A 69,608-nucleotide genomic window follows, 5' to 3' on the forward strand; every position below is an offset into this window, starting at 1 on the left:
ATTGGATCTTGATCCTCTTCACTTCAGTGATTCATTTGTCCTTGATTATCTCCCTTTTATTGAGTGATTTGTGAGGATAAATATCCTTGATTGATTTTTATTAATAGTATGATTTGTTGGAGAATCTTGAATACCTAATTATGTTTGTGGTGGGTCCCTCATGTGGATGATTGTAGGATAACTAATTATAGAAGATCCTTGAGGTGGCTGAGATTCATCCATGCATGAAGACGTCCCCCTTTGCATGGTTGTGAACCTCTCTTCTAATAGGTTTTCTTTGGGCATGAATTCTATGTTCATGATTCATTCCTTGGGCATGTTTTCTGTGTTCATGTTTCTTCGTGTAGCTTTAGGTTGTGTAGTAGAGGGCAAGTGTAAGACTCCGGAGTAGGGATCCCACTCCCATGCATGTGTGTGCCACACTCACAAGAAAAACAATACAACAAATAACTAATTCCTATGGATTTCTCATCACAAAGCTATAAGCGTTAGAGTAGCAACACTTGGCATGTGACTTAAGATAGTTTGGAAAGGATTCGTTCAAAGTAAACCTATAGGGGGTGAATAGGTTTACTAAAAAATTAAGAACATTAAAATAATCCATCATAATCGCATTCACAACACCAACTTTTATAGTGGATCACAATCACTATTTTAGATTGTGGCTCTACTCTCAGGGATCTCTTACCTTGGAGTTAAAGGATCTACTCTATAAAGCCAAACGACATTTACAAATTAGGCCCACACAGGTTCAATTACAACACCTTCCCCAAACAGTTAGGGGCTTATAGTTAGCAAACTCTAAATACATAACCTATAACAACACTTTTTTTCACACAAGGACTTACTAAAATAACGGCAACAACAACACTTGCCCACATATGGACTTACGGAAACAAAAAAACCTACATTGACAAGGTCTTATGGCAATATAAAATACTTGCCCACATTGAGTTTTATGGCAAGAACAACATTGCCCACATAGGGACTTATGACAACACTAAGTATAGATGCTTAGCAAGTTAACAAATGACTATGTAGCAAAGGTCTCTTGCTTTTCAATGATGGCTAAGTGTTGAGCATAGGTTGAATCCTATGTTATTTTTTATGGAAACAAAACTTATTTAATCTAAAAATTTTAAAAACTAAATATTCATATATTTCACCATCAAGAGTCAATGCATCTCAAGGTTTAAAACTTCAAAACGATCAAGCCTACACAAGATCTCGAGCATAATTGAAGGACATCACTAGCAGAAGCACCCACAAGGAAGAATACAATGAGAAGACGAGAGTTCAAATGTAAAAGTTAAATGTTCATACTCAGTCGCAATCTAAGAGAGTATTCTTAAACTTCCTTGGTTAAGTGCAATTGTGAAATTGAAGCTTTAAGTCATAAAATGCATATAGATATATTTAAGAACATCATGAACATCACTTAGAACCTGTTAGAGAACTTAGAGAAAAACATTCTCATGTTTTAAATGTCAACATAGTTGAACTGACACTGGAAAGATTGATCATCTAGAAGTGCAGGGGCAAGAAATATAAAGCATGATTGATAAACCATAGTCGATTGATCCACCATCCAGAACATGGCCATTTCATGCTATAAAGCATGATCAATCATCCCATTTGGTTGATTGATCAATTCTACCCAGATAAAAATTTTTACATGGAATGATTGATCACCCCACCTGATTGATCGATCAGACAGAATCTTGTCAATCAAACAGAATCTTTCCAGTCAGGGACATAAAGCATGAATGATCATAGGAAATGCACTAATCGATCATACTTGTATTGCATAGTCAGAGTAAATTCTGATTGATCAATCATCCCCTAGTCAATGATTGAGCAACTTAACTTTTCTGGAAAAACGGTAATATATTGATCAATTAGTCCATCAATCAATATGTCATTGTCAAATAGAAAAGTAGTTGTTATGATCAATTGATCGATCAATCACATGACAATGATCGATCAATCAAAGTACTGATTTTTGCAAACAGGAAAAAAATGTCTAGTTTGAGTTGGCAAAATTTTTAATACCCCACCAAACATTGTATTGAAAATTTAATGAGCATTTATTGGCAAATATCCTAGACTTTTACTCTCAATCTTGCAAAATCTCTTAAAAGTGCTTTAGAGTGAAAGAGTGAGTCATATTCTTTGAAATTCCACATCTCTTTCCATTCCATCCTTGCTTTCATATAGTCAAACTCCTTCAATCACTTCACATTGTGTTGTCAAGGAAGAGGAAGCTTGGATCTCTCAAGGAGAATGATCTCTCCAAGTAAGGGTGTACATTTTTCCTTTATTTTTACTTAAATTTGTGAAAGGTTCATCTAGAACCTATAGAATCTAGATACAAAGGGCCTGCTAGAGCTAGAATCTAGTAGCAATCTCTTGGGAAGATTGGTGTTGTAAAATAAATATATTGAGCTACAAGTGGCTTAAAGAGAGCCAAAATCTCTTTATGTAATTTCGGCTATTAGAGCTTTTAAATAGTGAAATTTCCCAAGCAATGGTTCTTGGGCAGTGAATACCAATAGGAGAACATCAATAACAAAAAAACATTTTGTCTCCTATGGTGTGTACATGATTTGATTTACTTTTATGCATGATTTTTTATTACACGTGCAACTTAATTTTTATTCGATATTCTCAATTCATCCTCCCCTTGAGAAGCCATTGAGCCAACAATTGGTATCAAAGTGGGCCAAACACTGAATTGAAATCAAAATCCTCTTGATTTTGAAAAAATAATAAATGGCATCTCAAGACAAATTGTTCCTTCCCGAAGAACAATATGCCAACTATCCACCTTTGTTTAATGGAACAAACTATGGATATTCAATGGTAAGAATGAAGTTCTTTCTTCAATCTATGAATTTGGAAATATAGCATGTAACCAAGAATGGTCCTTTTGAGCCTTAAAAACTTGAATATGGCCTTCCAATTGAAAATGAATTCAATGAGCTAACTAGGAAAGACAAAGAGCAGCTCAAGACAATCTCTAAGGCCTTAAACCTAGAACCAAATGAGTTCAATAGGGTCTCCACATGTGAAATTGTCAATGAAATTTGGGATAAACTAGAAGTCACACATGAAGGAATCACTAGATTAAAAGACTCTAGAATTAGCTTATTGCTAGCCCAAGACGATGAATTCAAAATGAAACTAGGTGAGTCAATAGCTGAGATGAACTCTAGGTTCACTCATATAATTAATGAATTGAACAATCTAGGAGAAGAGACTTTCTTCTATAGACAAAATGACAAGCTACTCAAGGCACTTCCAAAGTCATGAGAGAAGAGGAAGATAACCATGCATGAGAATGATAACTTTAGAACTATAAGCTCAGAATAGCTACTGTGAATCCTTCTCACTTATGAGATGGAACCTCAAGATGTTGAGGAAGAGCAAGCTAAGAAAATTGCTCTTACAGCCAAGACGATTGTTGAAAGTAACTCTAGTGAAGAAAGCTCTGATGACGTAAGTTTCATCACTAGACATCTTCAAAGAATCTATAGGAAAAAGAAGAATTTCATAAAAGGCCAATATAGAACTCAAAATGACAAATTCTATAAGGAAACTGATGTTTGTTTTGATTGTGGGAAACTAGGACATAGAAGGAACAAATATCCAAAGCTTGAAGAAAGAACCCCATCTACAAGCAAAAATCCCAAGAACAAAAAGAAGAAAGTCTTGATCTCAGCTTGGGATGCAATTGAAGAAAAAAGTCCATTCATTGTCTAAACAAATATAAAGAAAAATGCAATCCTCAATTACATGAGATTGCAAGGCTCAAGGAAGAGCTTGTTGTCATGAAAGAAGCTAATGAAATATATATAGAAAATGCCTCAAGACTAAATGGATTGATAGACAAGCTACCATGTGATTGACTTGCATTTGAAAAGAAGAGTTTAGACTTAGAACATCAAGTCAAACTTCTATCTCTCAAATCCACACCTAAGAAGAAAGTTGGAAAGAATAGTACAAAGCAAAACAATAAATTTTTTTCCATTCCTCACATTAGATGCCACTATTGCAATGAGATGAGTTACTATGATCACATTTGTGAAGTTAAGAATTAAAAAGGCATCAAACCCAAATCAACCAAAAAGGTTGCAGTAACCCAAAAGAAGTTGGGCAAACAAGTTTGGAAGCCCAAATAAGCTAGAACCTCAAATGTTATCCCAAAGGGACCCAAACTAAAATGGATCTCTAAGGGTTAAACTTTTCGTGATTGTAGGAAGATAAGGCTCAAGCCCACACGACCAAGGAAGGCCCACATATCTAAGAGTATAATAAGATGGGCAAAACAACCAAAGAAGGCCCACAAGATGGGTCCAAACCCATAATAAGTAGGACCCACAACGATTACCATGAGTTGGCATCCTTATCACATCCGTTGGAAGATCAAAGAGGACTCAAGAAAGTATCTTTATCTAATGGTCACGTCCTAGAAGAGTTTTAGTTTGAGTTAGGTTTGTCTTTTATCTATATTGAGTTATTTAATTATGCTAGGACTTATCTTTAAGGGTTAGAATTTGGGTGTAATTGGGACAAAGGTAGTTTTATTGTAATTGGACTCTACTACCTTACTTAATTATAAATAGAAGTTCACGTACACTGATTACAACAAGTCAATGAAGTTCTTATCTTTCCCATAAATTCAACAGTGATGTAGGTATGTCTCTAAGCCAAGGCACCAAAAAAATTTTGGATTTTTGATAGAGGTTGCTCGAGGCACATGACCAGTGATAAGAAGAAGTTCATTGAACTCAATCCCAAAGATGGAGGTCATGTAAGTTTCAGAGACAATAACAAAGGTACCATAAAAGGAATTGGTAAAATAAGTACCTAACGTCTTTCATATCCGATGTGTATTATGTAGAAGGGTTGATGCATGACTTGCTTAACATTAGTCAATTTTTTATAAAGGAAGCAAAGTTTCATTTGAAAAGGACAAATACTTAGTAAAGAAACAAAACGATGAACTAGTTCTAGAGAGACATAGAAAAAGAAATCTCTATGTAGTGAACATAATCAATTTACCCTCAACTAGTGCCATATGTTTGGGTGCAAAAATTGATAAATCTTGGTTATGGCATAAGATACTAGGACATATAGGAATAAATTTCTTGAACAAACTAGTGAAAAAGAATCTAGTGAGAGGACTACCGGATCAAAAATTTGTAAGAGAGAGTCCTTGTGATAGTTGCCAACTTGGAAAGCAACACAAAAATTTATTTCAATGCCAAGAATATAGTTTCAACCTGTTGTCCACTTCAACTAATCCACATGGACTTAATTGGACCTATGTTAGGTTCTTCCCTTGCCATGGATCAAGTCACCCTTCTTTCCTCTCTTCCCTCCATGGTTGATCTTGACGTTGGAAGAGAAACCTTGTTTCTTGAACGAGTAATGGTGGAAATCAATTTAGAATGAAAGAGCTTTGGAGGAAGCTCAACCTTGGACCTCAAAGGGAGAATCCGACCTTGACCTCTGAGGGAGAATCAGACCTGTAAAATATAATTTTCTCAATACTTGCCTCTCTTTTCCTTCACGTCCCCCTAAATAGGGTTGAGGACGAAAATACAAAGATGACCCATTAGGTCAAGTGGTTCATGCCACATTACACTGAACCAACCCAAATTAAACCCAACCAAATAAAGTAAACCAAACCGAATTGAAATTACATGAAAAGTAAATTGACATAATTTAATTCCTATGCCTATGGATAACTCGTGATGCTATGGAGTCCATAACATCACCCCCCCCCCCCCCCCCCCCCCCCCCCCCCCCCCCTTGGAGAAAGAGCTTGTCCTCAAGCTCAAAGTATGGGTAGAGGGTGCGAAACGCCGCTAATGGCTCCCATGTCGTGTCACTGGGGTCAGCATCAGCCCATTGCACTAAGATCTCCCAATCACCGTGAATACGACGAGTTTGTAATACCTGTGCTGGGGTAGAAAGTACACGTCCCTCATGTAGTGGTGGCAGTGGGGTGTGCAGCATGGGCGAATCACCTTGGAAGGCCTTTAATTGTGAGACATGAAAGACGTTGTGAATTCTGGCCTCTGGCGGAAGCTGCAATCTGTATGCCACTGTCCCAATGCGGTCCATCACCTAAAAGGGACCATAATATTTTGGAGAGAGCTTGTGACGTTTGGAGGTTGTCAACGACAGCTGCCTGTAGTGTTGGAGACGCAACCAAACATAATCTCCAGGAGAAAAGAAGACTTCCCGGTGCTTCTTGTCATAATAATTTTTCATAGAATTTTGTGCCTTCTATAGATGAGTGCGCACCTCTGTGATGAATGTATCTGTTTCAGCCAATGCTTGGTCCAAAGTTGCGACTTTAGAGGCCCCTGGTTCATAGGCTAAAAGACGGGGAGGTTCTCTACCATATACCACCTTGAATGGGGTTGTGCCGAGAGCACTGTGGTAGGAGTTGTTGTAACAGAACTCAGCCCAGGCGAGCCACTTAACCCACCTCTTAGGTGAGTCCCCCACGAAACAGCGGAGATACATTTCAATGGTTCTGTTGACGACCTCTGTCTGACCATCAGTCTATGGATGGTAGGCTGAAGAAAAGGCTAACATTGTGCCTTGTAACTTGAAGAGTTCTTTCCAGAAGGTACTTGTAAAGATTGCATCCCTATCACTGGTAATTGAATTAGGCATCCCATGTAATCGTACAATGTTATCCATAAAAAGTTGAGCTACCTGCGTTGCAGTGTAAGGATGTGCCAGAGGAATGAAATGCCCATATTTAGAGAAATGATCCACCACTACCTGGATAACAGATTTACCTGATGAAGAGGGAAGTCCATCTATGAAGTCCATAGAAATATCAGACCAGACCTGTGACGGAAGCTGAAGTGGTTGGAGCAACCCTGCTGGACTTAATGTTTCAGCTTTATTCTGTTGACAAGTCTGACAAGCCGCCACATAATCAGCTATACTGCGCTTCATGCCCCTTCAATAAAATTCCCTACTGATTCGAAAATATGTTTTCTGTCGGCCCTCATGTGTACTGTCATGGAAGGAGGCCAAAATGTTGTTAATCAAAGGGGATGTGTGGTGTAGAAAAATTCTGTTTTTGTAGAGGACGAGATTGTCCTGAACCATCCAATGTGGTGCCGTTGTGCCCTGCTGGATATCCTTGCATAAGGAGATAATATTTGGGTATTGTTGTGCCTCTTCCTGTATAGAATCCAACAAGAGAGCTCTGGGCTAACTGATGGCGTTTAATTGCGGGTCTGGAACATCCCGGTGAGATAAGGCATCAGCCCCTACATTCAAACTTCCCGGTTTATACTCGACAGAAAAGTCAAACCCCATAAGCTTACTTAACCAATGCTGTTGTGGTGAAGTAGTGAGATGCTGCACAAGAAGATGCTTGAGGCTACAATGATCAGTGCGAATCAAAAAACAACATCCCCAAAGATAAGGGTGCCAATGTTGTATAGTTTTCACCAATCCAATCAATTCCCTCTCATAAGCTGCCAACTTGTGGTGGTGTTGGCCCAGTTGACGGCTAAAATAAGCAATCGGGTGGCCTTGTTGGTGCAACATTGCGCCAATACCGCCCCCTGAAGCATCACATTCCACTACACAGGACTCCTCAAAGTCGAGGAGCTGCAAAACTGGGGCTGATGATAAGGCGTCTTTCAATTGCTAAAAGGAATGAGCTGCTGTCTCTGACCAGGTAAAAGCATTTTTCTTGAGGAGATTGTTGAGCGGAGCTGCAAGCTGGCCATAGCTACTAATAAATTTTCTATAATATCCAGCTAGGCCCAAAAATCCTCTTAAGGCTGTAATAGATGTAGGAGTAGGCCAATCTGTGACCGCTTGTATCTTACTCTGGTCTACCTTCACCCCTGATGCTGAAATAACGTGACCCAAATATGCCACTTCTGATGTGCCCATAGAACATTTTGACCGATTTAAAACCAAATGATGTGAACGTATAAGAGAAAATACCTGGTGAAGGTGATGAAGATGTTCTTTCCAGCTGTTGCTATAGACCAAAATATCGTCGAAAAAGACCAATACATATTTTCGCAAGAGAGGGGAAAATACCTCATTCATGAGGGCCTGGAAGGTGGAAGGTGCATTTGATAGACCAAATGGCATTACGAGGAATTCAAAATGGCCGTGATGCGTGCGGAATGCTATTTTCTCCACATCTGATAGATGAACTCGGATTTGATGATAGCCAGATTTCAAATCGAGTTTAGTAAATATAGTAGCTCCATGTAGCTCATCTAACAGTTTGTCCACCACTGGAATAGGAAATTTATCTTTAATTGTATGGGCATTGAGTTGTCAGTAATCCACACAGAACCTCCATGACTTATCATGCTTGCGGACTAGTAATACCAGTGAAGAAAAAGGAGACCTGCTGGGCTGAATAATACCCTGTGCTAACATCTGTTGGCACTGCCTTTCAATCTCATCCTTCTGTAAGTGAGGGTAATGATACGGACGTACCACTACCGGCTCGGTCCCCGTTTTCAAACGGATACGGTGATCACAGTGCCTAAGTGGCGGTAAGGCAGTAGGGTCTTGAAAGATATCCTCAAATTCTGTACGTGAGATAACTGGTATGTATTTGTGGACTGGACCTGGGCAACCTGTAGTGCGCAGGTGAGTGGTGCTTGTGTGCAGGTGAGTGGTGCTTGTGTGCCATGCAATATTATCTGATGTTGGTCCTCTATAAAAGACATGGTCAAAGCTTGGAAATCCCATAGTATTGGTCCCAACAATTGTAGCCATTTAATTCCTAGCACCAAATCGAATCCTGATAGTGGAATCACCAGAAAATCTGCAACAAATTTATATCCCTCAATATCAAAGTGTGTGGCTGGTGATATGCCTACACTAGTAATTTTAGCCCCATTGGCTACTGATACAGAAAGACCATTCTGTTGTTGTACTACTAACCCAAGTTGTTCTGCCGCCTGTTGACTGATGAAATTATGTGTACTACCCGAGTCAACTAAAGCCAGTAACTTTAAATGATGTAATTGGGCGTTAACCTGCATTGTGCTTGCACTGCGTAGACCAGTCATAGCACGAAGGGAAATCTCTGGATCTTCGTGGTCAGTTTCCACAATTTCTTCCTCTTGTGGTATTTTGTCTCCATCCTCCCACAGACATATACTGAATAATCATTTGCAGTGGTGACCAAAAACATACTGTTCATCACAATTAAAACAGAGGCCCTTGGCCTTTCTCTGCTCCATTTCCTGTCTAGTAAGTTTTTTGAAGTAAGGAGCAGGTGGAGCTGAATTTGAGATGTCTGGGCGTGGGGCTGCACTATCTCTAAATCTTGGAGGTCCATAGGAATGGTTTGGCGCAGAGGCATTGTGCCTTCCTAGCTGGTTTTCTGACCAGTGACTCCTTTAGAACACGCTGCTTGTGCTCAATTGCTCTGGCTAAATTCATAGCGTGGTCTAAATCTGTAGGAGCATGTACTTCAACTTCTAAACGCAGAACTTCTGTTAAACCAGCAGTAAAAATATGAACATACTGTGTTTGGCTAACAAACTGGTTTGCTCGGGCTAACCTTTCCTGGAAGGTCTTTTGGTACACCTCTAGTGTTCCAGTTTGTTTGTAATTGATTAATTCGCTCAATGGATTGCTACTAGTAGGAGGACCAAATCTCATCATGCAAGACTATCTAAAAGTTGCCCAATCCTGAACCACTTGGTCATTTCGGAATTGGTGGTACCATAGAAGCGCTTCATCGAGCATGTGATAGGCGGCCAAATACACTTTCTCATCCGCAAGTGTTTTTTGATGGTAAAAGAACTGATCACACTTGGCTAACCAAATCAAAGGGTCCTTAGACCCATCATACGTAGGAAAGTCAAGTTTTAAATACCTGGGCATAGTGTTTGGTCCTTGAACGGCAGGCCCCAGATGGGAATGATGTTGACGCATTGGTGGTTGTGGGGGAGGTGGTGGGTGGAATGGATGGTGTTCGGCCGGTGGAGAGTAGGCAGCTGGAGGTTGGGCTCGTGTATCATGGTCCTCTTGTCGCCGGAGGAGAGCTTGGATGGCAGCATCCATTGATTTTATTGCCTCATGCAAATCAGAGGTTGTTTGACGCACCTCTTCCAGGGCATGAGCCTGGTTATCTGTCCTTTGCCTATTATCTTCCACTAACTGTCTCAAATCGTCAGGGGAAGAGGAATCCCCAAGGGTGGACCTGTCTGATACCAAGATGTTAGGTTCTTCCCTTGCCATGGATTGAGTCACCCTTCTTTCCTTTCTTCCCTCCATGGTTGATCTTGACATTGGAAGAGAAACCTTGTTTCTTGAACAAGTAATGGTGGAACTCAATTTAGAGTGAAGGAGCTTTGGAGGAAGTTCAACCTTGGACCTCAAAGGGAGAATCCGACCTTGACCTCTGAGGGAGAATCAGACCTGTAAAATATAATTTTCTCAATACTTGCCTCTCTTTTCCTTCACGTCCCCCTAAATAGGGTTGAGGACAAAAATACAAAGATGACCCATTAGGTCAAGTGGTTCACACCACATTACACTGAACCAACCCAAATTAAACCCAACCAAATAAATTAAACCAAACCGAATTAAAATTACATGAAAAGTAAATTGACATAATTTAATTCCTATGCCTATGGATAACTCGTGATGCTATGGAGTCCATAACAACCTACTTGAACAATAAGCCTAAATGGGAACCATTTCACCTTAGTGCTAAGGGGGTAAGTGAGAGTCAAATAAAGGATGGTAGGAGAAAGGCTGCCAAATAATAAAAAGATAATATGGGTAATGAGGAAGATAAGATGAAGAAGTCGGGGTCATCATGTGCTTTATTTTTTCAAGTAATTCAAATTCATCATCATACGAACCAATGCCAACAATAGTTAGTAAATAATGAATCCAAGGCAAGCAACTAAGGATTTCTTCTTCAATAGTAATGTCCCAATAAAAAAGACACAATAGCAATTGCGGTAATGAGCCAATGCCTAAATAACACGTACCAAATACGCAGTTATATAGTAATGGATAACTGGTGAATAAGGAATGTTCTAAATAAGGACACATGAAATAAACTACAATGAGTCCATCCTTGAATAAGGAAGTTGTACACCAAGTAATAAGTTGATGATAATCCAAGGTAATAATCCAAGTAAAAATAAAATGAATCACGCCGAGTCAAGGGCCCAAGTCAAGATTCTGGGTGAAGCTGAGTCAAGAGACCAATTTGGCTCTACCAAAAATTATGACTCAAAATAATGGGCTAAAATTCAAAATAATGGGCTCAAACTCCGAATAATGGGCTCATGAGTCTAAGTTAACCTGGCACGAGTCAGGCTGAGTCAAGAGACCCAAGCTTGGAACTTGATTTGGTATTATCAAGCAAATGTTAGGGGCTCTGAAGTGTCACTCGTGCCTTGAATTGCACAATCCTGGCGCGCCCCAACCTTGGTTTCAGAAGTCAGATGGAAGCCAAATAAACCAATTGAGATTCATGGCTCAGAATAAAACTACCGGCTGGGATTCATGGCTTGGAATAAACTTCCAGCTCAGATTGAAATCACTTTTGAATGAATATACCAGCCAATGAAGCTGCCAATCAAGAAAGTTTTTGAATGAAGATACCAACCAGCAAGATACATCGCCAACTTGATGAAGCCTGAATAATAAGGATTAATCCAATTACAGAGGCGTCCAAAACTGCAATAGAGATCTTCAGTTCCAACTGGGATTCAAGTAAGCAAAGATATAGAATAAAGATACTTTGGACATCAAATTATCAATCGGAGAAAAAACACTCTGTTGCCAAACCAGCCACGACTTCCTCCATAAGCTCAACGCTTTTCTAAATGAAGAAACACAGACCAGGTTTTTTTTATCCGAAGGAATGGTTCCATCTGCCAATGTTGGACCAGATAAAAAACTAGTAGAAGATCAAAAGATTAAGTGGGCCTTCTGGTAAAAAAAAAACTTTCCAAACAATGATTAAATCTCCAAGGTGGCTCAAGAGATAATGGAAAGGCCAGCAAAGGAGACAAGCCAGAAACAACGAAGGTTCCAACCGAAAACAGCAATGCAAAACAAAGAAAGATATGAAAACAACAACCTTCTAGTTTAAAATATCTAAGCCAAGCAACACTGTGACGTAATGCCGTCAATCCAGCAATTTGCCAAGATAGATTAAAGTAGAGCTTTCCAAGATAAGGAACAATGTTGTTCAATCCTTAATTCAAATAAATCACTAACTTTTCAATAATAACAATGCCAGCAGAATGCTAGATTGCCCAGAGAACAATCAGCGAAGTCCAACAGGAATGCTAGCTCATCCAGAGGTCAATTAGTGAGGTCTAGTAGAATACCAGCCAACAGGCTGAATAGCATGCTACATGATACTAAAATCTGCCAACAACAGAATCACTGATGACCAAACAAAGTAAGTAATGACTTTCGATGGCCAAAATAGAGCAAGTTACTGAAGTAGTAATCTTTTTTTTCTTGGATTATTAGCAAATTAATCAACAACAACCAGAGAGATTATTCAGCAACCAATCAATTATTAGCATACGTGGAACTAAGATTAGCATATGGATGCTCTAGCTTTGCAATTGAATACTCCATTCGAGCAGCTTTCCAAAATTTGTCAAGCCTCACAAGAATTCAGATAATGATCACCAGTAGTCTTCAACAAAATAATCCAACATCTTACAACAACAAACACACTAGCTTTCCAAGATCTCATACTACTTCTCTTATAGCTGTAGCAAACTAATCATTCTGAATTTCAAAGCGGATGAAACAAAAAAAAGTTTTGGAATAAAAAAAAACTTTACCAGTAGAGTAAATTAGCATTCAACCAGTTGCGGATAATCAACTGGAGATCACCACATTTGCTTCCTGCTTCGGTCTTGTTTTCCAAAAATAAGAAACACCAATCTTACTTCAGCAAATACCAAGAAACAAATACTTCTTGCATGAAATAGGTGCCAAGGACCAACATGATATATCTATTGTTTCATAGAGAATTCACTAGAGGGACCATATCTTCTTCAGATCAGCATGGGCAGTCTTCTTCAAACAGAACGCCCATGAAGTCTTCAACACCGAACAACGCCTTAATACCTCATAATCTGAGCAACAAAGAAGTCTATAGCAATGAGTCCTAAAAATCAATCACTGCTTTGATACCATATTGGGTAAAGAAGAGAACACGGGTAGAGGAGAAAAAAGGAGGAAGAATGGGGTTATGGAGTAACAATATTACAATTATCCTAGTAAAAGTGAAGAAGAGACAAAAAAAAAAATTACATCAATGACACTCTAATTACATCATATCTTCCAATAACCTCAAACATCATTGAAAGACATCTCTTGAAGAATCACTCTCAAGGAAGAAGACAACGAGAAGACTAGAGTTCAAACATAAAAGTCAAATGTCCAAACTTAGTCACAATGTAAGAGAGTATTCCTAATCTCCCTTCTTTAAGTACAATTGTGAAATTTGAGCTTTAGGTCATCAATTGCATATAGACATGTTTAGGAACATCATAAACATCACAGAACACTTAGAGAAAAATATTTTGATGCTTAAAAAGTCAACATAGTTGAACTAGAACTGGAATGATCGAACAACTTCTACCAATGATCGATCATCTAGAAGTATGCAGGCTAAAAATATAAAGCATGATTAATCAACCATAGTCGATTGATCCATCATCCAAAACATGGCCATTCCATGCTATAAAGCATGATCGATCATCCCATTTGGATTGATCAATCAATTTTGCCTTGGCAAGCAAATTTTACATGGAATAATCGAGCATCCCACCTAATTGATCTATCAAACAGTATCTTCCTAGTCAGGGACATAAAGCATGATCGATCATGAGAAATGCACTGATTGATTGTACTTGTTTTGCACAACCCGAGGGAATTCTAATTGATCGATCATCTCCTAGTCAATGATCGGTAAACTTAACTTTTTTACACCAACAGTAACATATTGATCAATCAGTCCATCGATCAATAAGTCATTGTCTAACATAAAAACAGTTGTTATGATCGATTGATTGATCAATCACTTAACAACGATCGATCAATCGAAGTACCGATTTTTGCATATAGGCAAAAAATAATTAGTTTGAGTTGTAGAAGTTATAAATACCCCACCAAACCATGTATTGAGAAGTTAATGAACATTTAGTGGCAAATATATTAAGCTTTTACTCTCAATCTTGTAAAATCTCTCAAAAGTGTTTTAGAGTGAAAGAGTGAGCCATATTTTTTGAAATTTCACATCTCTTTCCATCCCATCTTCGCATTCATATATAGTCAAGCTCCTTCAATCACTTCACATAGTGTTGCCAAGGAAGAGGAAGTTTGGATCTCTCAAGGAGAAGGATCTCACCTACTAAGGATGTACATTTTTCTTTTTCTTTTTTCTTAAATTTGTGAAATGTTCATCTAGAACCTATAGAATCTAGATAGAAAGGGCTAGCTAGAGCTAGAATCTAGCAGGAATCTCGATCAGTGTTGTAAAAGTGTGTATTGAGCTTCACATGGCTTAAAGAGAGACAAAAATCTCTTTATATAATTCTAGCTATTAGAGATTTTGAATAATGGAATATCCCAAGCAAGGGTTTTTGGCCGGTGAATACTGATAGGGGAACATCGATAAAAAAAATTCTCTTATCTCCTATGGTGTGTGCATGTTTGATTTACATTGAATTAATTTTATGCATGAATTTTGATTACACGCACAACTTAATTTTAATTTGATATTCTCAATTCACCCCCTCTTGAGAAGCCACTTGGGCCAAAACTAAGATGCTTTTTAAAGCTAGAGAAGGCTTGTCCATTTATAGAATTGAAATTCTATTAAAAAAAAGTAGTTGTTACTTGTTTACTGGCTTGTTTCTAGATCTTGCCAAAAACTTAGTAAATAAAATTTTAAAAATATGAAAAAATAATAAAATAAAATATTTGTGCTAAATGTCATTTTGGTATAACACTTACAAATTTTTGAGGTCTACAACCAAAGATATTGCCTGTTGATATGGTTGAAATTCCATTTCTGGAACAGGGGGTCGAGTCCTTAGCTTTGGGATCGAACCCATTTGATCCAATGACCCTTTTCAGGTTTAGTCATCTTATGTTTTCCTACAGGAGGTTCCTTGGAGTGGAGATAAAATCCTATACCTTGGTTCCTCCTATAGCGGTCAACTCCTTAATTAAATCAAAACCTTTTGTAAGTTAGATTTGACTGATTTTAGCTTATTGTTGAGTGCATCGGTTTAACTCCCTAATTATGCAATCGGCTCCATATTTCTAAATTGATATTTTTTGGATTTTGAATTTTTTGAGTTTGTGTTTGGCTGTTTGTGCATGTGCTCGACTCTTCTTTTCAACCATTGTTTGTAACGAATTTTGAACTCCTTTCTTAACAATTACAGATTATATTTAGCTCCAGAGACATGTGCTCAACTCCATCTATCATGTGCTCAAATCCATCAACTTTTAAATCATTGCTTGTAACTAATGTTTAAACTTTTTTGTTGACAGTAGTCAGCGCCATGGATATGTACTCAACTTCATCATCTTAAAATTGAGTTAGGCAATTGAACTTTGAATATTATAACCTTCTACTCATTCATGTTCTTGACTCCTTTCTTGTGGAGTTGACTCTTTTTGATAAATTCATACTTTGTGCACACTTCCGATAAAAACATCAACAGCCTATATTTTTTATCATCAAAACATGGATTTATGGAGAAGGCTTTGACCTTACTCTTCCTCAAACCTCTAAGTTGATGATTGGTTCAATATAAAATTACAACCTTATTAGGAACTTTGTTTTCATGTAAGACAATCATAATCTCTTATCAAGTGTATTAGAACTCAAATAGGTATGATGAAGAACAAACCTAAAGTGGGTGGGTTGGAGGGTTGGTTCAATTTGAAGTACAACACCAATATTCAAGCAAAGTGATCAAGGTACATGTGGAAGCAATACAAACAAAGTACACATGACTTTTAGAGGGTTCATAGTCCTTCTGTAGAATGCTAGTCCACAATCCAAAATGATTTCCACCTTCAGGATCTGCTTAACTTGGATTGTCCTATGACATCTATAGCAAATCACCTCTAAGGCTAATTGAAATATTGCCCACATAGGGACACAAGTTAATTGACCTCAACAACTAACTTACATACCACTCTCTCACTTAGATTTGCAACCATTAATTAGGTACACTGTTCTAGACCCACAAAAGGATTTTTCAGTAGCTAACTTAGGCTACACAAGCCTAAATTTAAAGGATTTTCAGCACCACTTTCTCACACAACAGAAAATACAACTTCCTACCTTCTACTCAACCACAATAGGTTCTCCCAAACACTTTGGGGTGAACAAGGTCTTGCTACATAAGGCTTGACCCAAATTGCTATGATTGCTTATAATATAGTTTATTGTGAATTACCTCTTAATAAGTAGATTTTAATAATCAAAACACAAACAAACAGGTACTCTAATCCTATATACCTACTCAATGTAATCAACAATTCAAAATAGTATTTGAGTTGATTTGACAATATACTTAATAATGATGATTTAAAAATATAAGTTCAATATAAATTTGGGATTGGCTTTCAAATTGGGGAAAGACCAGTGTACAATTTTGGGCAATAATTAGCTGGCGTAATGAAGAATGGTAACGTCAGATTGGTGCGATAAGTAGTGAGGATTGGAAGTGGAGTTCCTGAGGGACGAGAAGGACAAGGTCCACCAGAAATTGGGAGGATGTAACCACCTAATAAGGACGAATATTACCCTTACATCCTCGCCTGTCTGCTCTTTTTCCCATTTTTAAAGGTTTCTGTATATTACAGGCTACTGTGGAGACTTCTCATGGAGTTTGGGAAGGAAGGAAGTAGGTCCTTTCTATCGGTTTAGGCAGGTAATTTTTTATTTTGTTTAAGCAAGCACTTTCTGCATTTATCAAAATGTTAGAGGATCTCAACAAGTTGTAGAGACAAGCAGAGATGGTCAAGCATCAACTAGAGCAGGTTAAGATTGGCTGGCGGAGTTACATTTTTGAAAGCATTGATGAGCTTAACAGTTGTGAACCCCTTTTGCTTTTTCCAGGTCACAGGTTCTTCTGTTGAGACGCTACAACCTGTATAATCACAGAAGCAGTCACCCCACTTTCCTCTCCATTTCTACATGGCTTTCGGCTCCAGTCCAGGTTAGTCTCTCTTCACAAGGTTCTCCAGGTTAGTCTCATTCTCAACCATGTTGTACATTGTTCATGTTCAATAGTCTTCTCCTTCCTTTGGTTATTTATCATCCTATTGTCGGATTAAACATCTTCTTACCATGCTAATGGTCATGGACATAAAGCTACTTCATGCCCTCATGATGAGACCTTCAACAGCTATTAGGTATAAGTACTTATATCTAATTATGGGATTTTCAGTAGTTACCGATTAGTTTATTCAAGTCTTGATTAATGATTTACAAATGCAAGGGTCATTTGTCTAAGTTAAAGCACAATTGAGCCCCTTGATAAACAAATATTATAATGAAACTCAAAACAAGATTATACTCAATCATAAGGTGAATCTACCAAAAATTTAGGAGCTCTAATGAATAACTATTAAACTAAAAGACATTAAAAAACACTGCAAAGCTGGTAATGCTAGGAAGTCTACTAATGAATCACTCAATATAAAGATGTTGAGCCTTCTATGATATGAAAATCAAATGAAAAACTCCCATAAATCAAGTAATGAAGTATTGGAATCATATTTTAAAATCCAACACTAAAATATTTAGCTTTAACTGAAAAACTTTTTAAAATGTTAAAAGACACCCATGTGTGTAGGGGTGGCATGGCTAGTAAATAATTATGCAAGTTAGTGTATGTCCTCTTATGTCCTTTTCCTTTTGAAGCATGTAGCCCTAAGGGCATTTTAGTTATTATAAACACCCCCACAACTATAAATATAACATCAAGGTATGGAGTAGAGCATTCAAGCATCTTCCTCTTGGCTCAAATTCATTCATACACATCTATCTTTTTTCCTCTTCTTTCTCTTCCTTGGTTTCTTCTCTCCTCTCTTTTCTTCTCTCCTTTGTTCCTTGGTTTCTTCTCTCCTCTCTTACTTGGTTTCTTCTCTCCTCTCTTCTCTCCTTCCCTTGAGATCTCTTGTGTTAGTGTGTTGTCCCTTGAAATCAACATGGTATTAAAGTGGGCAAAGATTTGACATGGAAAAGGAGAAGAAGATGGAGAAGAAAAGGAGGAAGAAGAAGAAAAAGAAAAAGGAAAAGAAAAAAAGAGTAGTTTCTCATTTTTACTTTTAGTCGTCTTTCCCAAAAAAAAATTTCATTGGATTTCTCACTCTCTTACGATGATTTTCAAATAGAAAATTATATACTTTTGGAAATATCTTTGAGTCTAGATTCCAATTCAAAAAGAATTATTGCAATTAGATTTTTATAGAAAAAGAAATCGACATCTGAAGTAGAAACGGTCAAGTAGCAGCAAAAAGCCTCAACTTTCTGAACAGTTTATACCAACATGACTGAAAATTTATGTTGAGAATTATATTTAAAACCGACATAATGTTGAGACCAAGTTTTCATTGATCTTGCCATGGCAGCCAACCGACATTATTTGTAAAATAGTTTGGGTGGAGGAATTCTCCTCCTTTCTCCAATCCAAGAAGTTCAATTATATCAACACCAATAAGGGAGATGGTCCCATGGGGTAGGAAAGAGAAAATTGTGTAAAAAGACAGTCACATGTGTAGGGGTGGCATGACTAGTAAATAAGGAGAACTTCCATAGAGATGAGAGCAAATTGTAAATATACAAGCTGGTGTGTGACCTCTTATGTTTCTTTCCTTTTTAAACATGTAGCCCTAAGGGGATTATAGTCATTGTAAACACATTCTCACAACTATAAATATAGCCTCAAGGTATGGGGTAGAGCATTCAAGCCACTTCCTCTTTGCTCAAATTCACCATGCCTCTCACTCTTTTTATCTTCTGTCTCCCTTAGTTTCTTATCTCCTCTCTTCCTGGAGCTAGAGTCTCTTCTCTCCTCTCCTTGAAATCTCTCGTGTTAATGAATTGGCACTAGAAATCAACATGGTATCATAGCGGACAAAGATCTGAGATGGAAAAGGAGAAGAAGATGGAGAGGAAAGGGAGGAGGAAGAAGAAAAAAAAGAAAAGGAAAATAAGGGGAATTTCTCGCTTTTCCCTTTAGTCTTCTTTCCCAATTGTACTTTCTGATTGGTGGAATTGTAATTTCTATGGCGTGAGTGTCAAACATAAGCAAGTGGTATTGACAATCCCTTTGGTCTATTCTTGTATAGCCTATTTAGTTGCTGGAAGGTCCTTTGTGGGTCTAGGCTAGTGTGCTTAATTAACTATTGTAAATCTTAGTGAGAGTGTAGTATGCGAGTTGGTTGGCGAGTCACTGTGGATAACATTATAATTGTTCTTAGAGATTATTTGTTGTAGATGTTGTAGGACTACCCAAGCTTAGAAGTGTTAAGTTATGGACCCTAATCAATGCCCTACATTGAGTCAGTACACAGATTCACGATATATTAACTGTTGTTTCATTGAGGGCAGTTTGGGAATTTTACTCTTGTATGGTGGTTGCCCTAATTTTCTCTTTATAATTGAGAGACGTTGTTGTTAGGTTTTATCATCACCAAGAATGAGCTGGAGTTGTAGCCTGAGAGAGGTTAGAGAGAACACTTGTAAGTGTGTGTGATTTCTCTTGTAGACTAATTTATCTTGCTAGTGGATTACTACAGCAGTGGAAGGCAGGACGTAGTCTCACCTTGAGGCGAACCTGTATAAATATTGTTATTTTTTGTATTTTCATTTCTTTTGTTCTACATTTATTATTATTGCTCTCATTGGTTTGGAATTATAGTGTCTAATTCCTAACAAGAATAGCTTCAAGGTGTAAAGACATTTATGGGGTGGACAAGCAATCCACATAAGGATTGTGAACCCTCTAAAAATCCATTGTGTACTTTTTATATAATTGCTTCCATGTTTACTGTGCATGAATGTAAACTATACAATTGGCATTATAATATACATAATCACCCCCCCCCCCCATGCATGTATGTGACCATGCATATATGTGAAGGTTCTAATACACTTGTAAGAGAGATTTTAGTTGTCTTGGATAAAATCAAAGCTCCCTAATAAGGTTGTAATTTGAGATTGAACCAGTCATCAACCTAGATCCCTTCACAGGAGTCTTACACATGCCTGCATCATTTGGACACTTCACAATCACCTTCATTATCTATCCTATATGCAAAATTTAATGGGATGTCTTTGTAATCTCTCCCCTCAAATACTTATAACATCATTTGGAATTTCATTCCTTTAGTTCTCTTACCAAGGGATATCATTGTCACTTATATCGTGTGAGTAATATGTGTTTAAGGGGCGTTGATATTAGCTTTGAGAGATGAAACATAACCAATCAAATCCAACACATGGTGCATATTAGAAGTAACCATACGGGCATTACCTGTTATGGTGATTCTTGAGGTTGATACGTGCCACATTACTCTAACTCACCTTGCAACTTTTAAGTGGTTCCTAATTGGAGAAAATTAAACTAAAAAACCACCTTTCCCATAATAAAGCTATCCTTTAACATTAATTATAAGTGACAATTATTATCTTGTAGGTGTTTTTCCAATTTTATCAAAATTACACCTTAGGTAAAAAAAATTTAGTCTAAAGGCAATAGAAGTGAAAATGATTCATAAAGCTGAATACAAGTATCTTATACAATGTTTCTAGGTTATTTCTTTCAAGGTTATTTCTTTCAATTTTTAATATTTTTTATATCTTGAATATTTTTGGATATTCTAAATCATAAGAGTTCCCAATGTAGAAATTCTTTATATTCCTTTACATTTCTTTTGGTTTCAAACATGGGTAAGTTTGTGATCGTAAGAAAGCCACATAGAGATGTTTTCATCTTGAAAATCGTCTCTTTTAAATTACAAAGGTGATATTAGAAATGTCAGCCCTTGCTTCTCCTGCCATAAGTGTCACCAAATAGTGATTTTATCTCTTCAATGAAACTCATTTAAGGGACAAAAGACAGCCTCCGATTTAATCTCCTCAATCCCATTATATTTCATGTAGTAAACAGAAATTGAACATGCCTCTATAAAAAATTAGGCATAAGTGAATAAGATTTACCTTTTTTATATATTTTCTTAGTTATTTCTTGCATTTTTTCATTCGATCTTTTAGAGTGGACGGAGTTTGTATGCCTCGATAAAAGAAATCAAGGAGCTTGATCTTAATCTGAATGGAATCATAAGGCACTCCAAATTGATCGGTTATGATATTCGTTGGATGGAAAAATTTTGAATGTCAGATTGTTTTTTTTCTTGTCATTGATATCTTCTTTGAACTTGACTTGTTGAAAATTGGAGTTTCCTTCAATTTTCAAGGGTCTCGATGTCGGCCTAAGATAACCTTTGAGATCATTTGGATGATCAATGTACACCAACATTACTAATGATATGCATTAAGTATCTTGTGTAGTTAAAAAAACCCTAAAAAGAAATTTTTGGCAATATATCCATTCGACTGGCCATGGTCCACCCAATGGTCCTCACAAAAAGAAAAGTAAGTAGCTCATTCTAGAAAGTACATCATCTAGACCACTCAGCAACAATGTCTAACCAAGCAAGAAAAATGGAGATTTATTTTGTGCAAACAGTGAACCCAAAAGAGACAAGAAGAGTAAAATGGGCAAGAAGAGTCGATCACATAGCAAGACATCAGCTACTTTTGCTAGAAAATTGAAGAAATTGAAGTGCCAAGAGTTGAAAGAGTCAAGCTCATGCATAGAAGTCAAGCACATTAGTAAGAAATATGAAGCCCTCAACAGAAAGAGAAAAAACACGAATTAAGCATTTGGTGAAAATGAGCAAAAAGAGTTTACCCCTGTGGAAGGAGCCGACCCCATTTCATGGCAAACATATAAAGAGAGTCGAGTGCAAAGAAATAGAGAATTTTGAAGGTTAGACAGAGTGGACCCCATCAAAGGAATCAACCCCTCAATAAAGGAGTTGACTCCATCAAAAAGGAGGAGGAAAAGGATTCAATTATGAAAAATAGAATGTTTTGAAAGAAAAAAGAGTCGACCTTCATTATCCAAAGTCATCCCTTGAGCATAGGAGTTGACCCCTATAGAAGGAAAATGAAGTAAAAGACAGAAAAGAGTCGGCCACAAGGAGAGACACTCTAAAACAAAATAGATTCCAAACTAGAGATGCACAACATGGAAAGACTCACTCTCAATTGAGGTCTACGTGCTAGTGAGGAGCAATCTTGCTTGGTATTAATAGTCTTTGGTGCATCACCCTCAATAATTCAGTATTGTGTTTGTCATACTAGTAAGGTATTTAAACAAAATTTTGAATGAAGTGATCAATTGTTCATTGTCACTTTAAATGGTAGGGCCGCGTAGACTATGGCATTATCTTCACTATCTCAAATACCACTCCCACCAAAGACTCCATGGAGGATACCTAGAATCAATCTATAGAAATTTTAGTTTAAATGCCCAATAAAATTTTGGCTCCGTTTGGCAACACAAAGTTGATTCAAAGGCAGATTCATCGCCACAAGTCTCAATTCTAAAAAGTTAGAGCTCATGTAAAGAATAGTAGTTGAACTGGCAATGGAAGGATGAAATTTCAATAAGTCATCATCTCAAGAAACAAGGAAATAAGGTGATATGTGTTGTTTTAAATCTTTGTTGTTCCTCTATTTCCATATGGATCACATCTTTGTGTGAAGACACAAGATCACAAAAGTTACTCAAACATCTCTCTCCATGCAAAGAAGAACATCTGAATTCGTGCAAAATAATAAACAACCTCCTCTATCTCCCATGAAAGATAAAGTACAAGACATGCCACCTACAAGAGCTCACTCAAGGGACACATGTTCTCTCTCTTCCATGCAAGACAAATTACAAAATATGCCAGCTACAAGATCTCACTCAAGTGACCCATGTCCAGCTGTATCAAAAATACATGTGGTTATGAAAAGTTCTTTCATGCACGTTCCTCGTATCAAGAAGAAGAGATATTCACCAACTAGACACTTACCTAAAAACACTCAATCAAGATCACACAATCTAGATCACATAAAAAAGGGTCAAGAATAATTAAAATTAAAATTCTTACATAAATTCTCTGGACTTTGATGGAAAGAAACCTAGACCTTATCCAAAGATTTTGAAATGCTTCCTTATTTCATTGTAGAACGTAGGAAAGAAATTTGTGTGTATCTTGTATGTTTCTCTCATTAATAAATCATGTTTGATAGTTACAAGTTTAATTTGAAGTCTTTTAAATTTGAAAGGTTTTCACATGGTATCAAAGTCGACAGTTTGATCCAAGGAAAAGTCATTCAATTATGAAAAAGAAGGAAGCCTCACATCCCTCTTGCATACATACGTCCTCTCCTTCTTCCTCTCATTCATCATCATTCTCCTTGTTCACTATTTTCTCATCTCGAACACCATAAACACCTCTATCTTTTCTTCTAATTCATCTGGACCTCCCATTTCTATAAATCCATTACAACACTCATTTTTGTTAAACTATCTTCCAAAAATTATTATTGTGGAGAAGTCAATGGATTCATGTCTTATGGTTACAACCAGACACTTACCTAAAAACTCTCACTCGAGATCACACAATTTAGATTCTATAAGCAAGTGTCAAGAATAATTCAAATTCAATGTCTTACCTATGTTGCCTAGACTCAAGAAGAAAGACATCTAGACCTTAGAAAAAACTTTTTAAAAGCTTCCTTATTTCACTATAGAACATTGGAAAGAGAGTTGTATAAATCTTGTATGTTTATTTCAATCAATCAAGCTTGATAATTACATTTTTAATTTGAGAAGGTGTTTTCATTTTGAAAAAAAATTCATACTTCGCCAAAAAAAGGGAGTATCAAAGATGCCACATTCCATTATTAGAAAAGGATTGACAAAACATTCAAAAGCTAGTTTTCAAAAAAGCATAGTAGAAAACTACTATCCCTGACACGCAAAAATCTTGTCGCATGCTAACAAAGAAAAATACAAGCAATTCAAGAGAGCTCAAATATGATTTGTGGACTTTATAGCTTAATGTCATCACACACAAGCTTTTGATAATTTTAAGCTACATCCATTTGCGATATGGTACAAGAGACAATTTATCCTTCAAAGTTACCCATAAAAGCTACTAAATCCCAAAGCAACATTTATTTTTTTAAGTCACTCACAAATAGTCCAAGGTGCCTTACAACTGTGTGCATGAGTAAATCATATATTTTTATCAAATTAACAAAACATGGCCTATCAATTCAAATCTAAAAATTTGTCTATCAGGGTAGGGATATTTAGTCATCTCCACATTCTAAATTATTTCAACAATACATGAAGGCCAAAACACCCGAATGCGAATTTTATAAACCGTATAGACAAATCAAGAAGAAAACTAATGTATTAAGTATATGGTGGTTAAGACTCATTTGGTGGGTGATAGAAAATAACAATACTATTTCCATTTTCAATCTTATGAAAGTCCTAAAATAAAGTAAATAACAATATTGGTTACTTTTCTATAGATGATGTTGAAAGCTTTCATGGAGCAAACATGCAAAGTTCATGCCTAGAGGCATATACATGTTTCTCATAACAACTGGCAAGAGCTCTTCCGGCTGAGTTAGCATGTACTCTCCATTCACATTTGAAATCAAACAAATTGTGCCACCTCCACACATTTTCCCCAATGATCTAAATGAATGCCTAGCTGATCCTTTCACCAAAAAATCTATTGTGACAAACCCTTCATCCTATTCATAACCTATTTTAATGGAAAATAAAAACATACTAAGCAGCCTAAAATATTCCCCTTTAGATCTAATAAACTTGGTATATGCTAAAGCTAGTTGTGAACACATTCATATCTTAAGAACAACTAAGAAGAGGATTTAATGGCTTAAATTTCATGTTATCATTAAAAGGAAACAGAAAATAGATCACAGTGAGATTATCAAAACAATAATTCACTTAAAATTGAAGTTTGTCATGATCATGTAGGCCAATTTCAAGCTAAACCTCTTCTTAGCTTATAATTGGCTATGAACTTAAAGTTTCTTTCTTGTCTCAATGACAAGATTTATTCCAAATTTTATCATCAAATTATGATATCAATCATGTTCCACCCATCTTGCCCTAAGTAAGGAGGTATAATGCATATAATTTTGAACCAATTTAGCATTTTTATTTTTATTTTTGCATAGTAAAATTTACAATTGCAGGAGCCTGTTAGAGCCTATACTAAATCTTATCTACCACAAATTGGTTTACTTCCTCTTGCCAATAGACTATGGTGGCCTTTTTTTATCTTTTAAAATTTTCTTGTATGACAACTTTATCTTCTCTCTCGTCAAAAATTTGATTCATGTTTATGGGATTGATTTGGTCCCTTTGCCTAGAGGTGGTACCTATTAAGAGAGACATATCATGTATCATGTCATACATGGCTGGTTTCAAGGGTGTTGCTCCAACCTTGAGAAATGATATATGCTGAATACAATTCCAAACATGGTCATCAAATGTAATGACATTGGATATTATCGTATATGATACTTGGAGATTGTACATGTCATAGTGATCTTACAAACTAAGTCAACTTTTTATTTTATTTCTACTTTCAGCATCACAACTGTGTTAAAAGGGAACTTTTTGCATAATGATGATGTTCATGTATGGTATTACTCTTACGAAAGGTTTACTCATAAATTAGAAATGGCAAGCTACTTTAGATTATATACAAAATTTTAAGTTTACAAAGGGGATATAAATGAAAACTAAGCAAATAAGTGAAAAAAAAATACCAATCTGCATTTTTTTATTTTAGAACCTCTAGCCTGAATATGATTCTATTGATGTAAAAAGAAAATGAACGTGTTTTTAAAATTCTTCTCTAAGGAAAATGATTATGACTAGCATAATGTTAAGACCAAATAAAAAATAATAGTGTGTAGCAAAAACATAAAAAGGTTAGGAATAAAAATACTATAAAATGTCACCCAGTGCCATTTCAACAAATGAAAATCTTATTCATCATGTTTCTCTATTAGTCCATTGATAACTTCAATGTGGACATCATTTTTTATCAATAAATGGATAAACATGTGTAAAACCTCATAGATTTATGACTCCAATGTGGACTTTGAAGATCGGTTTACTGTTGGATTAAGAACAACAAATGTGTGTAAGTTGTACACCAGCTTCATTATAGCTCTATTGAGAACAACAAATGTGTGTAAGTTGTACACCAGCTTCATTATAGCTCTATTGAGAACAACGAATGTGTGTAAGTTGTACACCAGCTTCATTATAGCTCTATGTTCTCGAGAAAGAAGACAATATAGCTCCATGTTGAGAACTAGACAATAGATAGTTTCATGATCCCCATATCTCCTACTGTCTACAAAACGTAGTGGAATCAATTCTAGTATTTTGCATAAGTATGATGGTGCTAATAGGAAGTAAACAATCACTCTCAATAGTTGTGCCAATAAGAATTTTATTTTCAAGTGAATTTTTTTATGAAAGTTCTATGGCCAATTTTGAGTTATAAGTCTTTGTACCTTGTTTCAATATGAAGATTTTTCAAAATCTATTATTACATTAACACACAGAAGTCACAATTTTCCTCATCTTTTCAAACTTATGCATCAGCTTGCATTATTTTGCATTGATTTGTCTGACTAATGATTTTAAACTTATCCTTTTCTTTTTCTCACTAAGAGATGGTTTCACTTAAATATATGTTTTACAAAACTTTTCCTTATCCGTTGGCCTGAGGGGCTTTTCTTGTAGACCATTTACTAGCTTTGAACTATTAAATATGTCATATTAGATTTCATTTTACAGGAATCCTTATTTGATATTGACCTCTTTCCCATAATAGAATAGTAAGTTGTAAGCTTCTTATTTATTTTAATGAACTAAAATGCCAAAATACTTTTATTAACAATCAAAATGAAGAAATTTTATATGAAATTTTTCAAATTGTTTCTAATTCTTATATATTAAATGTTACAAGGAAAAAGGATCATTGAATACCATTTATTTATTTTTAAAGGGCCTTAAAGTTTCATTAAAGTGTCATTATTGCATAAAAATGTTTATCTTACCTTTTAAAAATAAAATAAAAATACAACTAAAATCTAAATTTTTAATTTTAATGCCAATCTAAGATTTTAAGAACATGTTTTCTTCTCTCTTTATAAATATGAGGAATTCATGCAAACCAGATATAAGGGTGATGGCATATGTCACTCTTCTAGGCCACATGGATTTATCATAGTTCATATCTATTAACTAGACATGAGTTTAAGGAACAATTCAACAATATTGATAGTTATAACCTCCCTTTTATCAAGTTGAAATCCAAGTATTGTCATAAACACCATAGATAGTTAAGAACATCTATTAAGCATTCGAAAGAATGCTTTGGTTTCTATGCTTTTAGGCATGTGACAAAGATAACTTTAGACCTTCTCACATTGTTAGAGAAGTAATTAAGTTATCTGTGGCTTATGTATTACCTTGGTTCCACAAATAAATAATAACTCATCATGATGATTATGCTATTTATAAGACAAAAAATTTCAGCCAAAGTTCTCCTTGAATATCTTTTAGCTAAATTTTGTGATACCTCTTCCCTACCACTTTTATAATTTTCAGAAAATGTAATTGTGATCATGATTTCCTCAAATCATGGTATGTTATGATATGAGATATAATTCATACACCCATCTTTGGCTTATTATTTTTTTGTAAAAAAAATTACTATTTTGTTTGCATTCACCTAACTAGTCATATATTTATAAATTTGTCATGTCCTCCTCTTTGACAATTAATGGCTTCATCATATTAGGTGACACTTTCACTCCAAGAACAACACCAATGGGCTTGCAAGATGATGGTTCCAGGTACAAATGACAGACTAAAAACAATTACCATCATTTCGTAATATACTGAGCCATTTTTTTATTTGAATGAGTTACCTAAGTTTGTTACTCTATCTTGCAGGCAAGAACATCCAAATAAAGAAGACCTCATGAGCCAACTTACCAAAGCTGCAGCATTTCAACAAGAAAAGATAAAACTTATAGAAAAACACTTTCAAAGAATGAAGGAACTGAAAAGGAAGCAATATGAAGAAGAATTGGAATCCGAGATTCAACATAATGAACATCTAGATGAACTCATGGCCAAGTTCAAGCTAAATGTTCTTCAATCAGTTGCACCTTCTAGTAGTTCTTAAAGGTGAATCATGCAACTTGCAATTTTTGCTATGGTTGTGATGAAGTGCTTGCACCTTCTAGTAGTTCTAAAAGTTGACTCATGCTTTCAACTTTTGACAAGGTTATAAGAAAGTACCTACCATAGGGTCATGTTATGTTAATACGATTGTTGTTAAGATCATTTAACAATCTAAATAGAGATTCAAGAATTTAGCATAAGCGAATGGTTTATTATATAAAGATTTTTTTCTCATTTTGAGTCCATTTAACCATGAAATTGCTATGAAATAAAATAAAAACTCTTATAAAAGGATAAAATGTAAGTAAAAATAATTTCCTATGAGTTTTATGGTCTACATATGCAATTTTTATAAAGATTTCACCATACTACCTAATACTTTTACTTAAAAATTATGAAGTATTAAATTAACCTCTATTTCTTCATTATGGAGATTCAACAAATCATAAGTACTCTCTATATCATACACCTAAAAAAAATCTCAATATTGCTCACACATTTGTTGGTGGTTGATTTTGAACAAGAGTCTAATTGTTAAGCCTTTGTTTTCTCCCATGTCTTGGCAGGTGAGGTCTTATCTAATGTAGCATGTTAATAATGAGTGTACTAATGAATTTGTATTATCTTAAGTATAATTTTCATAATATCAAGGGAGTGGGTTGGCTAATGGCCTAGGCTCCTCAAGGCAAAGGAGTCTCTAGCAACTTAATTTAACATAGGTCGTGATGAAGATGTTCAGGGATTAGGTAGAAGAGAATGTTACACCCTTGTTTTCTCTCCCCAACCTTGGACAATTTTACCTCCTTTAGGTGGTGTATTCCTAGGCCTACCATAGAATTTGTGCTGCCTCAAGTACAGTTCTCATAAATCTCCTTTGTGGACTAGTCATGTATGTGTCATGTTGACTCGCTTTTCACCATTAAGGGAGTTGGCAAGCTTGTGGACTTGACTCCTCAAGCCACGTGTAGGCACTAAATGGTGGTCTTTGCTATCTTTGTGGTTGTATCCTAGAATGAGATTCAATATAGTCTACAGAATATAAATAAAGTTAAAAATCAAGAGAGATGTCACTTAAAGGGCTACTAATATTAATCTATTATTGTGATATGGAAGTCGAACAATACTTTATCTATATGTGTATCAATTTTATCAATAGATGCCAAATGAAGAGCCCCACAATTTCAATTGGACAGGAATAGGGACAAAGGAGTTATTGTTATATTTTGACTTTTTTATTGTATTTGAACTATATAATAGCAAAATTATTTTCTAGGCTCTCTACATTTCATTAAATCATAAATTTACTTATTAGAGGTAAAGTATCCATATATATCATCAATCAATAATAATTAATTTATATTTTTACATTAACGTGAGACAAGGGATGAGCATCGGGTCGAGTTGTAGGTAACCCAACAGGACTAGACCAAAAAACCCATAGGTCGAGGATTGGCTGAGGAAAATAAACCGTTGGGTTTCAGGTCGAGGATGGGGCAAGGATTAGAAAACTAGGTAGAGACGAGATAGGGATGGGTTGGAGATATGGTGATGGAGCGGAACAAGGCGAGAAATGGAGTTTCGAGACGAGGTTTGGTTAGGAGTCGAGGTTTCAGGGATGGGATTTTTTCAAGTTTTTTTTTTTTTTTTGGGTGATGTTTTGGGTTCATGGTTTGGGTTTTAAAAAACTAGACCTTGACTTAACCCATGCCCACCCCTACATGAGGCCTAGAAAACTAGTGAAGTTACCCCATTACTATTCTCAACCCTAAATATTGTTGAAATAATACCATATTAACATACCTTGTAATCCTCAACCACCATTTATACTCTACAATGGAGTGACGACAATCTATGCCAAAAGTTATGCTTGCTAACTCATCCTTAGACTTTTTTGGTCTTATCAACTTACAATCTTCTACCAAGTTATGATTGGTATGTGCAAATCTAGTACTAAATAGTAGATTATAAAGGGTTCTACATTTATATTAATTTTATGCAAGTGGAAAGACTTCCATGGTAAAAAATTGAGCATACTATTATTGTTGCCATGCATATATAGTTTATAACAAGCATCCCAACCAAATTATTAACTCCTATTATTCCACAGTCAGATCCAGAGCCTTCCACTCCTGCAGCTGCAGTTCATAGACAAGTAAGGACAATTCGTCCTCCACAGCGTTTCTCACCTACTTTGAATTATATTTTGTTGACAGATGGTGGAGAACTGCAAAGTTACGAAGAAATCTTGAAAGATGAATATTCTAGCAAGTGGGAGTTGGGCATGAAGGATGAGATGGATTCCCTGTTAGGGGATCAAACATGGGAGTTCACAAAACTTCCACAAGGGAAGAACTGTATTGATATGTTGACAAAGGGTGTTACTCTTGAGAAACTGAAGTTGTGCGCAACTTCAGTTGGTCTTCTAGTATGATGACAGGAGCAGTGAGTTATAGAGGTGGAGGATATCATGTTTGAGGAAGAGGACAATGCAGTTGGTGTACCAGTCTCCAAGTGGGAGAATTGTTGAGGATTGTGGAGCCTGGTCCACTGCACATGACTCTATTTCCAAAATAGAGACTGTGTGCAAACAGAGTCCCTCGACAGGAAGACTTCGTCTATGTTTCCAAAACAAAGACGTTGCACATTGAGAGTCTCTCAAGAGAAACTGCGACTCTGTTGGAGAAATAAAAACCCTCAGGGTTTCCAAACAGAGTCAGGGCAAAAAACAGAGAGCAACAGAGGAGCTCTCGAAAAAATAGAGAGGGGTTTTTTGAGAGACCTTCAGGCGACGCCATGGTCAGGAGAAAGAGTGCTCAGAGGCTCGATGCCATTGCCGTCGCTGCTGCCGAAGCTACAGTCCGACGCCATTGCCGGTGTTGTACGGTGGGACTTCAACTCTATTTCTGAAACAGAAACAGAGTACGAAACAGAGTCGCTCGGCATAAAGAGAGACTCAAGAAGAATGACGACATTGTTGTCGCAATTGTCGGAGTGACTATTCGTTGTCGTTGTTGTCGTCGTTACAGGTGCTGCTATACTACACGGCTGTCGGAAGAACAGAGTCTGGGACTTATCGGAACAAAGAGGTTTATGAAACTCCCTCAGGATTTCATATCGGTGCCTGTGTGTGAGCCAGGAAGACGAAGCAGGGAGAAGTTTCGGTCTCGCCAAAACCTGTTGAGACAAAATAGAGAGAAGACTCTCTCGGGTTGTATTTCTGGTGTGAGAAACAGACTGTATTGTGATTCTTCAATTTATCTATAAAATATTCTACATCTCTCGTGGACGTAGGCAATTTGCAAAGCCATGTAAAATATTGTGTCGTGCATGATTACTTGTTACTTGTCTTGTTGTCATCGATGATTTTTCCCTAACAGTCTTCGGGCAAGTTAACCTCCATTAAAACAGTATTAGAGTAGTAGGTCGATCCCCAAGATGCAAGAATAGAGCAAGATCCGACAACAAAGATGGAAACGCGGACTAAAGGAAGATGGTATGATCCCGCAATGCTACAAGGCAGAAGAGAGCAAGTCCTAACTCAATTATATATAAATCGAAGAGGCTACCTATTCTAGTCTGATTTGGAATCCTTGTTTCCCTAGAGTTTCCTTTTACAAAATACTTCCTAAACATGGAGCTCTACTTTCCTTCCTTGATATTTCGTTGACTTCAGATTTCACAGTTCTTAGTTTTTATGTCATGATGTAGTACTAGCGCCAGTATATTGAATTTTGTCATCTATAGATGCACCTTGTTGTGCTATGGAGAAAAAGTAAAAGGATCGATTGAAAAAAGTTAGAATTATGCAATTGAAACATAAATCTCAATAACTAAAATTATATTTTAATCTTCAACATTTAAAAGAAGAAATTCATTAAATATTACTTTGAATTGTTGTAGCTTTAAATTTTTTATGTAATTATTAGATAGATTAATTAAATATTACTTTATAGTTGGGGTACCATTGCACAAAAGTAAAATTTTCTCACAAAAATTATAGAAAATGAATTGATCAAAATTTGAAATTTTAGTGGTTTTAAGAATTTCTCACTCAATATGCCCTACATGAAGGTTGTTGTTGTCCAATCTAATTATACACAATTACCAACTCATGTAATAAGAAGGATTTTGTGGAAAATTATTATTATTTTTATTATATTTCAAGGAATTGTACCCGAATATTGATTTTAAAATTTTAATTTACCTGAATAATGACTTTTTAAACTAATTTCCCAAATTATCTGATTTCAACCTTTGGAATCCTCATACAATCTATCAACTTCCCACACTAGTAAAGCTTGTCCATATAGCACCATGCCAGCCCATCCTTTAAAACCTAAAATTCCTCCTTTCCCCATTCGCTTTCCTCTTTCCTCTTTCCTCTTTCCTTAATGGACATGCTGATGTGGCGCCATTTGGACAAGCTCTATTGACATGGGCAAATATAAAAAAACTAAATAAGAAAATATTAAAGTAAAAATACAAAAATAATAAAATTTAAAATACAAAAGGGAAAATAAGGAAAATAAAAAATAGTAAAAATGAAATAATAAAAAAATGAACATAAAAAAATAATAATGTTAGGAAAAGTAATTAGTCATTAAAATAAAAAATAACTAATAAAAATAAAAAAATTAATTGAATCAATTAATAGTGAAATAATTATTTAATTATATAAATAGAAAAGGTTATATTAATTAGTTAATTAAGTAAGTCCTGCATGTTTGATTAAATAGTTGATTAGTTATATAATTAAATATATCAATTGGCTAGTTAATTACCACAAATCATCATGTAATTGATTATTTTCTTACCAAATCAGTAATTATTCAATCAGTAAATGTATTAAATATAAATTAATCACCTAGTGTTAGTTGCAGTCAAATAGTAAATTATTCTAGTTCTTCATACCAACTCCATTGGAAAGTGTTCAATTAATTAAATAATTATGTAATTACTACCAATTCAATTAAATAATTGATTAATTATTACAATAAATAGGTCAATTGGCAAATTTACTACCACAAATCATGGGTTTTTAATTATTTTCTTACCTAATCAATAATTATTTAATTAGTAAATATATTATTTTAGTTAACTAGTATTAGCAATCATCAAATAGTATATCATTGTGGTTCTTACAGACTCCATTAATCCTAAAAACCAAATTAATTAGTTAATTATATAATAAGAATGTGTTCACTTAATTAGATAATTAAGTAATTACTACCTATTCGATTAAATAATTGATTAGTTATTACATTAAATAAGAAATCTTACATAAGAAATCTTTTGATTCTATCAATTTTCTGTAATAGTGATTTACTTTGTTTCGAATTAGGAGTTCTATTCAAGTTGTAAGTGGATCAATAATTTTCTCTCTTAATATTTTAATGATCAATTCCTATGCCTAATATTTTTAATGACTCAAATAAAATAAATAGCAAATAAACCATAGTATAAAAATAAGATATCCAATTATAACTTCATAACATGAACTAAAAGCATGGTTCTCCTCATTTCTGCTAATGTAACTCATGACATTACCATAGGATTTCATAAAGAACAACAAATTGAATAACCAAAAACGTATCAGTACGTTATCAACTTGAGTCTAAAAAGTTAATCTTATAAAAAAGAAATAGAACATGAGATGAAGAGCAGAATAATTTGGGATCAGGCCATTTTTGTAGATATAGGCAATATACACCAGAGATTGGAATTTCCCAAGGGAATGGGACTGGTGTGCGAAGGAGCATCAAACAGAAAAATTGAGCCGCAACCCACAGTTGATCACTCGCATAATCTATGGCTCGTCTGTGAGATGGATCCTCAGGGAAGCAACAACGCTTATCTTCCAATTTCTTACATGAATCTGTTTCAGCAGTCTCAGACGGGGCTTGGTCTTCCTTCTGATCAATTGTTTTGGGGTAAGATCTTGGATTCAAATTTTATCAAATAGTAAGATGAATGGGTTCGGGTTCAATGGAAGTGGATGAGAACAGGGGTTATCCCCAAATTTTGCACACATAGGACAGGTTTTACAGAAATTTTGCGAAGTAAAGGTTTTATAGAAGAATTTTAAGTTCTGTAAGTAAAGCATATTGGTTCAGAGTCACATGGAACCCGACACTGCTCTTTCCTACAAAAACCCGAGAGGAACCCGACACTGCTCTTTCCTGCAAAAACCCGAGACCCCCTCCTAAGCGTTTGTTTCTTCAAAAATCAAGCCCCCGATTCGATTCTTAACAATCCTTCCCTCAATACTATAGTTTCCCTACTCCCCTCAAATTATAACTTCGAAATTCATAAATCAATATGGTAAATTGTATCTTCCGACGCCAAAAGGGTCACCCTTCAATTCCCCTAAGTCTCCTCATGTACTCACTGTTCTTTCCGAAATTTTTGAAACCTATGCTTCTGTTGATGAGTGCTTTATTCTGGGTGACATTACATATGGGGCATGCTGCTGTGTGGAAGATTTTTCTGGATCTTTTGATCCATTACGGGCATGTTGTTTAGTCCCAATAGATTACACCAAAATCCCTGCATTAAATGTTTTCGTTGAAATAAAAATTGATGTAGACCATATCATTAATAAAATTAAAGCATTTTTTTGTGACAAAAAGATTGCAGTGGCAGGGACCATCCAGTTCTCAGCAGTTGTGAGAGCTATTAAATCTGCTTTAGCTGACTCTGGTATTGATATCATTGTTCCACAGTCTAAACCTTTGTCTTCAGGGGAAGTGCATCTCCTACAATTCCTAATAGTGTTGCAGTTGATGCTGTTGTATTTGTTGCAAATGGTAGATTCCATCTAGAAGCATTTATGATAGCAAACCCCCATATTAGGGCATTTCAATATGATCCATATCTCAAAGTTTTCTTCTTGGAAGAATATGATCTCAATGGGATGAAAGAAGCTTAGAAAAAAGCAATATTGAATGCAAGGAAAGATAAGTCCTGGGGTATTGTGCTTGGAACGTTGGGGTGATAGTCCATATATACTTCATGCTTCCAAACCCTATTGGGCAACTTGTTCCCTATATTGACCTGCTCGACCAAGAGATCGAGCATTTTGTTGTCTTCTTCTGAGATCCAAATGTAATAATATCGAGATGGACCTCATCAAACAACAAAAAATAAAATACCATGCGGTGGATATTTATAACACCTGAATTTCCTCTCCACATGGCAAAATCATTCTATATCACTTCAATAATTTTCAACAACATTCTAAAACATTTCAAAAGTAACCAAACTATTTCCATTGTAGATACACTAAACACTGCAAAAACACAGATATCAAGTCCAAATTCACCGAACATCCTTGGTAGAGCTCCATATGATCTGGCAGTCACTACAAATTGTACCTCGTTAGTGATGGTGGTCGGGTTTCGTTGGCTAATGGACGCCTGTGTAGGCAACTCAGTATTGTTTGAACTGGACTCAACACCCCAAACCCTAAACCCTAGTAACCCTAAGCCCTAATTCTAGAACCAGAACCTAAACCCTAAACCCTAGTAACCCTAAGCCCTAATTCTAGAACCAGAACCTAAACCCTAAACCCTAACCTTAAAAGAGCTAAAACCCAAATACTGAGAACCCTAAAAAAATTTAAAAAAAAAACTAAACCCTAAAAATACAATAAACCCTAAACCTAAACCCTTAAATACCAAGCACCAAACCCTAAATACACTAAACCCTAACCCAAATCCCGAAATTAAACCCTATGAAGACAAAATTGAACCATAAACCCCAACCCTAAATCTCACAATTAAGCAACAGTTAATACACATTACGCACAAAAATTAAAATTAAATCAAATACAACACTAAAAATAAAAAAAAGTTAGGGTTTAGGCATACCGTCTTAAATTTTGGGAAAATCGTAGTCGAAGGGTGAAATCGAAGCTGAATACAAGTAGAATTTAAAAAATCGACGTCGAAATGTAAAAAATCAAAGAAAATCGAAATTGAAATGGGGAAATCAAACGAAGTCGGGAGGTATTTTGGGCGAAGAGAGAATAGCTACAGGGAGAAGGGAGTGGGAGGTCGAGAGGACGTTCACAACGAGAGGGAGAAGGGAGAAGGGAGACGGAGGACGAGAGGGAAGAAAAGAATTTCGGAGGAAGAAGAGACGAGAGAAGAATTAGACCGAGAGAGGGAAGAGGGCAAAAGAGAGACTGAAAAGAAACAATTCGACAAGGGTTTGAGGCATCCCACCCGCTTCATCCAGATGATTCTCAATATACTACAGAATCCAGATTCCCGAAATTAAACTGTAGAGAATATTTTTGGGTTCTTCTGATTCATCAACATGAATCATGCACTGGTGCTCCACTAACGATGTCAGGAGATGAACTGAGTAATGCCGCTGAAGTTCATCTCCTACGTGAATTAACTAACCCCTCCTATTAGAACTGAAGTCAATTACTTTGTGTGTTATTCTCCTAGAGTGAGCACAAAGTTGATCTGAAATCTGTCAACATTAGCATCATTTATGCTGAAAACTCAATCTTCTTCATGTCTGAAAACTATTTTTTGAGCTGATGGGTTTGTTCATTGGAGAAAGAGAATAGAAACTGATTCTTATTACATTAACTGAAATTTCAAAAATGTTTTAGCTTGCCTATCTTAGTCATAATTTTTTCTTTCAACCATATTTATCAAAATACCAAAATTTATTGATCGCACCCGTTTGTGTTACCCTCTCCATCCCACCAATCCCTTCCCTGGCTTCCCTCTTCCCCTGTGTTCCGTCGATCTTTTCCACATTCTTTCCATAAAATAAAATAAAAATTTTAAATCTTAAGAAAAAATCAAGATATAAAAAATTAAAAAGGAGCGCTATGTCATTGGATTAAAGAAATAAAACGTTCTTCGGCCGTGTTAAAACTTAACCGAACTACATTAATAATGGAAAGCAAAACAAAATCATAGTTTTTTCCCTCTTCTCTTCTACCCGAACATTTCGAAGCATTAAAAAATAAAACAAACTATATATACAAATACTTTTTTCTACCCCTAACCGTAGCATTACGAGGGAGAAATTAGCAGGTGGCAAAGGAAAAAAGGGTAAAAAAAGGTGCAACAAGAGGACTTCTTAGGAGGTCACCCATCCAAGTACTGCAGTCGCCAAAACACATTTAACTTCGGAGTTTTGATGGGATTCAGTGCATAAGTGTTGGTATGATCGCACCCGTTTGTGTTTCCCTCTCCATCCTACAATCCCTTCCCCAGGTTCCCCCTCCCCCAGTATTTTGTCAGTCTTTTCCTCATTCCCTCCATAAAATATAATAAAAAAATTAAAATCTTCAACAAAAATCAGGATATAAAAAATTAAAAGTGTTATGTCGTTGGCTTAAAGAATAAAACATTCATCATCCGTGCTGAAACTGAAAAAAAACTACATTAATAACGGATACCAAAACAAAATCGTACTTTTTTTCTTTTTCCCCCCTCTTCACTTCTACCCAAACGTTTCGAATCGTTAAAAAATAAAACAAACTATATATACAAATATGTTTTTTCTCCCCTAACCGTAGCATTGCAAGGGAGAAATTTGCTGGAGGCAAAGGAAAAATGGAAAAAAAAAATGGGTGCTACACGAGGACTGCCTAGGAGGTCAACCATCCTAGTACTAGTTTCATCCAAGCGCACTTAACTTCTGAGGTCTGATGGGATCTAGTGCATTGGTGCAAGTTTTATCGCACTCGTTTGTGTTACCCTCTCCATGCTACCAATCCCTTCCCCGTCTTCACTATACCCTTGTGTTCTGTTGGTCTTTTCCACATTCCCTTCATAAAATAAAATAAAATTATAATCTTATGAAAAAATCGAGAAATAAAAAATAAAAAAGGAGCATTATGTTGTTGGGTTAAAGAAAAAAACATTCATCGTCCGTGTCGAAAGTGTAGCGAACTGCATTAATAAAGGAAAACTAAACAAAATCATACTTTTTTTCTTTTTTTCCTCTCTTCTCTTCCACCCGAAAGTTTCAAACCGTTAAAAAAAATAAACTATATATACAAATATGTTTTGTCACCCCTAAACGCAGCATTGGGAGGGAGAAATTAGCTCGTGGTAGTGGAAGATAGGGCAAAAAGGTGTGCAACATGATGACTTCTCAGGAAGTCACCCATCCTAATTATATAACTAGAATGTGTTTAATTAATTAGATAAGTAAGTTATTACTACTTTTTCTATTAAATAATTGATTATTTATTACATTAAATAGGTCACTTGGCCGATTAATTAACATAATTCATCGGGTATTTAATTATTTCTTACTTAATCAGTAATTATATGATTAGTAAATACATAATGTCATTAGTTAATTAGTATTAGCTATGATCAAGATAGTTATGTATTACATTAAATGTATTATTTAATTAATCCCGACCCAACCCTTGCCCCCCACCCAGGCGTGGGTGAGGATATAGGTGAGGTGCGTGGGTGAGCCACATAGGCAAGGCACGTGTGTAGGTGAGTGGCGCGCATGCCTTCAAGCTGTAGAGGTTGGCTATCAATTTCTTTATCTCGTTTAAAATTTAAAATTTTAACTTGGATCGATTCAAATGATCTTGAATTATATTTTATGAGCTTATTTAGGCATTTGAATTAATGCCAAGTTTGAATTTAAATAAAGGGTAAACCTCGTACTTAGGTGGGAAGATCATACTGATCCATGTAAGATGAAGGGATAAGGATTTTTACCCTAGTTTGCATTTAAGTAGGCTTTGTAACCACAAGTGTAAACCATCTTCGTTTTGTGCAATGAAGTTTCCCTTTTCAAAGCTCTTTTTTTTGTTCTTTTAAGTTATTTCTTATTCATTTGGGAGGCAAACTAGCCTTCTTTCATCATAGTAAGTTAGGCCATATGTTGGGATTCTAAGACTGTCCTTGAGGAAAGATTGTTTTGCTCGAAGGCCATATGAATATGATACTACAATTTACTCCAACTAATTTTCAAGTTAAACTCCATGGTGCATTCCCCCTTTCTCCATTGTATTTAATTTATTATTAAAATTCTACAAAAAAATTTGAGTCAATTGTTTAGTCAAACTCTTGTGGTCAACATTTTTAGTCAATTTTGTGCTCCATTGGTTAGTTACTATTCTGGTTAATTTTTTGTTATCATTCTATTTCTTTTGTCTCCTTCTAGGTGTAAAACAATGGTCACTTTGTTAGTCCTCTAGAAATTCTTGAATTTTGATATAAGTAATGAAATTTCTTGTATTTTTTTAATCACTTCAGAGCACTGGCTATACTTCCACTACCTACATAGAACAAGAGTGCACCCAACAGTCTCAGAGTGAGTTAAATTTTTTTATTCACCAAAGTAGTATATTTTTGTGAGCTACCATTAAAATAGTGAATACTCTTTCTTTTTTTCATGCACTAAAATTGGGCATGTCTGCCGTTGAAATTGAAAAGAGTCTTTTTTCAAACATTGACCATTTTGAAAGGAATATCCAGTTTTATCGTTTGGCTAGAGTGATGCTTTCTTTTCTCATATTTGCTATGTACAGTTTGGGCCTCTCAAAAAGGAAAGGGTCACTTAATGGAGAGAATTAGAAGGAGAAGTTCAAAAGAAGAGGTGTCGAGAACTAGTGGTGGTAAAAAACAATTTTAGAAATAAAGAACATCTAAGTAAGGAGGAGGATAGAGATGAAAATTTCTTTTCATGAGAAAGTTAGGAACTCCAATTTGAGGGCAGTGTTGAAGAAGCACATATGGAAGAGTCTAATATGATGTTCATGGTAAAGGAGTCTCATGGTGTAAGAATTAGTATGACAAAGTCTTATTTGAGTTTCATGGGAAAGAATCTTACATAAGAAATCTTTTGATTCTATCAGTTTTCTGTAATAGTGATTTACTTGATTTAGTGAGTTTTCTCTATTATAAATAGAGAAACAATGTACTCATTATACAATCAATTAATTGTTTTCTCTCTTAATATTTTAAGAATCAATTCCTATGCCTAATATTTTTAATGACTCAAATAAAACAAATAGCAAATAAAACATAGTTTAAAAATAAGATATCCAATTATAACTTCATAGCATAAACTTAAAGCATGGTTCTCCTCATTTATGCTAAAGTAACTCATGGCATTACCATAGGATTTCATAAAGAACAACAAATTCAATAACCAAAAACATGTCAGTACTTTATCAACCTGAGTCTAATATGTTAATCTTATTAAAAGTAACCTTGTTGTGCTGTGGAGAAAAAGTAAAAGGATCGTTTGAAAAACGTTTAGAATTATGTAATTGAAACATAAATCTCAATAACTAAAATTATATTTTAATCTTCAACATTCAAAAGAAGAAATTCATTAAATATTACTTTGAATTGTTGTAGCTCTAAATTTTTTTATGTAATTATTAGATAGATTAATTAAATATTACTTTATAGGTGGGGTACCATTGCACAAAAGTAAAATTTTCTCACAAAAATGATAGAACATTAATTGATTAAAATTTGAAATTTTAGTGGTTTTAGAATTTCTCACTCAATATGCCCTACATGAAGGTTGTTGTTGTCCAATCTAATTACATCCAATTAGCAACTCATGTAATAAGAAGGATTTTGTGGAAATTATTATTATTTTTATTATATTTAAAGGAATTGTACTCGAATATTGGATTTAAATTTTTTATTTACCTGAATAATGACTTTTTAAACTTATTTCCCAAATTATCTAATTTCAACCTTTGGAATCCTCTTAGGATCCGTCAACTTCCCAAGTTAGTAAAGCTTGTCCATATAGCACCATGCTTGTCCATCCTTTAAAACCTAAAATTCCTCCTTTCCCCATTCTCTTTCCTCTTTCCTCTTTCCAGAATGGACAAGATGAAGTGGCACCATTTGGACAAGCTTTGTTGACATAGGGAAATATAAAAAAACTAAAGAAGAAAAGATTAAAGGAAAAATTCAAAAATAATAAAATTTAAAATACAAAAAGGAGAATAAGGAAAATAAAAAAAATTAAAAAAAGAAATGATAATAAAAAATGAACATAGAAAAAAATAATAATGGTAGGAAAAGTAATTAGTCATTAAAATAAAAAATAACTAATAAAACTAAAAAAAATAATTGAATCGATTAATAGTAAAATAATTATTTAATTATATAAATGGAAAAGGTTATATTAATTAGTTAATTAAGTCAGTCCTGCATGTTTGATTAAATAGTTGATTAGTTATATAATTAAATATGTCAATTGGCTAGTTAATTACCACAAATCATCAAGTAATTGATTATTTTCTTACCAAATCAGTAATTATTCAATCAGTAAATGTATTAACTATAAATTAATCAACTAGTATTAGTTGCTGTCAAATAGAAAATTATTCTAGTTCTTCATACCAACTCCATTGGAATGTGTTCAATTAATTACATAATTATGTAATTACGACCTATTCAATTAAATAATTGACTAATTATTACATTAAATAGGTCAATTGGCCAATTTACTACCACAAATCATGGGTTTTTAATTATTCTCTTACCTAATCAATAATTATTTAATTAGAAAATATATTACTTTAATTAACTAGCATTAGCAATCATCAAATAGTATGTCATTGTGGTTCTTACAGACTCCATTAGTTAATTATATAATCAGAATGTGTTCACTTAATTAGATAATTAAGTAATTAGTACCTATTCTATTAAATAATTGATTAGTCATTACATTAAATAAGAAATCTTACATAATAAATCTTTTGATTCTATCAGTTTTCTGTAATAGTGATTTACTTTATTTCGTATTAGGAGTTCTATTCAAGTTGTAAGTGGAAGATGGGTAGGTTTAATTTTATTTTGATTCTATGAGTTTTCTCTATTATAAATAGAGAAACAATGTACTCATTATACAATCAATTAATTATTTTCTCTCTTAATATTTTAAGAATCAATTCCTATGCCAAATATTTTTAATGACTCAAATAAAACAAATAGCAAATAAAACATAGTATAAAAATAAGATATCCAATTATAACTTCATAACATGAACTAAAAGCATGGTTCTCCTCATTTCTGCTAATGTAACTCATGACATTACCAGAGGATTTCATAAAGAACAACAAATTGAATAACCAAAAACGTGTCAGTACTTTATCAACTTGAGTCTAATAAGTTAATCTTATAAAAAAGAAATAGAAATGAGATGAAGATCTGATATGAAAGAGTCATATATGACTAACCAAGAGAAAATGTGATGACTTTGCCAATTAAAGAGTCATATATGCCAGTGCTATTTAATAAAAGAAATGACCAACAAAGAGCTTAATTATTATCATTCAAAGGAATGATATTGGAGGAATCAAAATTCGGAACAGATAAAGTTCGAAGAATTACAAAATAAAAAACAATGCTTACTAAAACATGCAATGGAACCAAAAATTGAATATTTACCCACATAAAATATTCAAACAAATAAATCAACATGTGAGTAGGCTTAGATTATAACACATAAATGATTTATATCACTTTATAATGGCATCATAAATTTATCTCTAAAGGAATTTTCTATTTTTATGGATGACTAAAAAATTGTTTTAAATGTTTCTATCCAATCCAAATTAATCACTTAAATATAACAATTACAACGTGAGGTTAAATTATTAGCTTTCCATGGTTATTCACAAATTTTTATGTCATTAACTTTATGTCACGAGACATTTTTCATAATTAAGAATGTTGTGGTTATTACATAATTATTCAAATGTAAACAAAAATATGACATCAAAATAATTGACTAAAATTTATGCCAATTATTAATTTCTTATATTTAGGTCAATCATAATATGCATAGAGGATTAAGTATGCATAAACCCAAAATAATTTTTTATACAGATAAAAATTAACTAACACATGCATATTAAACATTCAGATATGCATACCCAATTATTTAATCCATATGCACTAAAATGGAAAAGAATGAAAACTAAAATATTCTATTTTTAATATTATTTATATATGAATTAAATGTATCCAATGATAACATTGGGCTTGGATAGGCCGTGAGCACGTTTGGTGCTCTTGCGCGTATAGTGGTGCGGGACAGTCGGACAGCACGATGTCTTGCTCCAGGCCTTGGCTGCGCTCCAATGAGAGCACGGAACACCGACGCACACAACACCGGTATCTGCTTTGTTCGATCGAGCCTCTCTCGGCTGCTCACAGCCAAGCATCACGTCCGTTCGGGACTCTACTCACCATCCCCGCGTTGTCGCCTCCTTCCTTTGGTGCCATTGTCGCTGGTGTGCGTCCAACGAGCGCAACACGTTAGTGTACACAGGCTTCCATTACAACGTCTCTCTCTCGGTGCTCTGTGACTGCTCCTCTCGGCTTCGCTTTGACGCATTGTCTGGTGTTCATTGCCACCCACCAAAGCAACGTCTCTCGACCGAGAATCAGGTGTGAGCAACACCGGTCTCCAGGTGACTGGAAGTGAGGAACGGGACCAACTGGGAGTCGGGAAGAAAATGCGCTCAAAACGTCGATGGTTCGACACCAACGCACACAACGAGCCCCGTTGTTCGACTCCCCTCATTGACAATCCCCTCTACAGACCCGAACGATGACTGATGGCTGGTTGTGGGCATTTTCTTCCCACAGGCGCATCTGGTCCCACGAACATGTCGGCACCTCCGGTGCACTAAGCGCAACCTACTTTGGTGCACCAATGTAGTCATCTTGTCTGGCCGAGGACACTGTTCGGAAACATCACTGGCTCTCCTGGACGCTGTCTAGCCAGGGAGTGCCAGCGTGATTGATATCCGCTAGGCACACAACATATTGACAGTCACACGTGCCACCACTGGCGATCAAAGAAGAGCGGGGCTCATAAGGCCTCATCATAAGTTGACATCCTCCTGTACTCGAAAACGACACCTAAATTTTTATTTTTTTTTACGGCAGAATAAAAACATAGACAACATTTTACAAACAAAAAATAATGGAATTGTAATCAAGATGTGAGATTCCAATGTAAATCAGAATTTCTAAAACAATATAAAATTCATAAAAAGAAAATCGGAAACCCAAGATGCATACCTTCAGTCATGGAAGACAAAATTCCAGGAATTTGCAGAGGAACGTCTAGTTTATCCAAACTCCCATTGATGGATAAAACTCAGGCTTATTTCTAGTCCAAATCCCATTTAACGTACAATCCAAACTCAGACTCACTATCCTTACATCTATGGGAAACTACCTAATAATGGGTTAAACCTTAAAAAGGGAAACCACTATCAAAGGGGTCATGGGCCATTCTGAAAGGAGGGAGTGGAGGAAGTGTCATGAGATGCTTGGTAATGGGATTGTAGAGATAGTAATTGAGCTTGAGATTAGTGTGGATTTTCTTGCACTAGCAGATGAACCCATTGCATGAACCCATATTCTTGACATGGTGATGTGAAGGGAAGATGAGGGAGTCTTGGAGTGTGAGTGCTCCTTTGTCGTCCAAGCGACAAAACATACATTCACATATGAAGCCATAGTCGTAGTATTTATGATAGACAAAACCGAAGTCAATTGATTTGATAGTGAAAGAAACTAACTTTCTTGATCATATTTTGCCATTTCTTTAAAATAGCTTCACACTTGAGCCATCAATTCTTGGGCAAACGTGAAAGAATTTCAAGTGAGATATCTTTGTTGAGGACTGTGGAGCCTGGTCCATTGCACACGACTCGGTTGTCGAAACAGAGACTGTGTGTGAACAGAGTCCTTCGCTGGAAGACTTCGTCTCTATTGCCGAAACATAAACGTTGCGCGTAGAGAGTCTTGCATTTCATTGTTTGTTCACTATTGAGAATACTCATAATTTGTCGTATTTTTTGTGATCTCTTGTTTGCTTAAACAAAGAGGGGCCAAGGGCACATAAAATACATTTTGAAAAGATTTTTAGCGGGAAAAAGGTAGGTATGTTACACACTTTGGGCGGTCAACCGGAATGGTAGGTCACCTCACTGTTAGCAAACCGCATGTGCTCTTTCGTGAATTGCGTGGCGACTTGCGAGTGGGGGTGGAAACCAAAAAGTGGTAAGAAAGTATAAAAAAGGCAAGATTTAACTGGCACTCTGTTGGCTCGACACCATTGCCGTCGCCACTGCCGGAGCAGCTGTGTGACGCCACTGTCGTCGCCATTGCTGTTGCTATAGGGCGGGACTTTGACTTTGTTTCCAAAATAGAAATAGAGTGTGAAACTGAATCTCTCAGCAGAAAGAGAGACTCGAGAAGAATGACATTGTTGTCGGAGTTACTGTTTGTTGTCGTTGCCATCGCCATTACCGGTGTTGTTGTTCGATGTTGTTGTCAAAAGAACAGAGTCTGGGACTTACCGAAATAGAGAGGTTTACGAAACTCCCTCAGAATTTTGTATCGGTGCCTGTGTGTGCGCCAGGAAGACGAAGTGGGGAGAAGTTTCGGTCTCGCCAAAACTCGTTGAGATGAAATAGAAAGAAGACTCTCTCGGGTTGTATTTCTGGTGAGAGAAATAGAATATATTGTGATTCTTTAACTGATCTATAAAATCCTCTATAGTTGCCATGGACGTAGACAATTTTTTGAACCATGTAAAATATTGTGTCGTGCATGATTACTTGTTACTTGCCTTGTTGACAATTTTTCCCTAACAACTAGTATCAGAACCAGAAGATTATAAGAAGCAAAAATGTGATATTCAATGAGAAGATTGTGTACAAGGACAAGTCCAGTAAAATTGTTGAAGTAACACCTCAAGACTCCGACTTTGTCACATTGGATGACCTACCAGAGGCCATAGTGTAGTGCAGAGATGCGAGTGATGGGGAGAGTGGGTCCAGTGCACCCACTCCTATTATTCTGTAGTCAGATCTAGAGTTGTCCACTCCTGCAGCTGCAGTTCGCAAATCAGTAAGGATTATTCATCTTCCACAACGTTTCTCACCTACTTTGAATTATATTTTGTTGACAGATGGTGGAGAACCACAGAGTTACGAAGAAAACTTGCAAGATAAATATTCTAGCAAGTGGGAGCTGGCCATGAAGGATGAGATGGATTCCCTGTAAGGGAATCAGACATGGGAGTTGACAAAACTTCCACTAGGGAAGAACCTGTTGGGTATACGACCAAATGTCCCACATTGGTTAGAAGTGGGGAGGATCTTGGATATATAAGTGTGGACACTATCTCTATTGGTATGAGGCCTTTTGGGGGTAAAGTCCAAGAACAAATCCATGAGGGCTTAGGCCCAAAGTAGACAATATAATACCATTGTGGAGATAGGTGGTGTCCATAGTCCTAACAACTAGTATCAGAGCTAAGGTTCGGGTCTGAGAGAAAACGATGGCTGGAAACGAAATGAAGGTATCGGGGATCGAGAAGTTTGATGACACAGACTTTGGATATTGGAGGATGAAGATAGGGGACTACCTCTATGGGAAGAAACTCCATCTTCCACTGCTGGGGAAGAAACCAGAAAAATTGGTGGAGGCTGATTGGAATCTGTTGGAAAGATGGGTTCTGGGAATTATTCGGCTAACCCTATCGAGATCCGTTGCACAACATCAGCAAGGTGAAGATGATTGCGGATCTCATGGAGGCTTTGTCAGGTATGTATGAAAAGCCTTCAGCGAATAACAAAGTTATTTGATGAAAAAATTTATTCAATTTAAAGATGGCAGATGGTATGCCTGTTGCACAACATCTGAATGATTTTAATACTATTACAAATTAGTTTTCGTTTGTTGAAATTGAATTTGATGATGAGATATGTGCACTGATATTGTTGGCTTCATTGCCAAATAATTGGGAAGCCTTGAGAATGGCTGTCAGTAATTCTGTCGGTAAATCAAAATTGAAATATGATGATGTTTCTGATTTGATTTTGGCTGAGGAGGTGCGCAAGAGGGATTTAGGCGAGACATCATGTTTGAGTTAAGCATTGAATGTTGATTCTTCGGGGAGATCACATGACAGGAACTCAAACAGAGGCAGATCAAAATCAATCAACAGGGGCAAGAGCAAGTCAAGGCCTGGTCAGCAGGCAACTTGTGGGAATTATGGCAAAGCTGGCCACATAAAAAGGAATTGTAGAAACCCTAAGAAGATCGAGAATGATAGTGCTAAAGTGGTAACTGAAGAAGTATAGGATGCACTATTGCTTGCAGTTCATAGTCTAGTTGATGACTGGATATTGCATTCAGAGGTTTCCTTCCATACATCTTACCTTCGGGAGATAATGCAAAACTATGTTGCAGGTGATTTTGGGAAGGTATATCTGGCTGATGGAGAGGCTTTGAACGTGGTAGGGATGGGAAAAATTGACATTGCACTCCCTAACAAGAACAAATGGACCTTGCAAAAGTTCAGGCACATCCCTGAGTTGAAGAAGAACCTTATTTCTATTGGACAACTTGATGATTGTGGCCATTCAGTGGTGTTCTTAGATAGCACCTAGAAGGTATCCAAAGGGGCATTGGTACTGGCTCGGGGTAAGAAAATTGGTACTCTCTATTCGACTATTGGTTTGAAGAACACTATTGCTATTACCGTTGCAGAAATCACAACAGATTTGTGGCATTGCAGGCTTGGCTATATGAGTCAGAAGGGTATGAAAGAACTGATGTCCAAAGGCAAGCTACTAGAACTGAAATCAGTTGATCTTAGTATTTGTGAGAGTTGCACTATGGGGAAATAAGAGAAGGTCAGTTTTTTGAAAGGTGGCAGAACACTGAAGAAATAAAAACTAAACCTTGTGCACACAGATGTGTAGGGACCTTCCCCAGTGGCTTCCTTGGAGATTCTTGTTACTATGTCACGTTTATTGATGATCACAGCAGAAAGGTATGGGTTTATTTTTTGAAGCACAAATCTGATGTATTTAATGTGTTTAAAAATTGGAAGTCCATGGTTGAGACAAAGACAGGATTGAAACTAAATTGTTTGAGGTCTGATAATGGTGGTGAGTATATTGATGGCGGGTTCAAGGAATACTGTGTAGCTCAGGGTATCAGAATGGAGAAAACTATTCCTGGGACGCCATAGCAAAATGGAGTTGTTGAACGTATGAACAGAACAATAAATGAGTGTGCTAGAAGCATGAGACTGCACACTGGATTACCACCAACTTTCTGGGTAGATGTAGTCAGTGCTGCGCTCTACTTGATAAACAAAAGCCCATCAGTTCCGTTCGATTGTGGAATGCCTGAAGAGGCTTGGAGTAGAAAAGAGGTCAAATTTTCTCATCTTAAACTTTTTGGTTGTCTTTCTTCTGTTCTTGCTGATTTTGATGCTTGTAGTAAACTTGAGGCTAAGTCAAAGAAATGTTATTTCATTGGCTATGGAGACGAGGCATTTGGCTATCGTTTCTGGGATGATCAGGGTTGGAAGATTATAAGAAGCAGGAATGTGATCTTCAATGAAAAGATTGTGTACAAGAACAAGTCCAATACAGTTGTTGAAGCATCTCCTCAGGAGTCCGACTTTGTCATATTTGGATGACCTATTAGAGGCCACAGTGCAGTGCAGAGATGCGAGTGAAGGGGAGAGTGAATCCAGTGCACCCATTCCTATTATTCCACAGTCAGATCCAAAGTCGTCTACTCCTGCAGCCGCAGTTCGTAGGTCAGTTAGGACTATTCGTCATCCACAATGTTTCTCACCTACTTTGAATTATATTCTGTTGACAGATGGTGGAGAACTACAGAGTTACGAAGAAACCTTGCAAGATGAAAATTCTAGCAAGTGGGAGCTGACCATGAAGGATGAGATGAATTCCCTGTTAGGGAATCAGACATGGGAGTTGACAGAACTTCCATCAGGGAAGAAGGTTTTGTACAACAAGTGGGTGTAGCGTGTGAAAACTGAGCTTGATGGCTATAAGAGGTACAAGGCTAGACTTGTTGTAAAGGGCTTTCAGCAAAAAAAATATTGATTACACTGAGATTTTATCTCCTGTGGTGAAGATCACAACCATCAAGTGAGTACTGTCCTTGGTTGCTACAGAAGATTTATTTCTTGAACAGTTAGATGTGAAGACATCCTTTCTTCATGGAGACCTTGAAGAACACATCTATATGCACCAACCTGACGGGTTTGTAGTACAGGGAAAAAAAGGTTCATTTTGTAGACAAAATAATAGCTTATATGGCCTGAAGCAAGCTCCTAGACAGTGGTACAAGAAATTTGGCAGCTTTATGTGCAATGTTGGGTACATCAGATGTCAGGCAGAACATTGTTGCTATGTCAAGTATTTTGACAATTCTTACATTATTTTGTTACTGTATGTGGATGACATGCTTATTGCAAGGGCTAGTATTGATGAGATCAATAATCTAAAGAAGTAGATGTAAGAGCACTTTGCAAAGAAGGATTTGGGAGATGCGAAGCAAATCCTTGGTATGAGAATTGTCAGAGACAAAGTCAGAGGAACCCTATTGATATGTTAACCAAGGGTGTTACTCTTGAGAAATTAAATTTGTGCACAACTTCTGTTGGTCTTCTAGTATGAAGACAGGGGCAGTGAGTTGCAGAGGTGGAGGATATAATGTTCGAGGAAGAGGGCAATGCAGTTGGTATACCAGTATCCAAGTGGGAGAATTGTTGAGGACTATGGAGCATGGTCCACTACACGCGACACTGTTTCCGAAACAGAGACGGTGGGCGAATAGATTCTTTCGGCAGGAAGACTTCGTCTCTGTTTCCAAAACAGAGACATTGCGCGTAGAGAGTCTCTCAGGAGGAAACTGTGACTCTATTGGCGAAATAAAAACCCTCAGGGTTTCTGAAAGGGGTCAGGGCGAAAAACAGAGAGTGATAGAGGTGCTCACAAAAAATCAGAGAGGGGTTTTTTAAGAGACCTTCAGGCGACGCCGTGGTTAGAAGAAAGAGTGCTCAAAGGCTCGATGTTGTTGCAGTCGCTGCTACCGGAGCTATTGTACGACGCCGCTGCAATCGCCGTTGCCAGTGTTGTAGGGCGGGACTTCGACTCTGTTTTTGAAACAGAAACAAAGTGTGAAATAGAGTCTCTCGGTAGAAAGAGAGAATTGAGAAGAACACCGACGTTGTCATCATAGTTTTCGTCGCCGTTGCCGGAGTTACTGTTCGTTGTCATCGCCGTTACCGGTGCTGTTGTTCGACACAGGTGTCGAAAGAACAGAGTCTGAGACTTACTGGAACAAAGAGGTTTATGGAACTCCCTCGGGATTTCGTATCAGTACCTATGTATGTGCCAGGAAGACGAAGCGGGGAGAAGTTTCGGTCTCGCCGAAATTCGTTGAGATGAAATAGAGAGAAGACTCTCTCGGGTTGTATTTATGGTGTGAGAAATAGACTGTATTGTGATTCTTCAACTGATCTATAAAATCCTCTACAACTCCCGTGGACGTAGGCAATTTTTCGAACCACATAAAATATTGTGTCGTGCATGATTACTTGTTACTTGTCTTGTTGTCATCGACGATTTTTCCCTAACAGTCTTCGGGCAAGCTGACCTCCATTAAAACAATATTAGAGTAGTAGGTCGATCCCCAAGATGAGAGAACAGGGCAAGATCGGACAACAAAGATGGAAAACATGGACTAAAGGAAGATGGTATAATCCGGCAATGCTACAAGGCAGAAGAGAGCTAGTCCTACCTCACTTATATATAAACTGAAGAGGCTACCTGTTCTAGTCTGAATTGGAATCCTTGTTTCCCTAGAGTTTCCTTTTACGTAATACTTGCTAAACATGGAGCTCTACTTTCCTTCCTTGATATTTCACTGACTGGAGATTTCATAGTTGATAGTTTTTAAGTCTATGATGTAGTACTAGAGCCAGGATTTTGAATTTTGTCATATATAGAAGCACCTTGTTGTGCTATGGAGAAAATGTAAAAGGATCTCTTGAAAAAAGTTTAGAATTATGCAATTGAACCATAAATCTCAATAACTAAAATTATATTTTAATCTTCAACATTCAAAAGAAGAAATTCATTAAATATTACTTTGAATTTTTGAAGCTTGAAATTTTTTATGCAATTATTAGATAGATTAATTAAATATTACTTTATAGGTGGGGTACCATTGCACAAAAGTAAATTTTTCTTACAAAAATTATAGAAAATGAATTAATCAAAATTTGAAATTTTAGTGATCTTTAGAATTTCTCACTCAATATGCCCTACATGAAGGTTGTTGTTGTCCAATCTAATTACACCCAATTAGCAACTCTTGTAATAAGAAGGATTTTGTCAAAAATTACTATTATTTTTATTATACTTCAAGGAATTGTACCCGAATATTGGATTTAAATTTTTTATTAACCTGAATAATGACTTTTTAAACTTATTTCCAAAATTATCTGATTTCAACCTTTGGAATCCTCATAGGCTCCGGCAACTTCTCACGTTAGTAAAGCTTGTCCATATAGCACCATGCTAGCCCATCCTTTAAAACCTAAAATTCCTCCTTTCCTCATTTTCTTTCCTCTTTCCTTAATGGACATGTTGATGTGGCGCCATTTGGACAAGATTTATTGACATGGGTAAATATAAAAAAAAAACTAAAAAAGAAAAGATTAAAGGAAAAATAAAAAAATAATAAAATTTAAAATACAAAAGGGAAAATAAGGAAAATAAAAAATGAAATAATAAAAAAATGAACATAGAAAAAAAATAATGGTGGGAAAATTAATTAGTCATTAAAATAAAAAATAACTAATAAAAATAAAAAATTAATTTAATTAATTGATAGTGAAATAATTATTTAATTATATATATAGAAAAGGTTATATTAATTAGTTAATTAAGTAAGTATTGCATGTTTAATTAAATAGTTGATTAGTTATATAATTAAATATGTCAATTGGCTAGTTAATTACCACAAATCATCATGTAATTGATTATTTTCTTACCAAATCAGTAATTATTCAATCAATAAATGTATTAAATATAAATTAATCATCTAGTATTAGTTGCAGTCAAATAATAAATTATTCTAGTTCTTCATACCAACTCCATTGGAATGTGTTTAATTAATTAAATAATTATGTAATTACTACCTATTCAATTAAATAATTGATTAATTATTACATTAAATAGGTCAATTGGCCAATTTATTACCACAAATCATGGGTTTTTAATTATTTTCTTACCTAATCAATAATTATTTAATTAGTAAATATATTATTTTAATCAACTAGTATTAGCAATCATCAAATAGTATGTCATTGTGGTTCTTACAGACTCCATTAATCCTACAAACCAAATTAATTAGTTAATTATATAATAAGAAGTGTTCACTTAATTAGATAATTAAGTAATTACTACCTATTCGATTAAATAATTGATTAGTTATTACATTAAATAAGAAATCTTACATAAGAAATCTTTTGATTCTATTAGTTTTCTGTAATAGTGATTTACTTTATTTCGTATTAGGAGTTCTATTCAAGTTGTAAGTGGAACATGGGTAGGTTTAATTTTATTTTGATTTTATGAGTTTTCTCTATTATAAATAGAGAAACAATGTACTCGTTATACAATCAATTAATTGTTTTCTCTCTTTATATTTTAAGAATCAATTCCTGTGCCTAATATTTTTAATGACTCAAATAAAACTAATAGCAAATAAAACATAGTATAAAAGTAAGATATCCAATTATAACTTCATAACATAAACTAAAAGCATGGTTCTCCTCATTTGTGCTAATGTAACTCATGATATTACCAGAGGATTTCATAAAGAATGACAAATTGAAAAACCAGAAACGTGTCAGTACTTTATCAACTTGAGTCTAATAAGTTAATCCTATAAAAAAGAAATAGAACATGAGATGAAGAGTTGATATGAAAGAGTCATATCTAACCAACCAAGAGAAAATGTTATGACTTTGCTAATGAAAGAGTCATATATGTCAGTGCTAAGTCATAGAAGAAGATGATCAACAAAGAGATGATATCGAGAGTGACAATGGGTAGAACCAAGAGAGATTACTAAATAGTTTATGAATAGGCTTGTTGAAAATCAATAAACATGGGGATCAGGCAATTCTTGTAGATGTAGGCAATAAACAACTATCTCACTTTGAAGCAAAGTAGTCACTACAAAAAAAATGAAACCCAAATGTAGTGCCCTTGATCATAACCCCTACATTGAGTTGGGAAAGTAGTTCACTTACTAAGGTTAAAATGAGAATCTTTTGAGAAATTTCAATGAACAATTACCATTGTAGTTTCTATAAGAGTCATTAGTGTCCATTGTTGAGAAAATACTCCAACATTAATAAATGCAAAACCATTGTGATAAGAGTCTTTTTTGTTCACTATTGAGAATAATCATAATTTGTCCCAATTTTTGTGATCTCTGGTTTGCTTAGACAATGAGGAGGTGAGGGACAGTAAACATGCACAGGGAATCCATTTTGAAAAGATTTTTGGCGTGAAAAGGGTTGGTCGGTTACGCACTTAGGTGGTCCACTAGGAATACGGTGTGTGCTCTTCCGTGGCGAATTGTGAGTGGGGGTGGAAACCGAAAAGTGGAAAAAAACTGGCACTCACTCTCATACTTCTTCCTCACTCCTATCACAGTTTTCCCGAACTTCTTCTTGATTTCGCATAGTTGCCATGGTCAGATCTAAACTCGAGGAAAGGGCTCACTGCAAGGTTTTCAAGAACCGAGTCGAAGGGGTGAAGAAGAAGTGCCATCAATTGTCTTTGCTCTACGGCATTAACGTCTTCTTCTTGTGTTCTCCTCGCGAAAGCGAGCAAGAATTCTCTCCTCATTCCTGGCCTCCAAATAAGCCTGAAGTTCTTTGCATCCTCACAAGGTACCGTAATCAAAGCAATGAAGAAATACTTAAGCATCCAACCACTTTAAGCGCCAACTCGTCGAAAGAATCTCCGCGGAATTTGTCTTACAAAATTTCTGGCAAACGGGAAGAAGCGAAACAAAGATTGGAATTTCCCAAGGGAATGGGACTGGTGTGAGAAGGAGCATCAGACAAAAAAATTGAGACGCAACCCACAGTTGATCACTCGCATAATCTGTGGCTCGTCTGTGAGATGGAATCTCAGGGAAGCAACAGCGCTTATCTTCCAATTTCTTACATGAATCCGTTTCAGCAGTCTCAGACGGGGCTTGGTCTTCCTTCCGATCAATTGTTTTGGGGTAAGACTCAGAGCTCCTCTAGCACAGATCTCAGATTCGAATTTTATCGAACGGTAACATGAATGAGAGTAGGGGTTACCTCCAAATTTTGCACACATATAGGACAGGTTTTTCAGAAATTTTGTGAAGTAAAGGTTTTACAGAAGAATTCTAAGTTCTGTAAGAAAAGCATATTGGTTCATGCTGTTTTTTTTACTCTTCAAGTATTTTGTTTGTTCTGATTCGCTTCTCATTGTTTTCTCTAGAAAAGGTGAGTCTGACAATGATAACTGTTGTGACTTTCTTCTTTCACGTAACTTGCTAATCAGATGGAACCCGAACTGCTCTTTCCTCCAAAAACCCGAGACCCTCTCTTAAGCGTTTGTTTCATCAGAAATCAAGTCCCTGATTCGATTCTTAACAATCCTTCGAAATTCATAAATCAATATGGTGAATTGTATTTCCGGCGCCAAAAGGGTCGCCCTTCAATTCCCTGAAGGTCTCCTCATGTACTCACTTGTTCTTTGCAACATTTTTGGAACCTTTGCTTCCGTTGATGAGTGCTTTATTCTAGGTGACATCACATATGGGGCATGCTGCTTTGTGTATGATTTTTCTAGATCTTTTGATCCATTACGGGCATAGCTGTTTAGTCCCAACAGATTACACCAAAATCCCTGCTTTATATGTTTACATTGAAATAAAAATTGATGTAGACCATCTCATTAATACAATTAAAGCGATTTTTTGTGACAAAAAGATTGCAGTGGTGGGGACCATCCAATTCTCAGCAGCAGCTATGAGTGCTGTTAAATTTGCTTTAGCTGACTCTAGTATTGATATCATTGTTCCACATATTGAAACCAGTTGCTTTAAAACCTCGAGGCTATAGTGAAGGCACAATATGAATATAAGAGGGATCGGCCCGGTCGATATTAAATTCTCAACACTCCCCCCCGCACGTTGCCATTTGTGGCTCATGGAAACAGGTGGGAGCGACCATATTGAAACCAGTTGTACTCTCGAGGCAATAGTGAAGGCACAACATGAATATAAGAGGGATCGGTCTGGTCGATATTAAATTCTCAATACTCCCCCGCACGTTGCCATTTGTGGCTCGTGAAAATAGGTGGGAGCGAGACTTGAGCTCGGGACCAACCTTGCTTTGATACCATATTGAAACCAGTTGCGCTAAAACCTCGAGGCAGTAGTGAAGGCGCAACATGAATATAGGAGGGATCGGCCCCGTTGATATTAAAATTCTCAACACTCCCCCGCACGTTGCCATTTGTGGCTCGTGGAAACAGGTGGGAACGAGACTCGAACTCGGGACCTACCTTGCTCTGATACCATATTGAAACCAGTTGCGCTAAAACTTCGAGGCTATAGTGAAGGTACAATATGAATATAAGAGGGATCGGTCCGATCGATATTAAATTCTCAACACCACAGTCTAAACCTTTGTCTTAAGGGGAAGTGCATCTCCTACAATTCCTAAGAATGTAGCAGTTGATGTTGTTGTATTTGTTGCAGATGGTAGATTCCATCTAGAGGCATTTATGATAGAAAACCCCCATATTAGGGCATTTCGATATGATCCATATCTCAAAGTATTCTTCTTGGAAGAATATGATCTCAATGGGATGAAAGAAGCTTGGAAAAAAGCAATAGTGAATGCAAGGAAAGCTAAGTCCTAGGGTATTGTGCTTGGCACGTTGGGGCGACAATCCATATATACCTCATGCTTCCAAACCTTGTTGGGCAACTTGTTCCCTATATTGACCTGCTCGACCAAGAGATCGAGCATTTTTTTGTCTTCTTCAAAGATCCAAATGCCATAATATCGAGCAATTTGTGGTCTTCTTACAGCCATTTATAAACAAAATCCGAGATGGTCCTCATCAAACCACAAAAAATAAAATACCATGTGTTGGATATTTATAACACCTGACTCTCCTCTCCACATGGCAAAATCATTCCATAGCACTTCAAAAATCTTCAACAACATTCTAAAACATTTCAAAATTAACCAAACTATTTCCATTGTACATGCACTAAACACTGCAAAAAAACACATATCGAGTAGAAATTCACCGAACATCCCTAGTAGAGCCCCATATGATTTCGCAGTCACTACAAACTATACCTCGTCAGTGATGGGGGTCGGGTTTCGTTGCCTAATGGACGCAAGTGTAGGCGACTCAGGATTGTTTGAATTGTACTCAACACCCCAAACCCTAAACCCTAATTCTAGAACCAGAACCTAAACCCTAAACCCTAGACCTTAAAACCCCTAAAAGCCCTAAACCCCAAAAACTGAGAACCCTAAAAAAAATTTAAAAAAAACTAAACCCTAAAAATACAATAAACCCTAAACCTAAACCTAACCCCTAAAATACCAAGGACCAAACCCTAAATACACTAAACCCTAACCCTAACCCCGAAATTAAACCCTCTAAAGACAAAATTGAACCATAAACCCCAAACCTAAATCCCACAATTACGCAACAATTAATACACATTAAGCACAAAAATTAAAATTAAATCAAATACGACACTAAAATAATAATAAAAAAAGTCAGTGTTTAGGCATACCTTCTGAAATTTAGGGAAAACTGAAGTCGAAGGATGAAAACGAAGCCAAATCAAAGTAGAATTGAAGAAATCGACGTCAAAATGTAAAAAATCAAAGAAAATTGAAATTAAAATGGGGGGAATCAAACGAAATATTGAGGTATTTTTCGGGAAGAGAGAATAGCTACAGGGAGAAGGGAGTGGGAGGCCGAGAGGACATTTGCAATGAGAGGGAGAAGTTAGAAGGGAGATGGAGGTCAAGAGGGAGGAAAAAAATTTCGAAGGAAGAAGAGACGAGAGAAGAAGGAGACCGAGAGAGGGAAGAGTGCAGAAGAGAGACTAAAAAGAAAAAATTCGACGAGGGTTTGAGGCACCCCGCCAGCTTCATCCGGATGATTCTCAATATACTGCGGAATCCGGATTCCTGAAATTAAACCATAGAGATGAATTTTGGGTTCTTCTGATTCATCAAGATGAATGATGCGCTGGTGCTCCACTAACGATGTCAGGAGATGAATTGAGTAATGCGGCTGAAGTTCATCTCCTGCGTGAGTTGACTAACCCCTCCTATTAGAACTAAAGAAAATCGAAATTGAAATGGGGAAATCAAACGAAGTCGGGAGGTATTATGAGCGAAGCGAGAATAGCTACAGGGAGAAGGGAGTGGGAGGTCGAGAGGACGTTCACAACGAGAGGGAGAAGGGAGAAGGGAGACGGAGGACGAGACGGAAGAAAAGAATTTCGGAGGAAGAAGAGACGAGAGAAGAATTAGACCGAGAGAGGGAAGAGGGCAGAAGAGAGACTGAAAAGAAACAATTCGACAAGGGTTTGAGGCATCCCACCCGTTTCATCCAGATGATTCTCAATATACTACGAAATCCGGATTCCCAAAATTAAACTGTAGAGAATATTTTTGGGTTCTTCTGATTCATCAACATGAATCATGCACTGGTGCTCCACTAACGATGTCAGGAGATGAACTGAGTAATGCTGCTAAAGTTCATCTCCTGCGTGAATTGACTAACCCCTCCTATTAGAACTGAAGTCAATTACTTTGTGTGTTATTTTCCTAGAGTGAGCACAAAGTTGATCTGAAATCTATCAGCATTAGCATCATTTATGCTGAAAACTCAATCTTCTTCATGTCTGAAAACTATTTTTTGAGCTGATGGGTTTGTTCATTGGAGAAAGAGAATAGAAACTGATTCTTATTACATTAACTGAAATTTCAAAAATGTTTTAGCTTTCCTATCTTACTCATAATTTTTTCTTTCAACCATATTTATCAAAATACCAAAATTTATTGATCGCACCCGTTTGTGTTACCCTCTCCATCCTACCAATCCCTTCCCTGGCTTCCCTCTTCCCCTGTGTTCCGTCGATCTTTTTAACATTCTTTCCATAAAATAAAATAAATTTTTAAAATCTTAAGAAAAAATCAAGATATAAAAAATTAAAAAGGAGCGCTATGTCATTGGATTAAAGAAATAAAACGTTCTCCAGCTGTGTCAAAACTTAACCGAACTACATTAATAATGGAAAACAAAACAAAATCATAGTTTTTTCCCTCTTATCTTCTACCCGAACATTTCGAACCGTTAAAAAAACAAACTATGTACACAAATACATTTTGCTGCCCCTAACCATAGCATTACGAGGGAGAAATTAGCTGGTGGCAAAGGAAAAAAAGGTAAAAAGGGGTTAAACAAGAGGACTTCATAGGAGGTCACCCATCCAAGTACTTCAGTCGCCCAAACACGTTTAACTTCGGAGTTTTCATGGGATTCAGTGCATTAGTGGTTGTATGATCGCACCCGTTTGTGTTTCCCTCTCCATCCTACCAATCCCTTCCCCAGCTTCCCCCTCCCCCGTATTTCGTCAGTCTTTTCCACATTCCCTCCATAAAATATATTAAAAAATTAAAATCTTCAGCAAAAATCAGGATATAAAAAATTTAAAGTGTTATGTCGTTGGCTTAAAGAATAAAACATTCATCGTCTGTGTTGAAATTGAAAAAAACTACATTAATAACGGAAACCAAAACAAAATCGTACTTTTTTTCTTTTTTCCCCCTCTTCTCTTCTACCCAAACATTTCGAATCGTTAAAAAAGAAAACAAACTATATATACAAATATGTTTTGTCACCCCTAACCGTAGCATTGCGAGGGAGAAATTAGCTGGTGGCAAAGGAAAAATGGGAAAAAATAGGTGCTACACAAGGACTGCCTAGGAGGTCAACCACCCTAGTACTAGTCTCATCCAAGCACACTTAACTTCTGAGTTCTGATGGGATCTGGTGCATTGGAGCTAGTATGATCGCATTCGTTTGTGTTACCCTCTCCATCCTACCAATCCCTTCCCTTGCTTCACTATCCCCCCGTGTTCTGTCGGTCTTTTCTACATTCCCTACATAAAACAAAATAAAAATTATAATCTTAATAAAAAATCGAGATATAAAAAGTAAAAAAGGAGCGCTATGTTGTTGGGTTAAAGAATAAAACATTCGTCGTCCGTGTCAAAAGTGTAGTGAACTGCATTAATAAAGGAAAACTAAAAAAAATCATACTTTTTTTCTTTTTTTCCCCTCTTCTCTTCTACCCGAAAGTTTTAAACCATTAAAAAAGAAAATAAACTATATATAGAAATATGTTTTGTCACCCCTAAACGCAGCATTGCGAGGGAGAAAGGGGTGCAACACGAAGACTTCTCAGGAAGTCACCCATTCTAATTATATAACTACAATGTGTTTAATTAATTAGATAAGTAAGTTATTACAACTTTTTCTATTAAATAATTGATTATTTATTACATTAAATAGGTCACTTGGCCGATTAATTAGCATAAATCATCGGGTATTTAATTATTTCTTACTTAATCAGTAATTATATGATTTGTAAATACATAATGTCATTAATTAATTAGCATTAGGTTTGATCAAGATAGTTATGTGTTACATTAAATGTGTTATTTAATTAATCCCGACCCAACCCTTGCCCCCCACCTAGGCGTGGGTGAGGATATAGGTCAAGTGCATGGGTGAGCCACATAGGCAAGGCAAGTGTGTAGGTGAGTGGCGTGCATGCATTTAAGCTGTAGAGGTTGGCTATCAATTTCTTTGTCTCGTTTAAAATATAAAACTTTAACTCGAATCGATTCAAATGCTCTTGAATTATATTTTATGAGCTTATTTAGGCATTTGTGATAATGCCATGTTTGAATTTAAATAAAGGGGTAAACCTCGTACTTAGGTGGGAAGATCATACTGATACTTGTAAGATGAAGGGATAAAGATTCTTATCCCTAGTTTGCATATAAGTAGGCTTTTTGTGACCACAAGTGTAAACCATCTTCATTTTGTGCAAAGAAGTTTCCCTTATTTTCAAAGCTCTTTTTTTTTGTTCTTTTAAGTTATTTCTTCTTCATTTGGGAGGCAAACTCGCCTTCTTTCATCATAGTAAGTTAGGCCATATGTTGGGATTCTAAGAGTGTCCATGAGGAAAGATTGTTTTGCTCGAAGGCCATATGAATATGATACTGCAATTAACTCCAACTAATTTTCTGGTTAAACTTCATTGTGCATTCCCCCTTTCTCCAAGGTATATCTCCATTGTATTTAATTTATTATTAAAATTCTAGTATTTTTTTTGGGTCAATTGTTTAGTCAAACTCCTGTGGTCAACATTTTTAGTCTATTTTGTGCTCCATTGGTTAGTTACTATTCTGGTTAATTTTTTGTTATCATTCTATTTCTTTTGTCCCCTTCTTGGTGTAAAACAATGGTCACTTTTGTTAGTCCTCTAGAAATTCTAGAATTTTGGTCTAGGTAATAAAACTTCTTGTATTTTTTTTATCGCTTCAGAGCACTGGCTATACTTCCACTACCTACATGGAACAAGAGTGCACCCAACAGTCAGAGTGAGTTAAGTTTTTTTATTCACCAAAGTAATATATTTTTGTGAGCTACCATTAAAATAGTGAATACTCTTTCTTTTTTCACGCACTAAAATTGGGCTTTTCTACCTTTGAAATTGAAAGGAATCTTTTTTCAAACATAGACCATTTTGAAAGGAATATGGAGTTTTATTGTTTGGCTAGAGTGATAGTCTCTTCTCTCATATATGCTATATAGAATTTGGGCCTCTTTAAAAGGAAAGGGTCAATAAATGGAGAGAAGTAGAAAGAGAAGTTCAAAAGAAGAGGTGTTGAGAAGTAGTGGTGGTAAAAAAAAAATTAGAAATAAAGAACATCTAAGTAAGGAGGAGGATGAGAGATGAAAATTTCTTTTCATGCGAAAGTTAGGAACTCTAATTTGAGGGGAGTGTTGAAAAAGCAAATATGGAAGAGTCTAATATGATTTTCATGGTAAAGGAGTATCATGGTGTAAGAATTAATATGACAAAGTCTTATTTGAGTCTCATGGGAAAGAATCTTACATAAGAAATCTTTTGATTCTATCAGTTTTCAGTTTTCGTATTAGGAGTTCTATACAAGTTGTAAGTGGAACATGGGTAGGTTTAATTTTATTTTGATTCTATGAGTTTTCTCTATTATTAATAGAGAAACAATGTACTCATTATACAATCAATTAATTGTTTTCTCTCTTAATATTTTATGAATCAATTCCTATGCCTAATATTTTTAATGACTCAAATAAATCAAATAGAAAAATAAAACATAGTATAAAAATAAGATATCCAATTATAACTTCATAACATGAACTAAAAACATGGTTCTCCTCATTTGTGCTAATTTAACTCATGACATTACCAGAGGATTTCATAAAGAACAACAAACTGAATAACCAAAAACGTGTTAGTACTTCATCAACTTGAGTCTAATATGTTAATCTTATAAAAAAGAAATAGAACATGAGATGAAGAGCTGATATGAAAGAGTCATTTATGACCAACAAGAGAAAATGTGATGACTTTGCTAATGAAAGAGTCATATATGTCAGTGCTATTTAATAGAAAAATGACCAACAAAGAGCTTAATTATTACCATTCACAGAAATAATATTGGAGGAATCAAAATTCGGAACAGATAAAGTTTGATGAATTACAAAATAAACAACAATGCTTACTAAAACATGCCATGAAACCAAAAATTGAATATTTACCCACATAAATAAATTCAAACAAATAAATCAACAAACGAGTAGGCTTAAATTATAACACATAAACGATTTATATCAGTTTATAATGGCATAAAAACTTTATCTCTAAAGGAATTTTCTATTGTTGTGGGGGACTAAAAAATTATTTTAAATGTTTCTATCCAATCCAAATTAATCACTTAAATATAACAATTAACACGTGAGGTTAAATTATTAGCTTTCCATGGTTATTCACAAGTTTGTATGTCATTAACTTTATGTGACTAAACTTAATGTCACTAGACATTTTTCATAATTAAGAATGTTGTGGTTATTACTTAATTATTCAAATGTAAACAAAATATGACATCAAAATAATTGACTAAAATTTATGCCAATTATTAATTTCTCATATTTAGGTTGATCATAATATGCATAGAAGATTAAGTATTCATAAAACCAAAATAAATTTTTATACTGATAAAAATTATCTAACACATGCATATTAAACATTCATATATGCATATCCAATTATTTAATCCATATGCACTAAAATGAAAAAGAATGAAAACTAAAATATTCTATTTTTCCTATTATTTATATATAAATTAAATGTATCCAATGATAACACTGGGCTTGGATGGGCCGTGAGCACGTTTGGTGCTCTTGCGCGTATAGCGGTGCGGGACAGCCGGAGAGCACGATGTCGTGCTCCAGGCCTTGGCTGCGCTCTAATGAGAGCATGGAACACCGGTGCACACAGCACCAGTCTCTGCTTTGTTCGCTCGAGCCGCTCTCAGCTGCTCACAGCTAGGCGTCTCGTCCGTTCGGGACTCTACTCACCATCCCCGCGCCGCTGTCTCCTTGCTCTGATGCCATTATCGCCGGTATGCGTTCGACGAGCACAACACGCCTGTGTACACAAGATTCCATTACAACGTCTCTCTCTCTGTGCTCTGTGACTTCTCCTCTCGGCTGCGCTTCGACGCAAATTCTGGTGTTCATTGCCTCCCACCAAAGCAACGTCTCTCAACCGAGAATCAGTTGTGCGCAATGCCGGTCTCCAGGCGACTAGAAATGAGGAACAGGACTAACTGGAGTCGGGAAGAAAATGCGCACAAAACGTCAATGGTTCGACGCCAGCGCACAAAACGAGCCCCGTCATTCGGCTCCCCTCGTCGACGATCCCCTCTACAGACCCGAACGACGGTTGATGGCTGGTTGTGGGCATTTTCTTCCCTCAGGTGCATCTGTTCCCACTAACATGTTGGCACCTCCAACGCCCTAAGCACAACCTACTCTGGTGCACCAGTGCAATCATACTGTCTGGTCGGGGATGTTGTTCGGAGACATCACTGCCTCTCATGGACGTTGTCTAGCTGGGGAGCGCCAGCGTGATTGAGATCCACTAGGCACACAACGTATTCACAATCGCACGTGCCACCACTAGCGATCGAAGAAACGTGGGGCTCATAAGGCCTCATCGTAAGTCTACATCCTCCTCTACTCGAAAACGACATGTAAATTTTTATTTTTTTTACGGCAGAATAAAAACATAAACAACATTTTACAAAAAAAAAATAATGGAATTGTAATCAAAATGAGAGATTCCAAAAGTAAATCATAATTTCTAAAGCAATATAAAATTCATAAAAAGAAAATCGAAAACCCAAGATGCATACCTTCAGTCATGGTAGACAAAATTCCAAACATTTGCAGAGAAACCCACAGATGGAGAAAACTCAGGCTTATTTCTAGACCAAATCCCATTTAATGTATAATCCAAACTTAGGCTCACTACCCTTACATCTATGGAAAACTACCTAATAATGGGTTAAATCTAAAAAAGGGAAAAAACTATCAAAGGGGTCATGTGCCATTCTAAAAGGAGGGAGTGGAGGAAGAGTGATGAGATGCTTGGTAATGGGATTGTAGAGATAGTAACTGAGGTTGAGATTAGTGTGGATTTTCTTGCACAAGAAGATGACCCCATTGCATGAACCCATATTCTTGATGTTCTAATATGAAGGGAAGACTAGGGAGTCTTGGAGCGTGAGTGCTCCTTTTTCGTCCATACGTATGAAGCCATAGTCGTAGTATTTGAGATAGACAAAATCAATGTCAATTGATTTGGCAGTGAAAGAAGCTAACTTTCGTGATCATATTCTGCCATTTCTTTAAAATAACTTCACACTTGAGCTATCATTTCTTGGGCAGACGTGAAAGAATTTCAAGTGAGATGTCTTTGTTGAGGACTGTGGAGCCTGGTCCATTGCACATGACTCTGTTGCCGAAATAGAGACAATGTGCGAACAGAGTCCCTCGGCTGGAAGACTTCGTGTCTATTGTCAAAACAGGGATGTTGCGCATAGAGAGTCTCGCATTGCATTGTTTGTTCACTATTGAGAATAATCATAATTTGTCGCATTTTTTGTGATTTCTCGTTTACTTAGACAAAGAGGGGGCGGGGTCACATAGAATAAATTTTGAAAAGATTTTTGGTAGGAAAAAGGTAGATCTGTTAAGCACTTTGGGTGGTCGACCGGGAATGGAAGGTCAACTCACTGTTGGCAAACCATGTGTGCTCTTTCGTGAATTGCGTGGCAACTTGCGAGTGGGGGTGGAAACCAAAATGTGGCAAAAAATTATAGAAAAGGCAAGATTTAACTGGCTCAACGCCGTTGCCAGCGCCGTAGCCAGAGCTGTTGTGCTACACCGCTGCCGTTGCCATTGCCGGTGCTTTAGGTCAGGACTTCGAATCTGTTTCTGAATCAAAAACAGAGTCTCTCGGCATAAAGAGAGACTCGAGAAGAATGACAATGTTGTCGTCATCGTTGTCGAAGTTACTGATCGTTGCCGTCGCCGTTATCGAAGCTGTTGTTCGATGCTGCTGTCGAAAGAACAGAGTCTCGAACTTATCGGAATAGAGAGGTTTATGGAACTCCCTCGGGATTTCGTATCGGTGCCTGTGTGTGCGCCAGGAAGACGAAGCGGGGAGAATTTTTGGTCTGGACGAAACTCATTGAGACGAAATAGAGAGAAGACTCTCTCGGGTTGTATTTCTGGTGTTTCAACTGATCTATAAAATCCTCTTCAGCTCCCGTGGACATAGGCAATTTGCCGAACCACGTAAAATATTGTGTCATGCAGGATTACTTGTTACTTGTCTTGTTGTCATCGACAATTTTTCCCTAAAAACTTGTATAAGACCGGAAAGAATATAAGAAGCAAGAATATGTTCTTCAATGAGAAGATTGTGTACAGGGACAAGTCCAGTACAATTGCTGAAGCATCTCCTCAGAAGTTCGACTTTGTCAGATTGGTTGACCTACCAGAGGCCACAGTGCAGTGCAGAGATGTGAGTGACGAGGAGAGTGGGTCCAGTGCACCCACTCCTATTATTCCACAATCAGATCCAGAGTCGTCCACTCTTGTAGGTGTAGTTCGCAGATCAGTAAGGACAATTCATCCTCCACAACGTTTCTCACCTAGTTTGAATTATATTTTGTTGACAGATGGTGACGAACCGCAGAGTTACAAAGAAATCTTGAAAGATGAATATTCTAGCAAGTGGGAGTTGGGCATGAAGGATGAGATGCATTCACTATTAGGGGATCAGACATGGGAGTTGACAAAACTTCCACAAGGTAAGAACTGTATTGATATGTTGACAAAGGGTGTTACTTTTGAGAAACTGAAGTTGTGTCCAACTTCAGGTTGGTCTTCAAGTATGAAGACAGGGGCATTGAGTTGCAGAGGTGGAGGATATCATGTTTGAGGAAGAGGGCGGTGCAGTTGGTGAACCAGTCTCCAAGTGGGAGAATTGTTGAGGACTGTGGAGCTTGGTTCACTGCAAACGACTCTATTGCCGAAACAAAGACGGTGTACGAACAAAGTCCCTCGGCAAGAAGACTTTGTCTCTGTTGCCGAAACACAGTCGTTGCGCATAGAGAATCTCTCGGGAGGAAACTGCTACTCTATTGGCGAAATAAAAACCCTAAGGGTTTCTGGACAAGGTCAGGGTGAAAAACAGAGGAGCTCTCAGAAAAACAGGGAGGGGTTTTTTGAGAGACCTTCATGCGACGTCGTGGTTTGGAGAAAGAGTACTCAGAGGCTCGACGTTGTTGTCAGAGCTGCTGTACGACGCCACTACCGTTGCTATAGGGCGGGATTTTGACTCTGCTCCTGAAACATTATAGAGTGTGAAACAGAGTCTCTCGGCATAAAGAGAGACTCGAGAAGAACGGCGACGTTGTCATCGCCGTTGCCGAAGTTACTGTTCATTGCATCTGCCGTCACCATTATCGGTTCTACTGTTTGACTCTACTGTCAGAAGAATAGAGTCTGGGACTTACCAGAATAGAGAGGTTTACGAAACTCCCTCGGGATTTCGTATCGGTGTTTGTGTGTGCTCCAGGAAGACGAAGCAGGGAGAAGTTTCGGTCTTGCCGAAACTAGTTGAGACGAAATAGAGAGAAGACTCTCTCGGGTTGTGTTTATGGTGTGAGAAACAAATTGTATTGTGATGCTTCAATTTATCTATAAAATCTTCTACATCTCCCGTGGACGTAGGAAATTTTTCGAACCACATAAAATATTGTGTCGTGCATATTGTGTCTTGATTACTTGTTATTTGTTTTGTTGTCATCGATGATTTTTCCCTAACAGTCATCAGGCAAGCTGACCTCCATTAAAACAATATTAGAGTAGTAGGTCGATCCCCAAGATGCAAGAACAGAGCAAGATTCGATAATAAAGATGGAAAATGTGGACTAAAGGAAGATGGTATGATTTGGCAATGCTACAAGGCAGAAGAGAGCAAGTCCTACCTCACTTACATATAAACCGAAGGGGCTACCTGTTCTAGTCTGATTTGGAATCCTTGTTTCCCGTAGAGTTTCCTTTTACATAATACTTGCTAAACATGGAGCTCTACTTTCCTTCCTTGATATTTCGCTGCCTGAGATTTCACAGTTGATAGTTTTTAAGTCTATGATGTAGTTTGAATTTTGTCATATATAGAAGCACCTTGTTGTGCTGTGGAGAAAAAGTAAAAGGATCACTTGAAAAAATTTTAGAATTATGCAATTGAAACATAAATCTCAATAACTAAAATTATATTTTAATCTTCAACATTTCAAAGAGGAAATTCATTAAATATTACTTTGAATTGTTGTAGCTTTAAATTTTTTATGTAATTATTAGATAAACTAATTAAATATTACTTTATAGGTGGGGTACCATTGCACAAAAGTAAAATTTTCTCACAAAAACTATAGAAAATGAATTGATCAAAATTTGAAATTTTAGTGGTTTTGAGAATTTCTCACTCAATATGCCCCTACATGAAGGTTGTTGTTGTCCAATCTAATTACACCCAATTAGCAACTCATGTAATAAGAAGGATTTTGTGGAAAATTATTATTATTTTTATTATATTTCAAGGAATTTTACCCGAATATTGGATTTAAAATTTTTATTTACCTGAATAATGACTTTTTAAACTTATTTCCCAAATTATCTGATTTCAACCTTTGGAATCCGCATACGATCCGTCAACTTCCCACGTTAGTAAAGCTTGTCCATATAGCACCATGCTAGCCCATCCTTTAAAACCTAAAATTCCTCCTTTCCCCACTCTCTTTCCTCTTTCCTCTTTCCTTAATGGACATGCTGATGTGGCGCCATTTGGACAAGCTCTGTCGACATGGGCAAATATAAAAAAATAAAGAAGAAAAGATTAAAGGAAAAATACAAAAAAAATAAAATTTAAAATACAAAATGGAAAATAAGGAAAATTAAAAAATTAAAAATGAAATAATAATAAAAAATGAACATAGAAAAAAATAATAATGGTAGGAAAAGTAATTAGTCATTAAAATAAAAAATAACTAATAAAACTAAAAAAATTAATTGAATCAATTAATAGTGAAATAATTATTTAATTATATAAATAGAAAAGGTTACATTAATTAGTTAATTAAGTAAGTCCTACATGTTTGATTAAATAGTTGATTAGTTATATAATTAAATATATCAACTGGCTAGCTAATTACCACAAATCATCATGTAAATGATTATTTTCTTACCAAATCAGTAATTATTCAATCAGTAAATGTATTAAATATAAATTAATCAACTAGTGTTAGTTGCAGTCAAATAGTAAATTATTCTAGTTTTTAATACCAACTCCATTGGAATGTGTTCAATTAATTAAATAATTATGTAATTACTGCTTATTCAATTAAATAATTGATTAATTATTACATTAAATAGGTCAATTGGCCAATTTACTACCACAAATCATGGGTTTTTAATTATTTTCTTACCTAATCAATAATTATTTAATTAGTAAATATATTATTTTAATTAAGTAGTATTAGAACTCATTAAATAGTTTGTCATTGTGGTTCTTACAGACTCCATTAATCCTATAAACCAAATTAATTAGTGAATTATATAATAAGAATGGGTTCACTTAATTAGATAATTAAGTAAATCGACTAAAGTCATCAATAAAGGTAACAAAGTACTTATATTGTGCATGCAAGATAACAAGAACAATTCCCCAAACATCACTATGAATAAGATCAAAATAGTGGGACGCATGCGAGGCATAATGAGGAAAAGGTGAAACTTTACTTTTGCCAAGTTTGCTTGATGAATAACCAAAAGAAAGATAAAGAGAATAGCATGTTGGATTGCCTAATAAACCAGATTTAAACATTGTACGAAGAGCATCTAAGTTTGGGTGCCCTAGACGTCTATGCCACATCTTAGTGCCAGGGCCAACAACATTACATGCAAAAGAAAGTACAGGAGTACGCGGAATAATGGTGGACAGAATAACTTTAAGTGGAAATAGTTGTCCCACTTTAAGCCCCTCGCTATCACCTTCCTCGACGCTCGATCCTGCACAACACAACCAAAGCGAGAGAACTGAACATTACAATTTTCATCAACTAGTTGACCAATAGAAAGAAGATTTGTCGATAGGTTAGGGGACACAAAGACATCAGCTAAGGAGGGGGAGAGATCACCAAGAACACTGATAGGCAGAGAGCTGCCATTAATAGTGTTGATTTGTAGGTTTCTATCATACTCTCTGACATTAGAAAGAGACACGACATTGTTGGTGAGGAGCATCGAAATACCATGGTTGAATAGAGACTTTCTGCCTACCTGAGAGACCAAAAGTAGAAAAAGTAGATATGATCATCTGTTGTACCATTTCAGGGGTGAGTGTGTTCGGATTTATAGGTGCTGGAGGAACTGGAATTGTAGTAACCGGGACGGCAGTCAGCAATGTGGCAGAACTAGAAGTACCAATTGAGGCATGATAAGTCGTATTCTTCTTCTTTTTAGGGCGAGTA

General features: G+C 36.1%; 4 pseudogenes; 2 read left to right on the forward strand and 2 right to left on the reverse strand.

Annotated features, from left to right (window-relative positions):
- The first annotated feature begins 34,170 nt into the window (after window positions 1-34,170).
- LOC137938275 (uncharacterized) lies at window positions 34,171-35,430 on the forward strand (annotated as a pseudogene).
- Window positions 35,431-37,520: 2,090 nt separating this feature from the next.
- On the reverse strand, window positions 37,521-37,639 carry LOC137939635 (5S ribosomal RNA; annotated as a pseudogene).
- Window positions 37,640-54,042: 16,403 nt separating this feature from the next.
- LOC137938276 (uncharacterized) lies at window positions 54,043-56,406 on the forward strand (annotated as a pseudogene).
- Window positions 56,407-59,345: 2,939 nt separating this feature from the next.
- LOC137939614 (5S ribosomal RNA) lies at window positions 59,346-59,464 on the reverse strand (annotated as a pseudogene).
- Window positions 59,465-69,608: the final 10,144 nt, after the last annotated feature.

Source organism: Aristolochia californica, unplaced genomic scaffold (assembly GCF_029961685.1).
Source record: "Aristolochia californica isolate CCGP_79_NKW_82.1479 unplaced genomic scaffold, dmAriCali1.0.hap1 SCAF_8, whole genome shotgun sequence".
NCBI lineage: Eukaryota > Viridiplantae > Streptophyta > Magnoliopsida > Piperales > Aristolochiaceae > Aristolochia > Aristolochia californica.